We start from the raw sequence: 60,815 nt of genomic DNA, 5'->3' as shown, positions 1-60,815 counted from the left end.
ATTGTTGCAGAGGTCTCCTCCGACGCCCAACGAGGAGTCGTCGGAGTCCGAGCCCTCTGCCTTGGCGGAGGCCTGGCCTTGGCCCCCTTTCCCCGAGTCGGCAGCCGGCTCCTTGCCTTTCTAGGACCTGGGCTGCAGGGGTGAGGGTTGCACCGAGGGGTCCTCCACAATCCCCCACTCGTCGCAGAGTGGGAGATCCCGGGCTCCCAGGTTCGGGATCCTGGCGTGGAGCGAGTGCGCTCTAGGCGGGAGCAGCCGGTAAGGTTCGTCCTCGCCAGTGATACCCTTCACCCAGAATTGCACTTCCTCCAGGAGGAGGTCCGTGCGCTGCAGCCGGGTCCGGTCGCCGGCCCCAGTGTACATCCACGCCGGATGCGAGCGCAGCTGTAGGGGGGCCACGCGCCTCCCGATGAAGTGGCGCGCCCCATCCTTGTCCGTGAGCCCGGCCTCACGGAGCGCCTTGATCTTCGCACAGATTGGGGCTAGCTCCTCGTCCTTCTGGTCGCGGAGTGTCCAGTCGTCAGAGCCCTTCAGAGGCCCGAGGGGTCCTCGTGGAACTCCTGGAGCTCGTCGGTGCGCAGCCAGCACCAGTCGTGGCGCCACTCATGCTCGATCTTCTTCTTCCCTAGCTCGATGAATTCCGATTTGATCCTGTCGCGGAATCGGAACACTACCCCCGAGGACAGGGGAGCCTTCTTCTCCACCCTTGGGTAGTAGTAGTGGCAGAATAGCGCCACCGACGGTATCACCCTCACGAACGCTTCACGGAGGTGTTGAAAAACAACCTATGTGAAGAACGACGTGGGGTGAAGTTGCGCCATGATGAGTCCGTAGGACTCCATGATGGCTGAGAGGAAGTAGGAGCGCGATGGCACGAACCCGGCAGGGATGAACCTCCGGAAGATCCGGAAGTAGTGCCCGTCGCGCTCCGCTCCGACGGGAAGGACCCACATCGGCCCATGCTCATTGTGCTTGGTGGCTAGCGCCAAGTCCAGCTTGTCGACCTCCTCGCCGTTGTACCCGAGGGGGAAGAAGGCAAATTTGGCCCGCATTTCCTCCTCCTTCCGGGCCCTGTCCGACAGCTCCTTCTTGCCAGCCTTATCCCCTTTGTTGGTGCTCCCCTTGGGACGGTTCTGGCCCTTGGAAGACACCGGCGGAGGTGGAGAGGTGGTTCGGTTGGAGTTGGGGAGCGGGGGGCTTGGGAGGAGGTGATGGCAGGAGCGAGAAACAATAGGGAGTGCCCCGCCGCCGGCCTTGGGTATTTATTGGGGTTGGCGGACCGCAACGGGCAGCCCCACGATCGGCAATAAAGAGCCCTAAAGAATCGGAGATTAAGAGGGGGGTATGCGACGTGGCCTTAACTCTCTGGTGATTAAGGGGGATAAGGCACGAAATCGTGCGCCCGACCGTTCCGCTTGGAGAAGTGGAGCTATAAATGCGGCCCACGAGGCCGGGTGCCAGGGGGTTTCCCCCTTGGGACCCACGCGTCGGATAGGGCGTAGCCCAGCAACCGACCGAGGATAGCACTTGCTGAGAGCTTCAAGGCTGCCGGCCCACGCCCGGGGTCTACTGTCGTACCAGTGGCCCATGGGTCCCACTGATACGGGACATGTGGGTCGCCAGTGACAGAGCCCCATCAGGAAGGACTTCTGGGAAGCGACGAGCCCGGGAAGCCTACCTCGAGGAGACGACCCCTAGTGAAGCTAAACCTAAGGGCCGAGTACGAGATGCTCCCGGGAACCCCGGTCCCGGGAAGCCAAAGTTATGCCTCCCAGCAACTAGTCGATGCACTAGCCAGGAAGGTGCACCCCAGCAACCCGCGCTCGGGCATGCAGGCGGGACCCGCAGAACAGTGAAGACAGGACAAGACGGCGGGCGCAGTGCATTTAATGCACCTACATGAGTCTTATCGGCAGGCCTAGGCTTGCTGAGCAAGGCTAGCGCGACTACCATACGAACCATTTTTCTACCGTGTACAGTGGACTGGGCGCTGCATGGCGTCCAGCACGGATGAGTAAAATTGTATTCCATGCGGCCGTGACACGCGTCTAGGGAACGGGTCACCCTGCATGCATAGGCACTTGTGGTATCCCCTTGCCTATAAAAGGAGGACCAACGCCACTGGTCAAAGGGTTGGAGCTCAGTAAGATTCGGTTCTATTCGGTTCAGCATTCACCCAAATAGCCTAACCCTTAGAGGGACAAGTAGCAAAGCCTGAGAACTCCCCGGCAACCTGTAACAACCGTACTAAGAAATACAACTCCAAAGCAGGACGTAGGGTATTACACCTCCGGATGGCCCGATCCTGGGTAAAAACTCTTGTGTCTATCGTCACGCCGGCGATCACCGGAGCGATCACCTCGCCCTCCACCGAACCAAAAAGGGGGTGCTCGGCATCCCTGGTGCCGGAGACCGTGCTCCGACAAGGACCTTGTCCCAGAACGTCCCCCTCGTCGTCCCTCGACGACAATAGCTGCGTAGCCACCCACGGCGCTCCGAGCACGGCCGCGACGGTGCGCGGGGTCCTCAGGGGTGGCGGGGACGAGGCGCCCGAGGAGAGCGAGGAGGCCATTCTTGCGTTGGCGCCGTAGTCGTCGTCGGGGGCGGAGAGCCGTGCGCGGATGAGGAACGCCATTCCGATGCCGGTGGTGGGTGGTGGTGCGGGTCAACGTCTTCCTCCGAACAGCCTCGACCGTCCATCCAGCCTCGCCAAAGGGACCGCCGCCTTGATGGCCCCGAGCCCTTGCGTGTCCCAGCCCTGCTTCAGTGAGAAAAAAAGAGGAGGGAGAGAGAAGATGGTCTTAACACGTGCTTTTTTTTTCTGTTGGTTGCTGTGTTTAGCCGGCTCCCCCACTTGCTCCGACTTTGGCCGGGGGGTGGCCTGGGGCGCCGGATGATTCGTAGGGCCGTGCCAGCTGAAAAAAAAATTGGAGGGCTGAGCTGGCTGGGATTTTGGGTGGCGGCGTCCCCATTTGGCGTTTGGGGGGCTTTAGAGAGGACGGCTGGACTTGCTCTAACCACCTATGTTAGTTTATTCTAGATTTTGTGTTTGCCAAGCTCACACATTACGTAAATATTACAGCTTGGCTTAGTACTAGATGGGATAGTTCTTGCATTATTGAAATGACGATAATCTTCTTTGATGGAATAGCTTTACGTCCGACATTGCCTATTTCATTTTCGGAAAATCGGTAAAAAACAAGTTCCACAAGTTTATTGTAAGTAGTACAACGCGTAAAAGAAAACGAGAGTTTCCATGTTCTTCTAGGTACGCAATAATAATGAATTTAAGATCTGTAAACCTTTTGCTGTAAAAAAAAAGGATCTGCAAACAAACTTTTAATCTGATTCGTGACTAAAACTTCTGCAGCAACTTATCAAATAAAACGCCCCCGCAAAAAAAACTTACGGAGTATAATTACATAAAATAATCAAATCACAGTGTTGGTTTCAAAGTGGCAGGAGAAACGACTGTTTGTGTAAGCATCTATGATATGGTACGGTGGCCCAGATTTCCCATGTCCATATGTCAACACAACTATCGATCGTAGCTAGGCGGCTCTCTTGCAGACAATATTTATTCGTTGCACATTGCGAAGCAGACAACCTAAGTAAGTTGGTCTCTGATTTGATGGCAATTCCACATGGCCACAACTCAGTGTTGTCGAGTGGATCAGTGCACTGAATCATTCCCTCTGGGAATCTCCATTCCTAGTAAAGCCTCTTTGTTGATCAATTTAGCGATGTGGAGTTTCGGTTCATTGAATCTTTTTTTTTCCCTTCGAATCTTCCTTGATGAGCCCAGTTCGAACAACCTTTTCATCTCAGAAAACATGGTTATAATCTTCTTTTGTTGATCAGATGCACTCTTGTCTGGCCATGAATTTTTGGGGCTAACTGGTAGAGAAATGCAGTTTGCTACTGTTTTTATAAACCATTTTTTTTACGAACTCAGCCACTGATTTCACTAATTAAGCAGAAGATTTACAAAAGCTGAACTGTAGAGGAACAAAGGAAGGGAAAAAGAAGAGAGCACCGTAGCTAGTACTCCCCGTACTAAGTGAATCAAATTTGTCCAAATAATATGATATCTATGTCTAAAAAACATATAGATACATGTAATAAAAAGTCACTTAATATGTGACGGAGGGAGTGGAATGCGAACCACATGAAAAGAAAAAGAGAGAAAAACAAAAAAAAGAACAGCGAGCATAAGTTTTTATAAACCATTGACCCAAAGATGCTACATGATTAGTAGATTATCTAGGATTTGTATGACTGTATGAGTACTACTTTCAAGCTGTATCATGCAAACCAATCTTCCAAGAACTAACTAGATTTCCGGGGCTCATGGGAACCTGTCGGCACCAGATCTCTCTGAATTTTCTATGCACCGGCCTCATGCTATGGTGCCCTAGATTCTTGTTCTGGGAGAAAGGGTGCTTAATCAGTTTGGTTGCCAGCAAGTACATTAGGAACTGATTCAAAATTCCTTTTTTTGTGACAGCTTAAACTAGGGGCAATAATTTTTTCCAACGGTAGTATATTTTAACTAGTCATTGAACTTGCATGTTGGACATAACATACAACCGGTCGTCTACACAGTTACCAAAAAAATGCAATGGCAGCAGAAAGATAGATTTGCTCATCACTGGAAGTCTGGAACAGCTTTCCAGTTTAGTTATTTTTGCACGGGAACTGGTAAGTAGGGTACGTACATTTTTTTTTCTCAGATCAGTAGAACAAACAGCAGCCACTATTCAACAAAAGGGCAAAAAGGAAGGAGCGATCATATGATCTCTACTGCAATATGCACCTACATTTAGTCCAAAGAACGTCTATGTTGGCTGGGGTTCACAACAGCTGATTGGATTCCTTGCAACAGTTGGTAAATCTCTAGACAGTTGGTAAATCTCTAGACAATTTTGTATCGTGTAGACTATCAAGGACAACATTTAACACAATGGTGTTTTGTAGAAATATGACAAATCTGATGATAAATTTCGGGCCGTTTTTCACCGGTCAACGTTTTCGTGGCTATATGACTCGGTCAGCTTGTTTCATGCCAACAGGAAGTTTTCAGATCTGATAGACAACAGAGTATCTCACTGTCATATCTGGATCTCTATTGGGCATCTTGCCGAACAAAATATCACAACTTCAGTGGCATATACAAAATTTCCCAGTGTAACTAGACTGAGGGAATCCAAATGCTTTTGCTTGACATATGAAAAATCGTTGATTTATCTCTAATACCACAACATGCTAATTCCAGATAGATGCAGGATATCTTACACTAGACTTGTTGAAGTAGTTCAACATATTGTTGTAAGTATAAATACTAAGAAGAAATACCACTACTACAAAAATGCTTATCGGTAACGGTTGAAAAACAGCATCACTAACGGGCGGAGCCACCGTTACTAACTTCCTGCCAGTAATGATGGTAATCATCAGTAACGGTCGCTCCACCAATCATTAGTGGCGGGCCGCCCGATCATTACTGATGATGCCCATCATCAGTGACGGTCACGTTTCCGCGCCCTTCACTGACGATAGTATCATCAGTAACGGTCGCTGCGTCCCATCAGTGTCGAGCGAGTGACCGACTTTTTTAGTAACTAAAAAAATAATTAAAACCACAGAAAATACACAGCATTTATACACAGAAAATACACAGAACATATATTCGAATACACAGAAAATACACAGCACAACACATATATTTCGAATTAAAACCACAACCACATCATTTAAAGTATACAAATGTATATAACGCCGCATCATTTAAAACATATAAAGCATACAAATGTATCTCACTTCACGACATTGATTACAAAGTTTCAAAGTTTCATAGCAAAATCAAGTTTGAAGCTATTCTTGTGGGTGAACCCTAGTAACCACTTGTTCCACGCGTTCGTAGAAGTCTCCACTAGGCTTGATGACCTCATTGTTGATGAGATGGCCAAACTCCCTTTGAATGTTATACACGATCCATTTAGTTCGGTGTGCCATTGTCATTCGGGGCCGCCGGTACTCTTCCACAGCCGCGATTGACCCCTTCCACTCAGGTTTGAACATGCTGGCATTCTCCATAAGGATGTGACAACAATAGTACCCACAGTACACAGTGCCGGGCGGCTATTGATTGCAAGGGAACCTGTGGTTGTGGTGAGGCTTGTCTTTATAGCCTTTACCAGCTAGTTTTCCGTTGCTCGCAACTTTCCAGGCAGTGTTAATGAGTGATTTGATGGGTTTCCAGTAGCGATCTCGAACACCCTTCTTGGAAAGTAGTGAATCGAAATAGTATACCGCGGACCAAGGCAAACAAATGAGTAGTGTCATCCAATGGTCTCTGTTTTCAAAAGGAACAAATTTTAGTAACTAAGGATGTTTAAGAAAGACTGAATTAGAAAAAACAAACGGTTCCATATATAAAATTCAACTTACTCCAAATTAAGAAAGAAGAGGATAAAGTCGTGGTCAGCGTATTTCTCTAGACATGCCACCAAGTATTTACATGCCAGGGTTCTTAAGTGATCCTTTTCTGGCTCTAAACCGATGTCACCGTAGTTGAACACCGTAGGGTCTAGAATGGCTACATTATTGACCTCCATTCGCCGCATTTCTCTTGTTTGGTAGGCATACCACAGCCTTAAGAGGTTGATATCAAGCTTTTGGCGGATGAAGAGATGGAACAGTTCGTTGAACTCCACACCAAAGGTTATAGGACGTTCCTGAATGCCCCCCAGTTTCTTGGTCAAAGAAGCCATAGTCCCGTGGGATTCGAACATTGATTTGTTGGGCATGCTGTTGATAACCAGCTGATGCTTGCATGTAGAACTGATGAAGCTCTTGCATCTCTCTCGACACGGCACGCAGGGAAGCTTCGGTGAGCATCGATCTTCTAGGATAGTAAATAAGCACCCGGTCAAACTCCCTAGCCACGAAATAGGATCCGTCTTCGAATCTCTGGCCTTGACGGGAGTTCTTCATGAGAACGTCAGGCCTATTGTCTTCCCACACTCCAGTTATGTCAGGCACATAGTGCATCTCATCTTGGTTGACATTCGAGGAGTCCTTGTTGGTCTTGCCGCCGCGTCCCCTCTTTTTATGCCTCCTTTTTTTGTCCCAATCATTTTGCTCCTCTTCCTTATACTTGTCATCGATCTTGCGGCCACCCATGGACTCAGCGGCACCCAAGAGAGAGAAGGTAGGAGGGACGCTTCCAGCCTGTGCCGACCCTGTGGTCTGGCTATCTTTAATCTGTGGAGGCAACGACATTGCCCGCTCTTCATCTCCGCCAGCATCGACAGGAGGTAGTATCCTAGGGGAAAGGCCGAGCGACGATTGAGAAGTACCTTTGTGGGCAGAGGGAGATGGAGTCAAAGAGAGCCGGCGCTGGTTGTAGAGAGATACCAAGCTCCTAGGCCACATTATGCCGTAGTTTGGACATCCGCCTAGGATATCCACGCCTTCCTCCGGAGGTAGCGGGATAGCAGAATCACGATGCTCCTCGACAACGGAGTCCACCATCATACTCACTTGTGTGTCGTTCATAATAATGCCATGCACCAGTGGCGGGGATTGTCTGGGCATCAGGAGGCCAATGGCGCCTACAGGCTTCCCAGTCTTGTCTACATGAATACGACACTTCACCGGTGCCAGCACGTAACAAAAAGAAGGCATATGTGTGTAAGATCTTTATTCATGAAGGTAAGGAGTGAAAAAGAGTTTGAAAAGTATGCTTACAAGGATGTTGTTGCTCGGACCCGGATCGTTATCCCGGATGCCCTCGCTTGGGTCCGGTTGGCTAGCGGGGGGGGGGGGGGGTGGGGGGGTTGTCCATGCTAGGAGCCGGGCTGTAACCTGGGGTGTACGTGTTCATCTTCTTCCATACGTGTGTTGGAGGTGGCACTGCTCTTCAGCGGGGTGCTCTTTCGTGGGGGAAGAGGAGGAAGAGGAGGAAGGAGGTTTCTCAGACCGTCCACTCCTCCCCCGAGTATGGCGTCAAGAGCGGGGTGGTCTTTGGCCAATGCCGACACCAAATGATGGAAGGCTTGCACTGCATATTCTCTTGACACATCTTGACACATCATAGATGCCTGCTCTCGCGCCTCCGCCTTAGCTTGTTCTATTATTTCAGCAGAAGCGGGGGTCTTTTTCTGGACCCTGCTTCGCTTCGGAGTAGGCGGGAAATAATCATCCCAGCAAGCCCCTTCGCCTTCCCCTAGTACATGGCCCGTGTGCTCAGCCTTTTGCAAGCCGGCGGTCACAGCCGACTCCCACCTCTTGCTTTGCACGGAGTCGGCAGATCATTCCGACCTCTTTCTCTCCTCCCATTTGTGGGCATTTCCCTGTTATCATATATATATAAGACAGGACCAACGTGAGTACATATGGATCATGAGTGTCATAATTAACGCCGAAAACAAATTAATACACGTGACCCCTTACCGCAAATTTTTAACAAGCAGCTGCATTGGCTGAATGCCCGCCCACTCCTCTGGTGTCATGTGCTAACGTGCATATTCTCTAGCACGTTTATCCTCCAAAATGTTATGCACTGGAGGCACCCTGCCTGCCGCCTTGAGCATTCGGTTCTGCTTGCGCCAGACCTTCCTCTTCCCCTCTTTCCCTGCACTCCCTAGCCTGTGGTTCAACAGCTTCTTCGCACGCAACGCCCTCATACGTTCACTCTTCGCAATGAAGGCAGTGTCAAACGGTTCCTTCTTGAATTTTTCCCATTCGGCCTCATCAGTTATCGACGGCCATTTCTTCTTGACGATGGCATAGGGTTTGTCCATCCACTTTCTAGCGGTGGTTTTCCAAGTAGTAAGACCATTCTGCAATGCTATGTTGATGGACGTTCGGAATCGCTCGCGCCACTCGTCACTGACTTGGAACCTCCTTTCAACGTCCGCCATGCATGTGTTTCTAACGACTTCAGAGATGTGATTCCACTCGTCGGTGATCTTGCAATATTACGTGCAATGGCTCCACAGGTGGTTGCGAAGGCCTTCTGTGGCCTCTCAGGCGACTCCGGGCGGCCTCTGTCAGAATGTTGGGTGACCACGTAGCAAAACTCTTTCAAGTTGTTACTCCCCCTCGGCGTCTTCTTCCTTGGCTTCTTAGCCGTAGAAGAAGTTGGCTGCGGGTTACTCTCTTCCACCCGTCGCTCGTTGTCTTGCTCTTCTGAACGAGAGGTATGATCGCCAGAGCTGGCAATTTGCTCTCCCGATGAAGACTCTTCATCGATACGATACACCTCCTCAGGAGCTACGTCCTCAAGAACTGATTTCTGGCTACTCTTGCCCATTTCGTACCTATGCCATCAAAACCATCAAATATATATCGGCCAAAAATTTCGGCATGACCTATGCTAAAAAAACTAGCAAATTTTTTCTATTAGGAGATCGAAACCTGCATAAAAAACCCACCCGCATAAAAAACCCACCCGCATATGTACCCCCTCGGCATGATGGCCGGCCCCTTTTCCAATGACCCAACACGAAGGTCGGGCCCACAATTCACATATAAGATCCATAAACAACAGCAGGTATGTCACGAGTACCAGATCATATTGCCATCAATTAAGCTCCATATCATGTATAGCATATATGACAACATCTAATATATGACAGCATGTATATATGACATCATCTAATATATGACAGCATCTAATAATCAATCCCATAAAAACTGATTTCCAACACCATTAGAACAGTAGTATGACATTGTTTCCAGCATCTAATATATGATACATGATTTCCAGCATCTAATATACGAACACACTAAGCAACAGTATGACATTGTCCTTAGTTTGGTATCCAACACCATTACACAAATCATCTATTGATTGAAAGAAACATCACAGCAGCAAAACCAAACCAGATTCTTGAACTAATTTGATGGGGACATCAAATCAGCAAGCAACTAGAGAGAGAGACACACACAGAGACAAGGAGAGAGAGAGAGAGATGCAAACCTAGGGTTCGTCGGCGGCGCGCTCCAGCCGAGGACGATGAGGCCGTCGGCAGCGGGCTCCGGGCGAGGAAGGCGAGGCGCGTGCTTGGGGCGGAGGAGCAAGACGGCGCAGAGGCGTCGGGCTCGGCGGCGCGTGGTCTAGGCGGGGGCGTCGGGCTCGGCGGCGGCGGGCTCCGGGCACGGTGGCGGCGCTCGGGGTGAGGACGACGAGGTGCGGGCTCGGGGCAAAGGAGGAAGACGGCGCGGGGGCGTCGGGCTCAGCAGCGCGTGGTCGAGGCGGGTGTGTCAGGCTCCGAGCACGGTGGCGGCGCTCGGGGCGAGGACGACGAGGCGCGGGCTTGGGGCGAAGTACATCAGTGGCGGTCACCTTCACACGCGACCATTACTGATGTACATCTATACATCAGTAACGGGCGAGCCGCAATGCGACCGTTACTGATGATCTACTATCACTAACGGTCGGGTAAGTAGGCGACCGTTACTGATGTATAGATGCACATCAGTAACGGGCAATTAACTAGGCGACTGTTACTGATGTGCATCTATACTTGTTGAGCTTTGTACCAATTTAAATTACAGGAACGTTTAGAAAATTTAAAACCTGTCCTTTTGAGTGTTTTAGGACATGTACTTGTCACATTCAATAGATGAATCAAAAAAGTTGAAGTTTGATGAATAAATTCATGCATTTTGTCTAGTATTTGTGCTAAATTTGGATTGAATTTTTGGGAGTGACAAAGCCATGTACTAACATGCATACACAAAAGTACATCGATCACACATAATTTCATGTAGTACAAAGTTTGCATTCAAGTTCAATACAAGTACATTACAATGTAACTAGTAGGCCTTCTCCTTCCTTCGGTAAGTCATAACTTGACTCCTCGCAGTAGTGCTTCTGAGGTAGGGTTTTTGTGGTATTTCTCGCTCTCGTTCCCATCACTTCTTCTTTTCCTTGTTAATATCGTGCGTTCCGCTTCTTCGTCATCTGCGGCGGTCGTCGGATCATGGAAACCTTCTTGTGAAGTAACTCCGTCCACTTCAACAATGCTTCTTTTCCCTCTTCTTACTACGACACGGCCTTTATTTGCCAGGTCGTCTATGTAGAATACCTGCTTGCATTGTTTAGCAAAGACCCATGGTTCCTCTCTTGCCGTGATTTTTCTCACGACAACTTGTTCACGAGGGATCTCAGGAGGTAGCACCATCGTCGTGAACCTGTGACTTTCTTCATTGTCACCTTTGGTCCATCTTAAACGGAACATTGGGATCTTTGTGATTGAGTACTCCAATTCCCAGATCTCCTCGATAACGCCGGAGAACGCGTTGGTTTTGCTGTTGTCGTCGGTCGCGGTCTCAGAAGTCATGACTACATCACTATTTTGATACGTGCTTTTACGGTCCTGAGATGCAGTGTAGAAGTTATAGCCGTTGATGGCATATGATTGCCAACTAGAGACGTGGTAAGCAGGTTCCATGACAAACATGCAACCGTTGGTCGTCTCCCTGCCGTACCAATAATTCTTCAGCCACGCTGCGAATGTTTTATTGTGCTCCCAATGGATCCAGACTTCTCCTCTTTTAGGGTTTTCATTTCGCAGTTGTTCCATGTGCATTTCCTGATAAGGCCGGCAGCAATCGACAATTTGCAACACAACCAAATGTGCTCTTTCAAAGTTAGCTTCCCTTTCTCTTCCATAGACATTAAGGAATGTATGTCCAAGGCCACCTTCGCCATCGAGCTTGCCCTTGTGCCGTGATTCGGAAACACCTATTATATTTCTGATCGGCCAACCAATCCGTGCAGAACTCTATGCACTCTTCTGCCCTAACGCCTTCCACGATGCTACCTTCCGGACGCGATCTGTTACGAACGTAGCGCTTCAGAACCCCGTTGTATCGTTCAGGGCCATACATGTTATGCAGGAACGAGAGCCCGGACAAGATCTCATCGCATATGTGGATCATTAGATGGACCATGATATCGAAGAATGATGGAGGGAAGAACATCTCGAGCTCGCATAGAATCTGTATCATACTATCCTTCAGTATCTGGCATCGTCTAACGGTGATTGACTTCTGCGAGATGCTGTCAAAGAAGTCAGAAAGCTTCATGATTGTCTCCCTGACGTGCGGCTTCATGATACCTCTGATTGCGACTGGAAGTAACTGAGTGAGTATGACATGGCAGTCGTGAGACTTCATGCCAGATAGCTTGTGACTCTTCATGTCAACTAGATGCTTGATGCTCGACGAGTAGTTCGATGGAACTTTAATGACCTGCAGGCACTCGCACATCCTATGCAACTCGTCTTTGTACAGGTTGTAACATGCAAGACGACACCGCGTGGTCACCGTCACGAAACCATTCTTGTCGGCTGCTGACACTTGATCTTTGCCCCACAACTCTTTTCTGATAGACATGAGTTCCAAGTCCTTCCGTGCATTGGGTCCATCTTTCGCCTTCTCTGGAATGTTCATCAGCAACCCCAGCACGCTGTCGCATACGTTCTCCACGTGCATGACATCTATGCTGTGGCGGCATTCTAAATGTGCCTAGTACTCCTGGTCCCAGAATACGGACCTCCTTTTCCACACTACGCCTTCAGGTCCCTTATAATTCTTCGCAACAATCTTTGTAGGGACAACTTCAAGATCGTTCACAATTTCGAGGATTTGCATACCAGACTTCTCCTTTGGCGTTGTCCCGTGCTCCGTCTTCTCATTGAACCTTTCCTTATCATCCCTCCAAGGGTCATTAGCATCCAACCACTTTTGGTGGCCCATGTAAACAATTTTGGATGAAGCGGGCAACTTCTCTGATGTCGTGTTTTCCCCGCACTTTGTACAGGCCTTGTAGCCATGTGTCACTTGGTATGAAGTATTTCCATTCACTGGGTAGTCATGCTCGCAGGTCAGAAGCTCTGCTCTCATCGTGAAGTACTCCCTCCTGTTTGCGCCCCAAACCACTATGCCAGGGTTCCAAAGCTACTTCAGCTCATCCTTCAGTAGCTGCAGATACACATTTAGGTCAGCTCCCGGCTGCTTTGGACCCTGTATGAGCATGCACATGTGGATGTACTTTCTCTTCATGATTAACCATGGAGGAAGGTTGTAGACAAACAAGATCATTGGCCATGTGCTGTGCTTGTTGTTCATGTTTTCAAAAGGATTTATCCCGTCAGTGCTGAGACCGAGTCTCAGGTTTCTGGGCTCTGCCCCAAAATCTAGAAATGCCGTGTCGAAGTTTCTCCACTAAGTCCCATCGGTAGGATGTCTTAGGATCCCAGGTTTCTCCACACGGTAGTGCCCGTCAGGATCGAATGTTGCCTGCGCCGGATCGTGATGGACGAGATACCTCGCGTCCTTAATGTTCTGCATCCAACGCTCAACTCGGCCACCTGCCGTAAGATACCAGATAGTCTTTGCTGGCCTACCCTTCATCACTTCTTTCCCATCGTCTTCGCCAGCTCTGGCGTTTTTCTTCTTATATCTCGATGCACCGCATATGTGGCAGCTCTCATGGTTCTCGTACTCTCCAATGTATACCATGCAGTCGTTTAGGCATGAATGATGTTTCATGCAATCTAATCCAAGCGAGCATGTAATCTTTTTCGCCTCATATGTGCTCTTGGGAAAATTGTTTGGCTGTGGAAAAACCGAAGCAAGGTAACTGAACAAGTACGTGAAGCTCTTGTCTGACCAGCATGATGTTGCCTTCAGCATCAAAAGTTCGAGCGTTACTTCGAACACGTTGTTTTCTTTGCCAGCTCCATCATACAAGGGTGTGTTTGCGTCCTCCAACAATTTTTTGAACTGAGCATACTTTGCCTCATCTTCGGGGTCCTCCAGCTGGTCCTGTAGGTACGGGTCATCTAGCATTTTGGCAATCCTACCACGTTGAGCTCCTTCACCTTCCACATTAGCCTCCTCATCGACCCTTGTTTCTTCCTCGGAATCATTCGTCAGATCGTTCGGCAGAACATGATCATCTTTGTTACCGCTACTGACATCAACCGCATCCTCCCCGTGACAAGTCCAGCGTGAATAACCTTCCACAAAACCCGATGCCAGCACGTGCATCTGAACATCTTCAGGCTTCATCATGCATGTGTTTTCACATTTGCGACATGGACAACACATCATCAGCTTGAGAAGATGACTCAAGCACATATGGTTGGGTAACATTTGGCTCATTCCTTCTTGTACGTCTATTGGCGGAATCTCCTGGCATTCACGACCACAACCTGCTGGGATAACTTTCTTCTCAATACTTCGAGACGGAAGAAATATCATGGCACAATTAATTATACTCATAATGATGCAACTAATAGACAAGAGATTAATTGGAAACGAGGGAACACGTAGCACTGATGAGTGGTGACAAGGTCATGTCTAGACTACACCGTTCCCGACCCCATAATACTCTAGATATAACCCTATATATGTTCAATGATGTCCGCAAATAAGTTATATTCCTCTTCAGAAAATAAAACCATAGCTTTTGAACACTTACCTAAAGAATGTGAAGATATCCCAGAACAATTCTTTGATCAATAACGTATATGTGCCTCTATATCAGCAACAAGAAATTTGGCAGCAACTGCACACAAGTCCAAATCTTTAATGTTTTCATGGTTTTCAAGATCCTCCACAAAACTTGTATCTATTTTTGAAATCAAGTATGGAGGATCAACCGTCATATGCAGAAAGTAGACACAAAAGTTTTCCACGCACTAGTCACTTTTGATAGTAGATTGCGATTGATTGTTACCAACTTGCCAGCTGTATCAAGAATTCGATACACAACCATTGGGCATATTATAGCATTTCTTTAATGCATCACTATATATCATGGTGTCCCGGAGAGCCTTCTTCTGCGGATAAATTTCGCAAGTAGCAACCGCAAGAGCTCCGGGTCTAACGCATCCTCCTTCAGTTTAAATACAAATCCGATATTCATATCTTCCATACCCATTCTTTCTCTCATGTTGAAATTGGCTGACATAGCGGGCAATCTTCCAGGGTGACAAGGGTGTTCAAAATGTTACGGCTACAATGCAATGATTCCACAATGGTTTACATATGATAACTGAAGTGGCAACCATACATATAGTATTAGTTACTAGCTTATTCTCTCCGCCAGGCATGCTCGAAGCTCTTGTTTCGTCTAGCACATATTCAACAATTAAATTGTAAAAAGGTAAATGATAAAGGGATGAGTAAATTGATCCCCGAATGCAACTAAATGAAACCCACATGACATACATGTAACTCAAAAATTGTTCCAAAATAAAATCACTAAGTAATTCAATTCTAGGGCTATCCAGACTTTGTTATTGAACAATCTTTTGAGTTAAATGCTTGTCATGTGGGTTTCATTTACTTGCATTCGGGGTCAATTTACTCATTCTATTTATCACTTATCTTTTTACAATTTAATTGTTGAATATGTACTAGGCAAAAAAGATCTGCGAGCATGGCTGACGGAGAGAATCAGCTGCAACTAATACTTCATGTATAGTTGTCAGTTTAGTTATAACATGTAAACTCATTGTGGATATAATTGCATTGTTGCTAAACATTTTGGACACCGTCGTCACCCTGAAAAAATTGCCCTCTATGTTAGCCAATTTCAACCAAGATAAAAGTAATGGCTGCGGAAGATGGATATGGAACTTATATTTAAACTGAAGGAGGATGATGTGTTAGACCTGAAGCTCTCGCTGTTGCTACTTGCAAAGTTTATCTGGAGAAAAGGCTCTCATAGGCACCATGATAGATAGTCATGCATTTAAGGAGTGCTATGATATGCCCAATGGTCTGAGACGCCTTCCGCTTCGTACAGCGGCTGACTAGAGAGATCATAGTGCTCATGCATCGAATTCTGCATAAGTTGGTAAGAGTCATCGTGATCTATCATCGGAGATGACTAATGGGAAAACTAAGGAGAAAAGTTTTATGTCTATTTTATGACCGATGTCTGAATATTATTGTGGTTCCTGTATACTTGAATTCAGAAATAGATACAAATTTTGTGAAGGATCTTGAAAACCATAAAAAAAAGATTTGGACTTGTGTGCATTTGCTACCGAATTTCTTGTTACTGGTAAAGAGGCACATATATGTTAAGGGAAAAAAAATTCTGGGATGTCTTCACATTCTTCGGTTCATTCAGTGTTCAAAAGTTATGGTTTTATTTGTTGAGGAGCAATGATAACTTATTTGTGTCCATCATCAAACATAAATATGTTTACATCCAATTCAGGTTGGTGGACTCTGTGAAGCTTATGTAGGAGTTTTCGTGGGCTATTTTGAGTTCTCGATCCATTTTTTCCATTGTCCAGTATTTCGAGTTCCCAGACGATTTTTCGATATCATGAATTTGTGATTTCATGCCATCAGGAAGTTTTCAAATCTGATATACAACAGAGTATCTCGCTGTCATTTCTGGATCTCTATTGTACATCTTGCCGAGCAAAATGTCACAACTTCAGTGGCATATACAAAATGTCCCAGGATATAGCTAGACAGGGAATCCAGATGCTTTTGCTTGACAATAATGGCAAACCGTTGTTTTATCGCTAATATCACACCATGCTAATTCTCCAGCTATTCGCTGGAAAAAAAATAGATCTAGCATAGCCTGGACATTAGTCATGTTTCCTGTGCCTGTGCTACCTGTGCCTCAGCCTCTTCCTGTGGCTCTGGCACGGGGATCCTGTGGAAGCAGGCAAGAAACTCAATGTTCCCTTCTGCGCCCTTTAGTGGAGATTCAATCCAGCCCTCGTTGCGGAATCCAAACTGCTCTATGCCAGAGATGATCCTATCTACCACCTGTAATTAATGGACTGAATAAGTTGGTCTCCCAATCACGAGTCAAGGAAAAGAACTTCATGTAAAAGTTACAGAAAATAAATACTGCAGGCCTAGGATCCTTTCTCATTATGGTCAGGGATTCCAGGGGGAAGGCTTTTGTATTTGGAAGTAATACTATTTGCTGGTGGGTTTCTAACGAGCAAATAGTAATCCTATCGCAAGGAAGTAGCAGATTCATAGTAGCCTTACCCACGAAAAACCTAATAACATTACTACATTAGTAAGCCCCAAAACAGGATGGATAACAAAAGCAAAATAACAATTCATTACCTCTTTATGAACCAGAGGATCGCGAACAATTCCACCACTTCCTACCTAAAAAGAATGAAAATAGATACGTTAAGTGGCTTGTTCATCAGTTCCATGGTGCTTTCCAACATCTTCAACCAAAAAAGTTATAAAGAAATCTAAGATGAAACTTGCTTTATACCTGAGATCTACGAGCTTCGAATTGTGGTTTGATAAGTGCTATCAACGTCGACTCTGTCTTCATTACTTTGACTACAGCAGGCATAACCTACATTTCACAGATAGTATCACTGAATACTGGACACTGGACAGCATGTATATATCTAAGCTTATGAAGAAGCACTTTATGCTTGCGGAAGATTGGAGAACATGACAAACACCATGAACATGAATTGCGTAGAGTTGTGCGCTGTTATTACCAGTTTCCCACAGAACCGCATCATTTTTTTTTCAAATGCCATTTTAATGCAAAATTCAGTGTGCCTAAATACAATTTACAAATCTAGTGCAGTTGGTTCAGTACTTTACAGGGTATATCATAGGAAACTTCACAAGAACTGGATTTTACAGCACCCTTATCTTTTATATCACATAACCATACCCAACAGAGCATTATTACAAAAATGAAATCTCATACATGGAATCATCGACTAACACAAACAACCCCACTCTCTTTGATTAACTGTGAAAAAATAATTTTCAAAGAACAGTGACATATGAACATATGGTAAGGTCACTACAAATGTATCATAGCCATGCGCGTGTTAAGTGTACCATATCTCCTGTTCCTATCAGATCGGTCTTTTAGACTAGAAGGTTGGTTGCCATATCTTAACAGTGCGCACCAAATCGTACCTCACATAACCATACCAACAAGCATTATTACAAAAGGAAATCTCATACACCGAAGCACCAACTAAAGAACAGAGCGATAAAACACAAAGAACCCCGCAGTCTTTCATTAACTGGGAAAAATTAACTTTTCAAAGAACAGTGACATATGAACATGGCGACGTATCCGGTGAAAGCCCTCATTCGGTGCAAACTTGCAAACTTTACATCTATGCCGTCGGATCAAACATGTGTGGCTTAGATTAAAGGTGGAACTCAAACCAATCACTTAAACACGTTTCCCACAAATCCCCCTGCTCATATCCAGCATTCTACTATCCTTGATGAGAATCCCCTTCATCTGTTCATCTTCCCCGTCGAGCAATGATGAACTGGAGGCCGAGGGCGACTGAATTGAATCGGAGCCACTGACGCGACCGCGACTGAATCGAATTGGAGGCAACCGACGCAACCGCGACCAGGCGTTGGTTCCATTCGCTGCAGCCACGGAGGTCCGACCAACGGCCACATGACCATGTGTTTTTCTTTGGTGTTTTCTCTCTAGCGTTAAGAGCAGGGCCATAACTGTCGGGGTTTTTGCGAAAAAACATGTTTAAGTGGTTGGTTTGAGTCCCACCTCTAATCTGAGCCACACATGTTTGATCCAATGGCCTACGCGTAAAGTTTGCAAGTTTGCACCGAATAAGCGTTTTCACTAGATACGTCACCTATGAACATATGGCAAGGCCACTACAAATGTAACATAGCCATGTGTGTACCAAATCATACCACGAGAATTGAGATGAATGATAGGTCCAGCGTCACCAAGTCAACCAGTTGTGGGAGCTCAGAAAGATGTCTTAAATTTGTACGTTCAATTACTGAAACATGTTCATGCACACGAATTTTTTCAGCCACCTGAAATGTAGAGCATATTGAGATTTAAGTAGCTATACTGCTCAAACAGGGTAGTAACCAGCTGCAGCTGACAAAAAATGGAGAGGGCATAGATTAAAAGTAAGGACACATCACAGTTAGTAAGGTAACCTGTCCATAGCCAACATCAACACCGTAAACATGTGATGCCCCATGCTGAAGCAAACAGTCGGTAAACCCGCCTGTAGACAGCCCTGAATCAAGGGCTACCTTTCCATCACAGTCAACTCCAAATTCTTTGATAGCTGCCTCTAGCTTATGCCCAGCTCTGAATTAGATAACATCAAATGATAAGATTATAAACTTTGTGAATCTGAGTTACTTTTACTTTTAATAGCAAAATGAACCTATATATAAAGGTAACTATTTAGAGCATCACCTACATACATATTTTGGGATTTCAGCCTTGATTTCTATGACCGACTTGTCAGATACTTGTGTTCCAGCTTTATTCACGACTCGTCCATTCACATGGACCTTACCTAAAAAATCCAAAAGGTTAAATAATGGATGGCGATTTTCAAGATTTGACTGTACAATACACATTTGAAAGGTAAGTCTAACTAATTATAAAAATTGCTTGCATATAAAAAAATGTGGCAGTAGCATGAGAACCGCATACAAGTGTTCCCAATTTGAAATGTCACTCAACTGATTCCACAGAACATATCTTAACAAAAAAAGGGGCTGCCAATATAGACTTTTATGCAGATGACAGATAATTAGACAACAATACATAATATACCTGCATTTCATTTTGTAAGGCATATTTTCAACTAGCAGGGAGCCATCAATAGTAGATGGAATCATGGAAATGACCATGGTAGCCATAGCGTGATATGTATGTTCAATCGTTAATGATAAAGCGAGATGAGAGATAAATGAGGGCAAAAGAGGGAAAGGCTCATTAATTCTGCATGTGCGCGTTGTATTTAGAAAGAAGATTGCAAAAACTATAGGCTTTATATTTTGAGATCAAGGCAGTACCAAGTAAGTGGTTTTAACAAACATAAACATTTATAAGCAAGCAAGACATAAATATTGCAAACTGGTAAGAATTTCATTTGCGAAATTTTGAATATTTTTCTTATTCCATTAGTAGCGTCCTGTAACTTTTACTGGACTCAAATTGAATATAAGATGATTGTATCAGTTCCGGGAGGGTGGAGTCGGTCACTAATTGAGCAGTTAACCGCCAGTGTTCAGCAATGGGAATAGTGGTGGCTGATGCTGATTGATGCCCCATAGAACACATGGGTTAGAACAGGAGCCAAAGTAAACATTATGTTAAGGTGCCGTAAGTATGCCTTTATGTATGTAGGAGTTGTTTGGTTTGAGCCCAGCATTTCCCTTCTAAATTTTTGGTTGCCAAATTACTGGTCAAGATTTTCCTTGCCCATAAGTTGGCCAACTTTGACCCCCCCAAAAAAAAACTAAAATTGGTAAAGTAGCATTGGCATGCCAAAAAGTTGGCAACCATCCAAACAAATACCATTTTTTTTTGTCATGGCCAAAAAATTAGTGTGGTGCACTTTGGCATCAATCCAAACACAGCCATAGTCTTCTTTGGATCAGACTTACCAGCACTATACATACAAAGCGTGCACCAGGAGTTCGGTTCAGACTTCAGATATAGCATAGGGTTATAGTCTTAAAGATAAACCAAGATATCCTTACTTTATTTGAAACATTAGTATTGCTTTGTTTCCAAGTGATACGATTGTTTGTAAGTGTAGATTTTATAGACCAAGTTTGTTATGGGCCTATGGCCCATCTCAACTCTTCTGCCTCAAGTCTCTTCCTTTTCACAGGTTCAGGCATATGGTGTGGCATCAATCAAGATTTAAAGTCTTCTGCCTCAAGTCTTCTTCCTTTTCACAGGTTCAAAGCCTTGTCACCATGGACAGGGATAAGCTCTCCCTGTAGCCTGTTTGGCATGTGTTTTGGCTTATTTGGCATACCTGAGCTTGCTTTTTGAAGTATCAACCAATTTCTGCAAGTATGTAGATTATGCAGATTTAAATGCACATAACTGTGTAGGAAGAACTAACCCTGAAGAATCCATGACTGGATGTACGTTCTGCTGTATTGTTGAAACCTTTCAAGACACACTTCATCCAAGCGCCGTTTCCTGAATGAGAAGAACAAAAATGTGAGAAAATATTAGTAGAACAAAATTGTCCGAAGGGATTGAAAATCATCATCCTATTGACATCCATTTTCACAAAAACTGTGTCCGTATCGTGACAAAATTGAGATAATCATCACTTAGTAAGAAGCAAAAACGAAGTTACCAGGTTCAAACAAACATAGCAAATTAATAAATGATACCTAGAACCATCTTGAGGCTGAAATTATCTTATCCCAACATATTTCTCCATAAACACCTCGAAATCAAGGATCTAACTGTTGTCGCAGTAACTAGCTAATTGATGTTATAAATATACTGCCACCACAATCATCCTAGATAAATAGACAGATAACTAGATAAAGAATGCAGATGAGTCATACACTGGACAACCTTTCAATGTGCTACAACTCAATAGCAAGTACTAAATCAGTTTTCTATGTTATATCACCCAACATACTGCAAAAACAAACAAAAAATGGTGCCATTTTGAGATCCGCCAGACAGAACTAAATAAATTGTACACCTCGACACATAGCGAACAGCTGGGAACGCAGGAACTTCTAGCAGCACAAGATTTCCCATGTTCCCAAATGGGTTCCAAATCCACAGATTCAGGAACATCCAGACAACTGTTAATCTGGAACCGAGGACAGCAGCAGCAGCAGAACTACATGGTATTCCATTTTGCAGGCTTCAACTCATTCGGCGTTAGCCATGACCCGAAAAGCACTTACAGTTTCAACTCCTTTCATAGAGCTGAATATAATAAAGAAAGAAAGAGAAGAAATCTGGAAACTTACTTCTTGGGGAGCTGGATTTTTTTGGATTTCACCGCAGCAAACTCCCGGGACGGAGAGCAGCAGGCCGGTCGGACGCCAATCAGCCTAACTGCCAAAACAAAAGAGAATGAATCACTTCGCTTCAACTTCCAGCAAGAGCTCTTCGGTAACAATAGATTGCGGCGGAGGGTGGCTCTTACGTTGGTGAAATCGGAGCCTGCAAGCCATCATCGCCACCTTTTTCTTCTCCCTCTCCGGTAGACCCTACCTCAGTCAGTCAGATTCTGCGACCCCGCCGGCGACTGGGACTGGAGAGAGAGAGAGAGAGAGAGAGCACCGAGCCGCCAAATTTTGGGGAGAACCGGAGAGGGGATAGGCCGATAGGGTTTGGTCCTGACAGACGGGGCCCACGCGGCAGCGACATGGCGTAGCGTTCACACTGAAAATTGCAGCCAGAGAGGATGGGTATAGATTGTAGAACAACAGCACTGAACACTGAGCATCATATACAAGGCATCCCTTGGTTTACATGAAAGAGAAGGCAAACCATATAGCATTAGCCATTAGGCATTGTGAAATTTATTGTGCGCTTCTCAGGTGCCCTTTCTTTCTCTGTTCAGACAATGCAGATACGGAGTACAGAAGAAGCCACAGAGATTTGATTATCAGCTGATGGGAGCAAAATGCCGACAGACCGATTTTAGGTTGGAGACATTAGTTACAAACTGGTTCTGGAGGATGTCGGTGCATAGGGAGTCGGAAAGAAAACAAATCACTTCATCAAACAGGAAACATGTCACATAGACTCATAGTGTAGAACTTCATGGCTCTGTACTTTGCTGCTTCTGATGCAATAGAGATTCAGCAACCAGTTACTTTGAACATTCGTCGAACTGAGTTTATTATCTCTAAACAGTCGACCTATCAAGTTCACCGAGATGTCAGCAGCTCACAGTATGTTTGACACTAAGAATGAGAAACCTGTATACTCTTAGCTCCAAATTAATTCTTTTTCAGATGCGAACTTGTTGAGAAGAATTTTGTGGAAGGAGAGCCAAACAGTTATGCTCTGAATTGTGATCACTGGATTAAAACTGAACCTGGAGTTATTATTCAAGAAACAAGTCCATCTACCAACATAATTTACATGTACCACCGAAATAAGTACAAGGCTGGGGCAAACAAAAGATCTCAAAATCCTGTATTTGCCATGGTTCTAATGATTCTCAAAAAATAAAAATGATACAGCTTGTACATAATCTCTAAACAAGGATAACCCTGTTTCACTTCAGATAACCTCATGTTTCAAACAAGCCATTCTTGTACAAGAGAGTCCAATCTGAGTCATCGGACGAGACAAGCTCGAATCCTTCTGCTCTCATAGACTCTGCAACTGAAACAGGGTATGGAGGAGTCTTACTGTCATAATTTAGTAGACCACCATTGCAACTGAACTCAACAGAGCCGAAGCCCGATTGTTCGCCGCCCTCATGGGGGCAAGAAGCACTGATTGGCTGAAACTTGGTTTTACCCAACGCCTCGGCATTGCCCAGGATAATTGGTCCCTCCTCGTCATCAGACATCCATTTGCAGCAGTCCAAGTCACCCATATCAAACATTCTGCTAACTAGCCCTTCTCGCCAAGAGATCCGAGTCTCCATCGAGACTGGTTTCCGAGAACTCGTCTCCTTCCCCTTCAATTCTGTGTCATAAGGAGATCTCTTGAAAGAACTCAAGTCTATGGACTCCAGAGGTGTTGGAGCACCGGCAAACTGGAAGCTGAGCTCAGGCAATGGTGCAGGCAGAGCACGACTTTCATCATAATCAGCATCCCCAAGCCTTGGGGACAAACTCATCATTTCAAGACATTCTACCACTGGATCCATCCTCGTCATAGGGCGACTACTAGCCCTCGCCAACCCTGAGCAATTGCCTATGCTGGCATTTTCAGTCCATGACTCACTAGAAATTGATGTCGGATCCGTAGCCGAGCCACAGTGATAGCTGCCCTGACCTTGCTGGGCACATAAAGAACTTAGTCTAGAGGAATGTGATGCCCTCTTGACAATAAGAGAGAAGGGGCTGATGCTGTCACCAGTGCTCGGTGTCTTCAGCACGGGAAGAAATCCAGATGACGGTGTCGTCTCAGAGATCTCCGATGCCGGAGTGCCAAAGTCAAGTTGACCGCCAAGCACCGGCGAGCCCAACAATCCCGTGCAGTCAGGGGAGAATCGCCAGAACGCATCCTCCAACGAGCATCCCGGCACGAAGATCTCGTCCTCAAGCAAACACGCCACGCCTTCATCACGTGGAGACGGCAGCCAGATGACGGGATCTTCGTTTCCGCATTTCGTCGAACACGTCCCGGCCTCCTCCGACAGCGAGGAGGATAACCAGTGGATCGACGCCCTGGACGGCGCGGAGTCGAGCTCCTCGCTCGTACCCTCCCCAGCGATGTCAAGGATGCCCCTCGCCCGGCATTTCCGCCGGTCCCGGACGCCGGGCAGGACGTGGTGCCCAGCCGCGAAGCACGCGGGCGTCGCCGCCCCGCAGGCCACCACCTCCGGCGAGATCGACGCGTGGATCGGCGGCGTCGCCCCGGACGACGGCGTGTTAGACCTCGCGCCCGCTTTCCTCTCCGGCGTCAGGGCCTCGAGGTGGTGCTGCTGCCTCCTCGCCAGCCCCTGATGCTTCCTGGCCGGCTCCTCCAACCTCCTGATCCGACCACCACCGATCGGCTCCTGCCTCCTGCCTCTGGGCTCCCGTCCGGGCCATGGATCCGTCTTGGTCGTCGATTCCTGATCTGGCAAACGGCCCGCGCCGGCCGCCCGCTGCGTCTTGCTCGCCGGGCGGAGCTTGGGGCCGGACGTCGCGGGGGTCGTCCTCGGCGTGGACGCGCATCGGGTCTTGGACCCGGATTTGTTGTTGGAGGAGAGGAGGAAGCGGAAGCAGCCGGTCCGCGCGGCGGAGGCGTCCCCGGAGTTGAGGTCCGAAAGGGGGCTGCGGCGGCGTTGGGTACCGCTACCAGCGAGGGTCTTGGCCTTGGACTTGGGTGCCGTGGCCGGGGAAGGGGTCGGCGAAGGGGAGGCCCTCCTAGGCTGGGACGTGGCGGAGGATGTCTTTGATGGCCTGGACATGGCGGCGGCGGCGGCCGGCGGCGATCGGGGAGGATGGAGTGCGGCTAAGGGTGCAACGGCATTGGGGTCTGGGCTCGAGGAGATAGCCGTTGGAGGAGCACGGGAGACGGTATAGAGATCTGCGGCTGTCAATGTTAACCGACCCCTCGGCAAGGCAGTCAAGTAGGCGATGTTTGTGTAACGGTAATTGGCCGAAGATGACGCTGACACGTCCATGGCGTTCCCCAAAATTTGGTCCCCGTTTTTCTTCACATTAAATTCTCTAACCTTTTAATTTCTATAGGATTCAATCTGATGAAACAAACAATTCTATACAAATCCAAACCGTGTATTTCCGAACGAAGAAAGTAGAAAATGTATATTCTTATGTCTCTTTGAATCCCCACGAAAAAAAGACTTTGAAAAAGAGACCATCAATTGATGGCAATGGTACGTTTCTCTAATTGGTGGCAGTGATCCATCACTTTGAGATATTATCGTCACTTATTGATTTATCACAAATCTTTGAGATTAAAACAAATATAGATTATATAATCTAAATGATAATACTATAAACATGCAATGTACGTACATCAAAGGTCCTGATCCATATCAAATCGAAACCAGTGTTTGAATAAGGTCGATTGCTCGTGCAAGTCCAGAGATCATGGAAAAAGTTGTATTTGGTTGAGATCATGAAGTGTAATGTAATGGTATTGTTCCAATAATTATATGATTCTTGTGTTTGGTTCACAGAACGGAGATAATTAGAATATGTAACCAACATCAAAAAAAAAATCTCTAATATGCCTGACATCACATTTCTTGAAAAGGTAATAATCATTTGGTTCCAAGGCAAACGGTGGTTCTAAATGTTTGGTTACTAAAACACAAAGAGATAGAACAGTTTCGTTACATTCCACTCCAATTAAAATAGAACAATTACATTCTTTCACCTTATTCATCAACCAAACCCTACCTTAATCAGAAACAAACACTAGACCAGCAGCAACCCTGGAACTTTGCCTGCAACGGCTGTACTCCTCTCTTCCTCGGAATATTTAGCCGTTGCGAGCTTTACGGCTGCCATCCCTACAAATACATCTCGCAATCGAAACCTAAAGCTCACAAGTCACAAAGCAATTTGTGTCTTTCTCTCCTTCTCTCCCCCCCTGCTCGCCGCCGCCTCCCCTCGCCGATCCGGGGGAGACGAGACTCTCTAGATCCCTCGCTGTTCCTCGTGTTTGACCAGATCCTCGTTAATTTCTGTTCGATCGATCTTAATACGCGTTTCAATTCTTCGTCGTCTTTCCTGTTACCGTTAGTTTTCTTCTTGTTATTTTGTTCTGCTCTGTTTCTTCTAACCATGGATGCAGGATACCGCTCGATCTCTTCCGAGAAGAGCCGCGCCGTGCAGCGGCCGCCCCTCCAGGAGGCCGGATCCCGCCCCTACATGCCATCGCTGAGCACCTCCTCGCGCGACCCGTCGGCCAAGTGCTACGTGAGTTCTTACTTCTTAGCTGCTAAATCATGCAGATGAGAGGTATGTGCACAGGCTGTTCGATGGAATACCTGACTGGTGTTTCCCCTCTTTCTCTGCTGCTTGCAGGGAGACAGGTTCATCCCGAACAGGTCAGCGATGGACATGGACATGGCGCACTACCTGCTCACGGAGCCCAAGAAGGACAAGGAGAACATGGCCTCGTCCCCATCCAAGGAGGCCTACAGGAAGCTTCTCACCGAGAAGCTGCTCAATAACAGGACGCGGATCCTCGCCTTCAGGAACAAGCCGCCGGAGCCTGAGAACATCTTGGCTGCTGACACGGTTTCTTCTCACCAGGCCAAGCCGGCCAAGCAGAGGCGCTACATTCCCCAGGTATGCGCCCCATGCTTTGTGGTTCTACTTCCTCATTGATGCCGATAGCATGATGTAGTAGCATTTGGTGGTGGTTGCTAATGTGACTTAACTGTGTGCTGTGCAGTCTGCCGAGAGGACTCTGGATGCACCAGACCTTGTCGATGACTACTACCTGAACCTAATGGACTGGGGGAGCAGCAACGTGCTGTCCATTGCGCTGGGCGACACGATGTACCTGTGGGAGGCCTCGAGTGGATCCACATCTGAGCTTGTGACAGTCGACGAGGACAAGGGACCCATCACCAGCGTCAGCTGGGCCCCTGATGGCCGGCATCTTGCCATTGGGCTTAACTCGTCTGACATCCAGCTCTGGGACACCAGCTCCAGTCGACTGGTTAGTGTACTGTCCGGGCATCGAAAATTGTTTGTGTCCTAACCCCTATCGAGCTTGATCAGAATGCTAAATTACTTTCTTCTTTCTATACAGTTGAGAACTCTGAAGGGTGTGCATGAGTCAAGAGTTGGTTCACTGGCATGGAACAACAACATCCTGACGACTGGCGGCATGGACGGTAGGATCGTGAACAATGATGTAAGGATCAGGGACCATGCCGTGCAGACATACCAGGGGCACAGCCAGGAGGTGTGTGGGCTCAAGTGGTCTGGGTCAGGGCAGCAACTGGCGAGCGGGGGCAACGACAACCTTCTGCACATTTGGGATGTGCCTATGGCGTCGTCCATGCCATCTGCAGGCCGCAACCAGTGGCTGCACAGGCTCGAAGACCACACGGCTGCTGTGAAGGCGCTCGCATGGTGCCCATTCCAGAGCAACTTGCTGGCAACTGGCGGTGGCGGTAGCGATCGGTGCATCAAGTTCTGGAACACACACACCGGTGCATGCCTGAACTCTGTTGATACCGGATCACAGGTGTGTGCTCTTCTTTGGAACAAGAATGAGAGGGAGCTGCTGAGTTCACACGGATTCACGCAGAACCAACTGACTCTGTGGAAGTACCCTTCGATGGTCAAGATGGCTGAACTCACTGGCCACACCTCCCGTGTCCTTTTCATGGCTCAGGTGAAAATTCTTCTCACCATCTTTTTACTGATACTGTCGACTCTGTTCATTGCCTGATGGTGTTCTCATGTTGTGAAACTGTAGAGTCCTGATGGTTGCACGGTAGCATCAGCTGCTGCAGATGAGACCCTCCGCTTCTGGAACGTGTTTGGCACTCCTGAAGTAGCTAAGCCTGCAGCCAAGGCTTCGCACACTGGGATGTTCAACAGCTTCAACCATATCCGATAAGGTGAACAACGAGAACAACCATAGGATCCTCAGCAGCTTGTGTATATGGCCGGCTATATGCTATTTAGACAATCTGAGGCCAAAAACCTTCTCCACCAGCTTGTGTATATGCTCGTGTACAAGTAGACGATGTCCAAATTCACCTCAACGACGTCCAAATCCATCGCGCTTGCCACGGGGGAGTCCGAGGAGGGAGGGGGTGCCGCTGATTCCGGAGCGCAGCCCCAGGGTTGGGGGAGGCAGGGGCGCCGCTGCCTAGGAGATGGAGGAGGAGAGGGGGCGCCGCCACGGGAGAGATGGAGGAGGGGAGGGGTGCTGCTGCCGCTGCTCTTGGCCGGTGAGGAAGAAGGGGCTGCTTGAGGGAGATGGAGGATGGGAGGGAGGCCGCCGATGGGAGGATGTGCCGGTGCTGTGCTGCTCGTGGGAGGAAGGGGGTGGAGGAGGGCAGGGGCACTGCCGATGGGAGGAAGGAGTATTATGACATAGGAGAGATAATATACACAACCTAGATATAGACAAGCTGATGGAAAATTAGAAGATGTTGAGAAAGAATCTTTTTAGACATTGTCTATATGAACCAAATATACACAATGTGCTGAGGATGCTCTGAGTTCAACAGCTTCAACTATATCCGATAAGGTGGACAACGAGAACAATCTGAGATATGATCCCACGGACTACTCTGCTCTCTGCTGTGTACAGAAAATATATGTAGATGGGCTAAACGTCCTGAGACTGATGATGTACAAACTGTGGATAAGAGAATATACGGATGGAGCCGCCGGCTCCCGGGGACGTAGGCACCTCGCCGAACCTCGTTAACAAATGCTCTGTCTCTTTGTTGGTTGTGATTGCTTTCACTTTGTGCTCTGCTCCAATCCTGGTGTTCGGGACTGGACCAAAATCTTTCCTAGCTTTCAGATTCAAGGCCTCAAACCAAATTACAGAGACTTATGTGTTCCTACTTAGTACATGCTTCCTCGGAGATCTGCTTCATTCCGGCTATTTTGGCAGTTATTTCTTCTGTAAAGTAGTGTATATATTGAGGCCTGAAACCAAACAAAGGATCAGTTTGATGCCAGCCATTTGAACGTTTCTGTTGTCACACAGAGAGATGTAAACCGCAGCACATTTTCTATTGCCTCCATCAGCGCCCCTTGGCAAGGCGAAATGGACTTCGCAGAGGGCTGCCGAGCTTGAGGAGGTTTTGCCCCCAACCTTTGTTTTTTCTGTTCACTCCATGCAGCTTCTGAATCTAATTTTGGACCGCGTTTCCTTACTCACTTATATGCATTTCTGAGCTGTTTGAATCTACTAACCAGCACATAGTTAGGGTGGCGGGTGAGAGCACCAAGAGGGGAATTGGGTTCCTGGAGCAATGCCAGGTCTCCCATTCTCTTCTGTTTTCTGTTGCAAAATCACAACTAATACAGAAAAATCACAACTAACACAGCAGTTAATGCAGATCTTTACAAATTTTATATTAATGTGGTAGATTCAGAAATGCAGCAGTGGTTATTGTTTCGCTAGACCATATGCTCTGCCATCACTGTGACCTTTATGAACAACACAGCTAACGTGCTCATGAATTTGTAGATCTGTGCGATTCTATGAACAGGAGCTGCAATTTATGCATATATGCTCCCAGGGCTCATGTTCTTAAGAGAAACCAACATTTAGCATAGACAGATGTGATCCTTCTACATCTAGAAGTTGCAGATAACATGCTCATGCATTTCCCAATAGCATCCCTCACTTTTATTCATCTTGTATTAGGAACTTGATCTTCGAGTGGCTATAACGCTGTCTGTGTGGAATGGTGCTCTGGATGCGGGAGTGGCTGCAGGAGTCATCCATCCATTGGCAAGAAGATCACCAGGCTCTATCTCGCCCCTTCTGAATGTTTCTACCTGGGTGGCAATAGGTCTCTTGCGTGCCGCTCGGGTGAATCATCATAGCTCTGGCCTCTGGGGCTTCAAGAGGGATGAGATCGACAGACTTGCAAACCTGCGCCCCCAAGAATTCCGAAAACGTTGCTTCCACTTGTCCTGAGCTAGATGCCATGAGAGGTGACATTGCACTCACAACCTCTGTTGATCATTTGATCCACCTCTGAAGCTGCTCAGGGAGCTTGGAATTCATGGACATGCTAATCTAACAAAACGTGATACCAGAAGAGTTGGTACTGGATGACCAGTGCTTTAGCAAGATCATAAAAAACTTGTTTCTATTGGCTTGACAGTGTTGCTTATGGTGACTCGGCAACTTTAAGTGCAACAGCATACTGTGATACTTGCTAAGCTTGGGACTTTCTGATTACATGTATTCACTTTGCTTGTACACAGGTAGGGTCCAAGATGGGCTGTAGATTCTATGCTACTGGAACAATGGAGAAAAATCGGAGCAGTTGGTCCATGTTAATAGAGAAATTTAGAAGATAACATAATAATTTGCTGATGACTTTGCATGGTATTCCCGGATGCCACAGTATTTTTGATAAGTACAAGTAGCAACCGTGACGTTTTTTGTGTGCTTACCTTGACGGTTCTTTCATTGTCAGTGTCTGCGTTCATATTTTGTGCAGAGTACTTGCTTGGGACAACCTGCCAGGTTAATGCTTTTTTTCTTTTCGAAAAGGGGTTCTCCCCGGCCTCTGCATCGAACACGGCCAATTTTATTGCAAAATTATATCATCTTAGTACACAAATCAAGGATCACTCAAAGTTGAAACAAAAATAAGCCAACTAAAGCTATTACGTGGTCTAATTGAAGCCAAATAAAATACAGTTAATGACCGTCTTGTAATTGGCGGTATATCAATGTTGTTCGTTTCTTTGTGTGACTTTATTTCCTACGATCTGCCAAGGACGTGTAAAATATGAAACCATTGCTCGATCCTAAAATGATCTTAGCAAGCAAAGATCAAGAAGTTAATTATAACAAACTGTATCAAATATTATTGAAGTCACGAAGACATGCCATCTAGTTTAAGGTTAAGAAAAACTTACACAATAACATGTAAGCAAAAAACCATCAGGACACATTGCAGCAGGACAAGTTGCAGTTTAGAGCTAGGCTAACTGCCGTTGTTCCTCTGTTGAAAATCAGCATCTTCTCCAAAGCTATATGAAACAAGCTGGTGGTAGTTTGTCCGACATGATGGAATTATAAATTAGCCAAAGCCTTCTTATACTGGTCTTTGCGGTCTTCCTTCCACTTCTTGCATCGTTTACTTGCACTTGTTTAATAAATATCGGGTGAATCAAAATAATTGTCTAGAATAGTGAAAACACTACTTCGATACTCCAATGAAACAAAACGATATGATTATTGATTCTACATGTATAGAGTTGAAGTTTTAATAGAGTATACACAAACATCCAATGAAATACATATCATGCGTGTTACTGTGTGCAATATCAAGTATTCAAAGTGGTTATAGTTGGGTCATTCCATTTTCTTCACCATTGGGATCTTTTGTTTTCTGCATAGAAACAAAAATATATCACAAACCTCCAACTTAATGTAGGTTGAACAACTTTTGTACATATACATGCACCTCCGGCTCAGATAAAAAATAGATAACTACAGACTGACATACTTGATTTTATCGAGGTTCAAGAAACACACCTTTTCATAATTTAAAAGGTAACATTTTCCAATCCTTTCGTCTAATACATGCAGATTTGTTTTTGACAAACAAACCGAGGTTGTAAGCTCCCCTACTTCCGAAGTCCAATAGTTAAAGAGCATCAAGGCATGCAACTACTATTTTTGACAGAAAATAGAAGGTGAAAGACCAACTGCGGATATTTACTTCAAAAGATATGTACAAGAGCATAAAAGGCCAAAAACAGAAAAATCATCACAAAATAATTTTTTTATATATAAGACTTTCTTTTAGCCCTACGAAATGCAGGTAATTGTTGCATGATTTTGTGAATAAAAACGAACATGCGGCTATATCTTCTTCAATAATTTTTCCCCTTGAACATCTCAGTCATCCCTTTCACCCTTAAAAACTTATGGACGTCAGGTTTGGAGTGAAATTTTGCTATAGTCCCGACGACAATAATTCTGCAACAGAATATCATGTTAAGTTTGCATCAACAAGTCACATTTACAAATAGAGTACATGCTCAATAATAAAGGTATTTTGCATGAGGTTTGCTTTGGTGCACCCTCAAAGAAAAGTTTACGAATGGAGAAGTGATGAGGACATCCACCCCACAGATACAACCGCGGCATTACAAGGACCGATTACTCATGCGCGTGCGCGCCAACTCAATTATCAGGTACTTTCGTTTCTTTCTACTATGGGCAATCTAAATGAGAATATGATGCTGCGTAAATCAGATGCTCTTATGTTGATTAGGAATGAAGGACCGAGCCGTGACACAAGGAATGGGAGTGAGTTGAACTTCGAGGATGACGGCACGCATGCGAAAGGAAACGGTGCAGCAACTACCACGAGAATACGAGAAGCTGCAGCCACTTAAAGTCGTGGGAAGAGAAGAGATGCTTGGGCTGCCCACTTGCAGTTCTAATGGGCCCAAGGCCATGTAACAGCCCAGCCCATCTTAGAATCTGAAACCCTAGCTCTCTTTCACCTCCCACCACCCCCTTTGGCTGGTCGGGTTTTGTTTAGATAAGTTAGCCATTGCTGCAACTTCAGACTTCACCACTAGTGTCGGCTAGACCTACTGGAAGAACCGCTATCGGAACCCCACCTTGTTACTCGTCTCCTTGAGACTTTTGTACTTCATCTTTATTTGCAAATTCAGATTGCCTTATCTCGATTCTTGCTTGTTCTCGATTGCTAGCAGGGATTGGAACTTCGTGTTCAGGTTGACGGTGCCTTCGGTTCTATCAACGTCTACTTCTGCCCCAAATCATAGTTATCCATCTCAACGAAAGATCGGGCCACCCCCAGCCGCCAAGGGGCGCATCAAGTGGTATCAGAGCTCAAGTTGCTCGGTGAGAAATTTCAGTTATCCCTTAGTTTTACTGTTCTTCTTCTACCTACAGTCCAGAAAAAGCCCCACAAAAATATCGTTGGTCAGCTACCTTGTCCTAGCACCAGATCTGAGCCGTGCATGTTCGATTTAGCTATTGCTTTGTTGATTTGTTGCTGCTCTTCGTGTCAAGTTGGACTAGGTTGGTTCGAGTTGGATTTGTTTTTTACTAGATCGTACCCCTTTTGTTTCCCCTGTTCTTCGTGTTCTTGGAGTTCTTGATGCCACCACACCCCACCACTTCACCCGATCTACTACCACACACGTTTTTCCCATCCACCGTTGCCAAATCACTCATCCAACACCACCAAATCACCCCCATCAATCCCAACCACCGTGGATCTGAGAAAGTCAAAGACTAGAGAGAGAGAGTCTTGGAGTTCTTGCTGCCACCACAGTCCACCACTTCACCCGATCTGCTACGACCCACGTTTTCCCCATCCACTGCTGCCAAATCACTCATCCAACACCGCCAAATCACCCCCATCAATCCTAGCCACCGTGGATTTGAGAAAGTCAAAGACTAGAGAGACAGAGGAGAGAGAGAGCTGCTTTTGGGCTTTGTAGCCTTGCTCTTTCTACCCAAATTTGCGAGTGACAAAGTTGTTTCCCTGTGTTAAAGAAGCAAATATAAGAGATCTGAGCTTGGTTCCCCTTTATCAAAAACAAAATCGGCCCAAAACCAGGGGCAAATCTGGTCAAAATTGCTTTTGGGCTCGAAAATTGAAAGTGCACAGAAAAATTTGAAAAACTTCTGTAAGATCAAGGACCATATCAGGAAGCTGCTGTTAAAATTTCAGCTCAATCGGAGCTCCGGAAGAGGGTCAAAACCCAAAAATACCCTATTGGACATTTCGGGAAAATCTTCTAATTTGAGTTCTTGTGCTCGTGTTTTCGGCCTTTCACTTCAGCATCTGGGCTTAGGTTCTTATCCTACTTGTACTACTCAAAGTCTAGCAGCTAAGACTAGCATTTGTGAGCATATTATCAACTTTGTATTGCTATTTGTTCATTGCTTATCCTTGCTACTAATATCAGCCACCCAAGCTCCACTTTGAATGACTTTGTGCAGAGTTTCGCGTCTCCTGGCAATCGCTTATCCAATCTTCTTTGTGGTGAGACACCGTTGGCTGCTAAGTCGCCCCTGCTGCATGGTAAGAACTTGTAAGAATTGTGAAACGGCATGAGTGTTGAGAGCCTTTCCCCACATCCTACTAGTGCATAGGAGCTTTGTATTTGTGCTTTGTTTCCCTTGTTTGCACTAACCATGGCAGGTCCTGGAGAGAACAACAGCGACGACCTCACCCCTTGCTCACGCAAGGTGCATGATGATGTCAAGTGGTTGTCCACCCATGTTACAGACATGGAGAAGACCCATGCTGCCATCGTCACGCGCCTAGATGGTCGGTTGGACGGATTGGATGCGAACATGTGAGAGATGAATACCAAGTTTGATACTCTCCTCGCTCGCATGGATGAAACATATCGGCAGCCCCCACCTCGGCAACAACGACAACCACCTCCAGCTGGTCGCCCTCGCGCCCTTCGGAATGAAACTGGACAACAAGGCGCTGCATCCAGCACTGGAGTTCCCGCAGGACATGGTGAGAACATGGCAGCCTCCGACGATTCTGATTATGCTGCTGATTCAGAGGACCCACGTGACGCCAACCGCAACAACGACCGCCCACATCGTTGGCTGCGTCATAACCAACGTGATATGGGTCCATGTCAGGAGGTACGTGATGACTTTGATGTCCCTAAGGTTAAGTTTTCTATGCTGCCATTCGAGGGTCGCTATGACCCTGATGCTTACCTTACTTGGGAACTAGAGGTAGAACAACGGTTCACTTGCCATGACTTTCCTGAAGATAGAAAAGTTAGAACCGCTGTTTGTGAGTTTAGTGGTTTTGCTTCAACGTGGTGGAGTGAACATTGTAGGTTGCATGCTAATAATATTCCCACCACTTGGGATACATTAAAACGTGCCATGAGAGCTCGATTTGTACCTCCTTTCTATCAACGAGAAATGCCAGGCAAGCTGCAACGTTTAAATCAAGGCTCTAAATCTGTAGAAGATTATTATCAAGAGCTGCAAATAGAAATGATCCGTTGTGTTATCATTGAAGATGATAAGGCCATGATGGCTAGATTTGTAGGTGGGTTGAACAGAGATATTCAAACCATACTTGATTATAAGGAGTACAATAATATCACCCGTTTATTCCATCTTGCTTGCAAAGCTGAACGTGAAGTGCAGGACCGCCAACCGAAGACAAGGACTAACATTTCTGCAGGTCGCACTACTTCGTGGACGCCACGCACCACTTCAGCCCCTCCTACTCGCACGGCTGCTGCAACCACCTCCTCCAACAAAACAAGCTCCTGGCAACCACGTTTGAGTACGGCGTCCCCAACTATGACTAAAAGCATGCCGGCTGCCCCAACCCCGAGCACATCATCTATAGGCTCCACGGGACGAACAGGAGATGTGCAATGCCACCAATGCAAGGGTTATGGTCATTTCCGCAAGGATTGCCCTACCAAACGTGTGATGATTATTCATGAAGATGGGGGCTACGATTAGCAAAAATGGAGATGAAGCGTGCTGATCAATACAAGAGCCTTCTCACCCAACGTGTGTTAAGTGTGCAGCCCAGCCCGGTTGACCAAAATCAGCGCCACAACTTGTTCCAAACACGTGGCGTTATCAAGGAGCGGGTTGTCCGTATCATCATCAATGGAGAGAGTTGCAACAACTTGGCTGGTTTGGATTTGGTTGAGAAGCTTGCTCTCACAACCAGGCCGCACCCCTATCCCTACTATGTCCAATGGTTCAATAACAGTGGTAAGGTCAAGGTAACCCGAATTGTTCGTGCACATTTTGCAATTGGTACATATGCTGATTTTGTTGATTGTGATGTTGTACCTATGCAAGCATGTTCCTTGTTACTTGGTAGACCTTGGCAATACGATAGAGAGTCAATTCATGATGGTAGAACTAACCAATACTCTCTTGTGCATAATGGAAAAAAGATTGGCCTCAAACCAATGACTCCTGAACAAATTTTAAAGGATGATCTTTCTCGGGCTAGTAGAGCTAAAAATCTGGCCAAAGCTAAAAGTGAAAATCAGATTCTTTACTCTTATAAAAGAGCCAATTGGTGGCGGCGGTCCGTCACCTCCTTCTATTGTAAAAAACTTTTCATTTTGTTCTAACGCAAATCTATAACAATAAACTGAGATGGTAGTGATCTTTGCCACCAGATTTGGAGATCTCATTACTCGCAAACATTGCTTATATATATCATATCAGTTTTTAGTCTAATTTATCTATAACAATTGCTCCCTCCGTTTCATATTAAGTGACTCAAATTTGTCCAAATATGAATGTATCTATATCCAAAAAAAGTCTAGATACATGTAATATTGCGTCACTTATTATGGGAAAGAGTGAGTAGTTTAATTTATTTTATCCATTGTTGTGATTACGATTCATTTGAGAGCCTTATTAGTTCGTGAACTTGGGGGACTACGCGATTTGTTAGAAAAAGGAACGATAGCTACTTTTTTCTCTATAACAGGATTCCTAGTTTCTCGTTGGCTTTCTTCGGGACATTTTCCATTAAGTAATTTATATGAGTCATTGATCTTCCTTTCTTGGGCTCTGTATATTCTTCATACGATTCCTAAGGTACAGAACTCTAAAAATGATTTAAGCACAATAACTACACCAAGTACTATTTTAACGCAAGGCTTTGCCACGTCAGGTCTTTTAACTGAAATGCATCAATCCACAATACTACTGCCCGCTCTACGATCTCAGTGGTTAATGATGCATGTCAGTATAATGTTACTAAGCTATGCAACTCTTTTGTGTGGATCTTTATTACACGGGTGTTTAGCTAGTGTTTCTAAAGAATTTACAGGGCAAACAAGTGCACCCAAATCTGAACCTAAACTTGGTAATGAGATTCGTTTAAAGGGTACATGTTTGCTTGCTACCAAATCTGATATTTCTGAACTTGACACTTGTGTCTCTACTTGCTATGCCATTATTTGCAAAGAGGCTTTGTTTTTCGCTTGAGGATCTGCCTTCCTATTTGTCCCCTGGCTAACCTTTTGCAGAAGTTCGAGGATGTCTTTCCACAAGATACACCACCAGGATTTTCAGGGTTGGTTAGAAAAGTTCAAATCAGACTTGTCTTTACTAGGCTGTAGGGTGCCTCAATCCCTTTCTCCTATTCTTACTAGTTTGATAGGCCTTTTCTGATTAACAGGGGAATGCCCCTGTTTGTACATTTGTAAATATGTAAATATTTTCTATATATAATATATACAGCAGTAGGAGCCTCTCCTACTGTTTTTGGTCAAAAAAAACAAGAGACACCACCAGGATTACCACCGGTCCGCGGGATAGAGCACCAAATTGATTTGATTCCCGGGGCTGCACTTCCCAATAGAGCGCCATACAATACCAACCCCGAGGAGACAAAGGAGATTCAACGTCAAGTGTAGGAGCTGCTCGACAAAGGTTACATTCGTGAGTCTCTTAGTCAATGTGGTGTCCCTATTCTTTTGGTACCAAAGAAAGATGGATTGTAGAGCTATCAACAATATTACCATTCGCTACCGCCATCCAATTCCGCGATTGGATGACATGCTTGATGATTTGAGCGGCTCTACCATGTTCTCTAATGTTGATTTGCGTAGTGGTTACCACCAGATCCGTATGAAGCTTGGAGATGAATGGAAAACTGCCTTTAAAACTAAATTTGGTCTTTATGAATGGCTAGTTATGCCTTTTGGTTTGACGAATGCCCCCAGCTCCTTTATGCGACTAATGAATGAGGTTTTACGGTCTTTTATTGGACGCTTTGTGGTAGTTTACTTTGATCTACAGCAAGTCTTTAGAGGATCATTTAAATCACTTGCACGCTGTTTTTGATGCCTTACGGACTGCACGCTTGTTTGGTAACCTTGACAGGTGCACCTTTTGCACGGATCGAGTTTCTTTTCTTGGCTATGTTGTGACACCGCAGGGAATTGAAGTGGACAAAGCCAAAGTTGAAGCCATCCAAAGCTGGCCACCGCCGAAGACGGCCACTCAAGTGAGGAGTTTTCTTGGCCTCGCTGGATTCTATCGGCGCTTCGCGAAGGATTTCAGCACTATTGCTGCCTCTCTAAATGAGCTCACAAAGAAGGATGTTCCCTTTGTTTGGGGACCTATGCAAGAAGTGGCGTTCAGCATATTGAAAGATAAGTTGACACATGCTCCTTTACTCCAACTTCCTAATTTTAACAAAACCTTTGAGCTTGAATGTGATGCTGGTGGAATTGGTTTGGGAGGTGTGTTATTACAAGAGGGCAAACCTGTTGCTTACTTTAGTGCGAAATTAGGAGGGCCTGCATTGAACTATTCTACTTATGACAAAGAATTATATGCTCTAGTTCGAACCCTAGAAACATGGAAACATTATTTATGGCCCAAAGAATTTGTTATACATTCAGATCATGAAGCTTTGAAGCATATTCGCAGCCGAGCAAAACTGAACCGTAGGCATGCTAAATGGGTTGAATTCATTGAGTCTTTTCCCTATGTAATCAAACACAAGAAGGAAAAGGACAATGTTATTGCTGATGCTTTATCACACCGTTATATCATGCTTTCACAACTTGACTTCAAAATCTTTGGTTGGAGACCATCAAAGAACAATATGTGCAAGATGCAGATTTTAAAGATGTTTTGCAGCATTGTAGAGAGGGCAAGACTTGGAACAAGTTTATCGTTGATGATGGATTTGTTTTCCATGCTAACAAGTTATGCACCCCAGATAGCTCCGTTCATCTTTTGTTGTTACAGCAGTCGCATGGAGGAGGTTTAATGGGTCACTTCAGAGTGAAAAAGGCAGAGGATGTGATCGTTGCTCATTTCTTTTGGCCTCGGATGAGAAGCGATGTTGAGAGATTCATTGCTCGCTGCACCACATGCCAAAAAGCTAAGTCACGACTCAATCCTCATGGTTTATATATGCCTCTCCCTGTCCCTAATGTTTCCTGGGAAGATATATCAATGGATTTTGTGTTGGGATTACCTAGAACTAAGAAGGTGAGGGATAGCATATTTGTTGTCGTGGACAGATTTTCAAAGATGGCTCATTTTATTCCTTGGCACAAGAGTGATGATGCCACACATGTTGCTGATCTTTTCTTTCGTGAAGTTGTATGCTTGCATGGTGTGCCCAACACTATAGTTTCAGATCGGGACACCAAATTCTTGAGCCACTTTTGAAGGTGTTTATGGGCAAAATCGGGGACAAAATTATTTTTTAGCACTACTTGTCATCCCCAAACTGATGGACAAACTGAAGTTTTTAATAGAACTTTGTCTACCATGCTTAGGGCTGTTTTAAAGAAACTTAAAATTGTGGGAAGAATGCTTGCCTCATGTTGAATTTGCTTACAATCGTTCATTGCATTCTACTACTAAGTTATGCCCTTTTGAAGTTGTCTATGGTTTTATTCCTCGTGCACCCATTGATTTGTTGTCACTTCCAACTTCTGAAAAGATTAATCTTGATGCTAGTGCACGGGCTGAAATGATTCTAAAATTACATGTGACCACTAAAGCCAACATTGAGCTCATGAATGACAAGTATAAACTTACTGGTGATAGAGGGAGAAAAGAGGTCGTTTTACACTTAAGAAAGGACCGGTTTCCTGATTTGCGTAGTTCTAAACTGCCACGTGCTGCTGGTCCTTTCAAGGTTCTAGCAAAAATAAATGATAATGCATATCAACTTGAGCTGCCTGCAGATTATGGTGGGGTTAGTCCCACATTTAACATTGCAGATTTGAAGCCCTACCTGGGTGAGGATGATGAGATGGTGTCGCGGACGGCTCCATTTCAAGAAGGGGAGGATGATGAGGACATCCACCCCATAGATACAACCGCGGCATTACAAGTACCGATTACTCGTGCACGTGCGCACCAACTCAATTATCAGATACTTTCGTTTCTTTGTACTATGGGCAATCTAAATGAGAATATGATGCTGCCTAAATCAGATGCTCTTATGTTGATTAGGAATGAAGGACCGAGCCGTAACACAAGGAATGGGAGCGAGTCGAACTTCGAGGATGACGGCACGCGTGCGAAAGAAAACGGTGCAGCAACTACCAAGAGAATATGAGAAGCTGCAGCCACTTAAAGTCGTGAGAAGAGAAGTGATGCTTAGGCTGCCACTTGCACTTCTAATAGGCCCAAGGCCATGTAACAGCTCAACCCATCTTAGAATCTGAAACCCTAGCTCTCTTTCACCTTCCACCCTCTATATAAGTGCAGCCACCACCCCCTTTGGCTGGTCGGGTTTTGTTTAGATAAGTTAGCCATGGCTGCAACTTCAGGCTTCACCACTAGTGTCGGCTAGACCTACTGGAAGAACCACTATCGGAACCCTACCTTGTTACTTGTCTCCTTCAGACTATTGTACTTCATCTTTATTTGCAATTTCACATTGCCTTATCTCGATTCTTGCTTGTTCTCGTTTGCTAGTAGGGATTGGAGTTTCGTGTTCAGGTTGACGGCGCCTTCGGTTCTGTCAATGACCACAGGGAGTTGGTGTAGCGATTGCTGAGGTGCACCGTCTAGTGTCCGGTGTAGTCGGGTCGTCAACGTCTACTTCTGCCCCAAATCGTAGTTATCCATCTCACCGAAAGATCGGGCCACCCCCAGCCGCCAAGGGGCGCATCAAGAAGTGTCACCACTTCAAATATATTACGAAACAAATGTGTAAAGTATATAAAAAAAATACAATGTACACATATTTGAGGTCGAAAAAAATGTTAAACACAAATGCCAGTACAGATGGAGAAGTTGTAACTTGAAAGACATGACACTGCAGGATACTACATAAAATAAACTAAACGCAGTGTACACATATTAAGCTCGATTTTTTTTTTGTAAAATACATGCCAGGACAAATGGAGAAGTGTTAAGACTTCGGCTATACGACGAAACAAATGTTTAAAACAGACGGCATTGCGGCATGCTATATAAAATCAATAAATACAGTGTACTCATATGAAGCTCGAACAAAAATGTTTAATACACATGCTAATGCAGATGATGAAGTGTTAAAACATCAAATATACGATGAAACAAATGTTTAAAACACACGACACTGCAGGATACTATACAAAATTAAACAAATGCAGTGCACACATATTCATCTCAAACAAAAATGTGTAGAACACATGCCAATACAAATGGAGAAGTGTTACATCTTCATATATATGATGAAACGAATGTGTAAACACATCAGACTACAACATACTATATAAAAGAGTATATTATGCAAATATATTCAGCTTGAACAAAAATGTTTAAAACACACAGCAGTACAAATGAAGAAGACTTAAAATTTAAGGAATACGATGAAAAAATGTTTAAAACACATGACACTACGGGATGTTGTATATTAAAAAACAATGCGGTGTACACATATTCAGCTTGAACGAAATGTGTAAAACATATGCCAGCACAGGTGGAGCAGTTCTGAAAAACTGCAGTTAGCCCGAAGCATCGATCACTTCAACCAATCTTAAGCATGAGGCATGTGCTAATTAAAATATGAAACCGTTGTTGGATCCTAAAATAATCTTAGCAAGGAAAGATCAAGAAATTAATTATAACAAATTATATCAAATATTATTGATGTCACGAAGACATGCCATCCAGTTTCAGGCAGAGAAAAACTTACACATTAGCATGTAAGCAAAAAAACATCAGGAGACATTGCAGCAGGACAAGTTGCAGTTTAGAGCTAGGGTAACTGCCTTTATTCCTCTACTGAAAATCGGCATCTTCTCCAAAGCTATATGAAACCAGCTGGTGGCAGCTTGTCCGACATGATGGAATTATAAATTTGCGAAATCCCTTGTACTGGTTTTGCAGCCTTCCTTCCACTTCTTGCATGGTTTATTTGCACTTGTTCAATAAATATTGGGTGAATCAGAATAATGAAAACATTACGTTGATACTCTGATGAAACAAAACGATCCGATCATTGATTTTACATGTATAGAGTTGAATCTTTTAATAGAGTATACACGAACGTACAATGAATTACATATCATGCATGTTAGTGTGTGCAATATCAAGTATTCAAAGAGGTAATAGTTGGATCATACCATTTTCTTCGCCATTGGGATCCTTTGTTTTCTGCAAAGAAGCAAAAATATAACACAAACCTCCAAGTTAATGTACGTTGAACAACTTTTGTGCATACATACATGCACCTCTGGCGCAGATAAAAAATTGATAACTACAAACTGACATACTCATTTTTATCGAGGTTTGAGAAACACACCGTTTTATAATTTAAAAGGTAACATTTTCTAATCCTTTTGTCTAATACATGTAGATTTGTTTTTGACAAACAAACCGAGGTTCTAAGCTTCCTACTTCCGAAGTCCAATAGTTAAAGAGCATCAATGCAGGGAACTATTTTTTTTGACAGAAAATAGCAGGTGAAAGACCAACTGCAGATATTTACTACAAAAGATCTGTACTAGAGCATAGAAGGCCAAAAACCGAAAAATCACAAAATAATTTGTATACATATATCCATGGTTTAAATCCCTCATAAGATTTTCATTTAGCCCTACGAAATGCAGTTAATTGTTGCATGATTTTTTGAATGAAAACGAACATGCGGGTATATCTTCTTCAATAATTTTTTCCCTTTGAACATCTGAGTCGTCCCTTTCACGCTTAGAAACTTATGGATGTCGGGTTTGGAGTGAAATTTTCTATAGACCCAATGACAAATATTCTGCGACGGAACAACATGTTAAATTTGCATCAACAATGTACACATATTTAAGGTCGAACAAAAATATTGACACAAATGCGATGGAGAAGTGTTGAAACTTTAGATATATCCTGAAACAAATATTTAAAGATATGACACTGCAGTACTATAAAAAATAAAAGAATGCATTGTACACATATTAAGCTCGAAGAAAATTTGTAACATACACGCCAACACAGATGGAGAAGTGTTCACAATTCAGATATACTCCGAAACAAATGTTTAAAACACATGACACTCCGGGATGTTGCATAAAATAAAATAAATGAAGTGTACACATATTTAGCTTCAACAAAAATGTGTAAAACATATGTCAGTACAGATGGTGAAGTGTTAAGACTTCAGCTATACGATGACACAAATGTTTAAAACACATGACACTGCGGGATGCTATATAAAATAAATAAATACAGTGTACTCATATGAAGCTCGAACAACAATGTTTAAAGCCCAAGCCAATACAGATGATGAAGTGTTAAAACTTCAGATATACGATGAAACAAATGTTTAAAACACACGACACTGCAGGATACTATATAAAATTAAAAAATGCAGTACACACATATTCATCTCAAACAAAAATGTGTGAAACACATGCCAATACAAATGCATGGTTTATTTGAACTAGTTCAATAAATATTGGGTGAATCAGAATAATGGTCTAGAATAATGAAAACACTACTTCGATACTCCGATGAAACAAAACGATCCGATCATTGATTTCACATGTATAGAGTTGAAGTTTTAATACAATATACACGAACATACAAGGAAATACATATCATGCATGTTAGTGCGTGCAATATCAAGTATTCAAAGAGGTATAGTTTGGTCATACCATTTTCTTCGCCATTGGGATCATTTGGTTTTTGCATAGAAGCAAAAATGTATCACAAACCTCCAAGTTAATGTACGTTGAACAACTTTTGTGCATACATACATGCACCTCTGGCGCAGATAAAAAATTGATAACTATAGATTGACATACTCATTTTTATCGAGGTTTGAGAAACACACCGTTTCATAATTTAAAAGGTAACATTTTGTAATCCTTTTGTCTAATAAATGTAAATTCGTTTTTGACAAACAAACCGAGGTTCTAAGCTTCCTACTTCCGAAGTCCAATAGTTAAAGAGCATTAATGCAGGGAACTATTTTTTTTGACAGAAAATAGCAGGTGAACGACCAACTGCAGATATTTACTAGAAAAGATCTGTACAAGAGTATAGAAGGCCAAAAACCGTAAAATCACAAAATAGTTTGTATACATATATCCATGGTTTAAAGCCCTCATAAGATTTTCATTTAGCCCTACGAAATGTAGTTAATTGTTGCATGATTTTTTGAATGAAAAAGAACATATGGGTATATCTTCTTCAATAATTTTTTCTGTCACATCAGTGTCACCCGGGGTACCACCGTTGCTCAACGCGTGGGTCACCTCACTTGCTTCCTACAAGGACGGCACCCTGGGCAGCGCGGTGCGAGCTGCCCGGGAAGGCAGCAGCCCGGCAGCAGCCTCTGAAAGGGGTTACCTCGGAAGACAGCGTGCAGATCCCCGTCAGGATGCCCCCCGGGATGCCAATTTTCCGGGGAGAGTGTTCCCTGGCGCAGGCGTTTACAACAGGGCCGATGCCTAGCAAGCAGAGTATCGACGCCACGTCGCTGCCCGGCAGGCTCCTTTTGTGCAGGGCTGGTCAGAGCGTGGAGTGTGGCACAAGCCGAGCATTAAATGCTCCGACAGGGAGGAGGTTACCCGTCCAACCAACCTATAGTGAGTAGCTTGCAGTGAGTAGCCCGCAGTAAATCTAGGGCACGTGTGGCCCTAGCTACAGTGCGTCTCACCGTGCATGCATGCCAGCGCAGTGAAAGCAGCTGCCTTGGGCCTCTGTTCGACGCGTGTCCTAGGGCGCGTCCCCCATGCAGACTGTGGCACCCGGCAACCTTGTAAACGCTTGTTCGTTGGCTAATAAACACTCAGAAGCAGGACATAGGGTTTTAAACCCTTGGGTGGCCCGAACCTGGGTAAACCGACTTGTGCATTGCAGCGCCCGTCATTGGCCTCGCCGGTGATCGCCAGAGCGATCCCCAACGCCCACTGCCGAACCAAAAAAGGGGTGCCTTGCATCCCCGGTGTATAAGCCCCGTGCTATGACATCTGGCGCGCCAGGTAGGGGGGCGTGCGGAGAGCTCGTCGGTGACCGCCGGCGTCATCGTCTACAGCTACATCAGCTTCGTCTCCTCCAACGGCAGAACTCGTCGCTATGCCTCCCAAGCGGGCTGGCGAATCTCGAATCGATCCGCGTGGTGCCCCAGCGGCACACACGCAGTCACATGACGTGCAGCCCACGTCGCAGGATCAGGAGAACCCTGAGCCTGCCCGGGTGCAGCAACAGCAGCACCAGTCACAGCTGCCTCTGCCACCTCCTCGGCCGTCAGCAGACAACCGGCTGAGGGGGCCTGTGGCTCCCAGCATCGGAGCAAGTCGCGCGAGCGGCCATGATGCCGCACATGCCGGCCAGCGAGTCCACTCGCGGGCCGAAGACGCGCAGCGGCAGCTGCGCCAAGAGCACAGCGCGTCGCGTGTGACGCCAACGGAATCTCGCTCCACTCACCCGAGGGCACCGGGGGACAGGGCGGAGGGCAGCCGGTCAGAGAATCGGCAGCTTCCCGCCCGAACCCCGACAGAGGCCATCATAGCCACGTGTGTCATGGTGCGCTACGAGCCACCGCAAGGCACGCCGACGCATGAAGCGTGGAGTGTGGAGCTGGAGCGCTCCTCGCACTCGCCGCCCAGCAGCCGCAAGGCTAGGGCGCCCCGGCCAGTTCAGGTCAGGGCAAAACCCAGGACGCGGAGACGCGCCCCGCGTCTCAGGGCATGGAGAGCACCCTCCCTCGCAGGGAGGGCAAGGAGGCGAGGATCCCGAGGGGTCCTCGGATTCGTCACAGACCGTTACACGGGGTGACGCGCGGGGTATCCTGAACGCCTGCCAGCAAGAAGACCTCTGCCCGCGCTTGCAGCGCCGGCACCGGCGTGAGGCAGAACGTCAACGCCCAGAAGAGCAGGAGGATGCTCCCATGGGCACCGGGGACGGCTGCGCCGTGTTTACTCGTGAGCTGCGCCGGGTGACATGGCCCCGCAAGTTCCGAGCACCGACGCTCCGGACGTACGACGGGATCGTGAACCCCAAGGATTTTCTCCTGACCTACACGTTGGGATGCACGCCATCGGCACCGACGACAAGGTCAGGGCCAACTGGTTCCCGATGGTCCTCAAGGGATCAGCGAGGACCTGGTTGCTCAACCTGCCCGCCGGGTCCATAGCCTCCTGGGCTGACCTGTGCGAGCAGTTTGTGAACGAGTTCCAGGGCAGTTACAAGCGCCCGGGAACCATGGTAGAGCTGCACGCGGTCATGCAGAAACCAGGGGAGACGTTGTGGAGCTTCATCAACCGCTTCTCCAGTCTCTCCTACTCCATTCCTGAGGCGGAGGCTGCCGCCATCATCAACACCTTTGCCATCAACGTCCGTTACCCCAAGATGCAGGAGAAGCTGAGCACGCACCCTATCCGGACAATGCATGAGCTCTACGCCTTGGCGCACAAGTGCGCCATGGCCGAGGAAGGGCGCTTGGCGCCCAAACTTGCAGCTAAGGCTGCCGCAAGTCCCGCTGAGGGCTCGCAGAAGAAGGGCTCCCGGAAGCGCAGCGGGAAGCAAGTGCTTGCCGCAGAACCGAGGGCTACCCCGAGGCCTGCGAAAAAGGCCTCATCCGCTGGCAGGTCTGGTGGCAAATCGGGCGATGCGCCCCGCTGCCCCATCCCCGCCAACGCCACCCATGACGCGCAGGATTGCCGCATCCTGCAGAGTATCAAGCAGAGGCACGAGGAGCACCACGAGGAGCGCCGGGCAGCTGGCGCCTGCTTCAACTGTGGGTATATCGGGCATCTCTCCCGCGATTGCCCGAATGACCCCAAAGCTGGAGCGAAGCCTGCCAGCGGAGATGCCAGGAGAGAAGAAGCCCAGCGGGGTCGAGGCCAAGCCCGCGTCGGCAGGGACCGGCCTCCCCGGGGACAAGACAAGGCTCGCGCTGAAAAGCAGCGTGGGTCAGATTACAGCGAGGGCGACGAGCCCAGCTTCCAAGAGCCCTGCGGCGTCGCCTGCATCCATGGGGGAGCTTACGCTCTCCCATCCTATAGCACGCTAAAGCGCCTCACCCGGGAGGTGTGTGTGCTGTTGCCGGACATGGAGAAGCAGCAGCTGTTGAAGTGGTCGCACGTGCCGATCACCTTCAACTATGACGATCACCCAGCCTAGCAGCTGGGGTCAGGGGTTCTGCCCTTTGTGGTCTCACCGATCATCAACAACATGAGGGTGACCAGGGTGCTGGTGGACAACGGAGCGGGGTTAAACCTCCTGTCCGCCAGGTTGGTGGAGAAGCTTCAGCTGCCGCTGGAGCAGATGAAGCCCACCGACCCGTTCCGGGGGGTGAACCCCGGGATCGTGCGCCCCCTGCGGCGCATCAAGCTGCCGGTTACCTTCAGGTCCCGGGAAGCGTTTAGAACTGAGCACCTCGTATTTGATGTGGCTCACACCCCGTTACCATACAACGGGATTCTTGGTCGACCGGCGCTGATCAAGTTCATGGCGGCAACCCATTGCGCCTATGGCGTGATGAAGATGCCGTCCACATACGGAGTTCTCTCCATCAAGTGCGATTTCAAGGACGCGGCTTGGTGTGTTGGCGAGGTCGTCAAGGCCGCCGCCGCAGCCGATTCCGGTGACGAGGGCGTCGCCGAAAGTGTAGGCTCGTTGTCGGGCGATCACCCAGCAGCGAAGAAGGCTCGTGTTACCCCACAACCACTAGCCGGGGGAAGCACAAGCTCGAGCTCACGCCCCGGCAAGGGCTAGAAGCTCAAGGAGGAGGCCGCCAAGGTGAAAAAGCTGCCCCTTCAAGCCGGCAACGAGGAGCGCACCGTCACCATCGGTGCGAACCTCAATGCCAAATAGGAAAGCGCCCTCATCACTTTCCTCCAGGAGAACTCCGACGTGTTGGCTTGGGAACCATCGGATCTTCCTGGAGTCCCTAGGGAGGTGATCGAGCATCGACTGGCGGTGCGTCCAAACGTCCACCCCGTCAAACAGAAGGTCCGCCGGCAAGCACAGGAGCGCAAAGACTTCATCAAGCAAGAAGTGGACAAGCTAAAGGCTATCAGGAAAGTACTGTACCCCACTTGGTTAACAAACCTAGTTGTAGTACCCAAGGGGGAAAATAAACTGTGCATGTGTGTAGACTTTACCGATTTAAATCGTGTATGTCCTAAAGACCCTTTCCCTGTACCCCGCATTGATCAGAAAGTAGATTCCACTGCCGGTTGTGATTTGTTGTGTTTTTTGGATGCTTTTTCCGGCTACCATCAAATTAAGATGGCAGTCGAGGACGAGGAGAAAACGGCATTCATCACCCTGGTTGGATGCTACTGTTACACGTGCATGCCTTTTGAGTTGAAGAACGCGGGCTCAACATTCCAGCGTGCCTTACGTGAATGCTTGGGACCCCAGCTAGGCCGAAACGTTGAGGCCTACATGGATGATATCGTCATCAAGTCAAAGTGCGGGGACTTGCTTATTGATGACTTGCGGGAGACGTTTGATAACCTCCGCAGGATCAAGCTCAAGTTAAACCCTGAGAAGTGCACCTTCGGTGTGGACTCAGGGCAGCTTTTGGGCTTCTTGGTTTCACACAGGCGGATTCAAGCCAACCCAAAGAAGATAGAATCTATCGAGAGAATGGAGGCTCCCCGCAAGGTGAAGGACGTCCAGCGCCTCAACGGCTGCGTTGCCGCGCTGGGGCGCTTCATTTCAAGGCTGGGCAAACACGCTCTGCCTTTCTTCAAGGTTATGAAGAAGAAGTGCCCAATCGATTGGACCCCCGAAGCTGAGGTGGTGTTCCAGGACCTGAAGCGGTACCTGAAGTCGCCGCCTATCCTCGTCGCCCCCAAACCGGGCGAGCCGCTGCTGCTCTGCCTAGCGGCAACTAACCAAGTGGTCAACTCGGTGCTTGTCGCCAAGAGAGAAGAAGATCTCCCGGGGGCTGGGGTTGCGGGGCAGGGGGCTGAGCCAACCCCGGCAACCGCCTCGGACCCGGGAACCGCCATCGAGCCGGCGGCATCGACACCACGCAAGCAGCTCGTGCAGCACCTGGTGTACTTCGTTAGCACGGTGTGCGCGACGCCCGCATGCGGTACCCGCAAGTGCAGAAGCTCTTGCTGGGGATTCTGCTTGCATCCCGCAAGCTGTGCCACTACTTCCAGGCGGAACGCGTCACGGTGGTGTCAGGGTTCTTCCTCGAGCGGGCCCTCACCAACCGAGAAGCCACCGGGAGGGTGGCCAAGTGGAGGATGGAGCTGTCGGAGTTTGATCTGCACTTCACGAACACCAAGAGTATCAAGAGTGCCGCTCTAGTTGATTTCATTGCAGCAAAGTGGACCTCGGCAGGCATAGAAGAAGAGGAGCCGGAGACCAGCCTGCCCGGCAGGCTGGACGAAGGCCATTGGGTCATGTACTTCGATGGCACGTTCAGCCTAAGGGGGCTGGCGCCGGAGTCGTCATCGAGTCACCCACGGGAGACCAGTTAAAGTTCGCCATCCAACTCGATTTCCCCAACTCCACCAACAACACAGCTGAGTACGGGGGGTTGCTCGCCGGGTTGCGGGCGGCGATCGCCCTCGATATTAAGCGCCTGGTTGTCCGCGGGGATTCGGTGATCAACCAGGTTAACAAGGACTACGACTACCCGCAGATGGCAGCGTACGTGGATAAAGTCTGCAAGCTAGAACACAAATTCAAGGGTTTGCGATTCGAGCACATCAAGCGCAAGGTTAACTTCGCGGCTGATGAACTGTCCAAGTGCGCGGCAGAGCGCTGGAAAGTCCCGGCGGGAGTGTTCTGGCACAGGCAGACTGTGCCTTCAGTCACTTCCAAGCCGGCTGCCGGGGAAGCCCCCCGGGCAACCGAAGGAAACCCGGCAACAGCGGGGGTCCATGCCACCGATGTGGCGGCATGCATGAATAGGGAAGCCCCGCCTTGGGCGGCGGATATCGCCTGCTACCTCAAGGGGGAAGCCCTCCCGGAAGACGACATTGCCGCGGAGTGCATATCCCGGCAAGCCAAGATGTACACTCTGGTAGACGAGAATCTCTACCGGAGGCGTGCAAACGGAGTAAAACTCCTCTGCGTGCCCCAAGATGAAGGGCGCGCACTCCTGTAAGATATACACCGAGGCACATGCTCGCACCATGTGGCCTCCCGGGCTCTGGCCGGCAAGGCTTTTCGGCACGGCTTCTACTGGCCCATAGCACTAGCCGATGCTGAGCAACTGGTCAAGACGTGTGAGGCGTGCCAGTTCCCTGCGAAGAAGAGTAATCAGCCAACGCAAGCCCTGCAAGTCATTCCATCCTCCTGGCCGTTCGCGGTCTGGGGGCTGGACATCGTCGGCAAGTTGCCGAGGGCGGTTGGCGGCTACGAGTATCTGCTCGTGGCCATCGACGAGTTCTACAAGTGGGTGGAGGTGGAACCAGTGCGTAAGGTGACCTCTCAGACGGCCATCAAGTTCTTCAAGGGCATTGTGTGCTGGTTTGGTGTGCCCAATGGCATCATCACCGATAATGGCACACAATTTACGAGCGCCGTGTTCCAAGCTTACTACGAGGGCATGGGCACCAAGATCCACTTCGCCTCGGTTGCTCACCCGAGGAGCAACGGACAGGCGGAGAGAGCTAACGCAGAGGTGCTGCGGGGGCTCAAGACGAGAACCTTTGACAAGCTCAAAGGCCACGGAAAGCACTAGATTTAAGAACTCCAGCCCGTGCTGTGGTCAATCAGGACCACACCTAGCCGGGCAACCAGTGAAACTCCTTTCGCCCTTGTCTACGGGGCAGAAGCGGTGCTGCCCCTCGAGCTCAAGCATGGATCCCCTCGGGTACGCGCGTACGGCGAGCAGAGCCAACACGAGAAGAGGGTTGACGATCTTCACTTCATCGAAGAACTTCGATGCCGGGCTGCTGTACGAGCTGCGGGCTATCAGCAGGGGCTCCGCCGTTATCAGGACAGGCGAGTCCGTACCCGGAAGCTCGAGGTCGGAGACCTTGTCCTGCGCCAGATACAAGGAACGAAGGCCGGGAACAAGTTGGCTCCGAAATGGGAGGGCCCCTTCCGGGTACTGCAGGTGACCAGGCCGGGGGTTGTCCGGCTGGAAACCGAAGAAGGCTTGCCGGTGCAAAACAGTTGGAATCTTGAGCGCTTGCGCAAGTTCTACCCATGAAGCGGCGGAGCCTGGCCCACAGGTGATGCTGCTGCAGCATGCCTCTCGAACTAGTGTAGCTGGGCAACCCACGATTGTAATCCGCTAGTTTCTATGGATAAACATAAGTAATTTCCTTTGAATTTCAAGTTGTCTCGTTATTGCATGTTTTTTCTTCTGGCTCCTGCTCTAGGAGCACAAAAGTCTCTTTCCATCCTTGGCTGTGAGCAGGGGACTGCCGGAGCCTCGAAAACAAAAATCCCGTTGCCGGATCACTCCGGCACGGGGTCGTGCCGTTGCCGGGTTCCCCGCAACGCGCACCACGGAGCAGCTGCGCCTTGGGAATAGGAGAGTGCTCACACCCAAGTTTGGTATCGACCCTTCTGTGCCCGAGGGCTGGGAGGCAGGAGGGCTATCTGTGATGTACCTTTTTTCGTGCATTTCGATAATTTTTGCAGCATCTCGGGCTTGGTAAGGATCTGACATGCAGGATAACATTAGGGGTCAGACACACTGTGATACTCGTGGAGTACTCATGGGCCGTGTCATCTAGCGGGCAGCCACTGGTGCATGGCGACCGCTTCAAGGTTCTTACCGCAGGAGGGTGTCGTCACATGTGCCGCGGTGGCTCGGCACGCGCAGCAACAGGATTCTCCACCGTGCCTATAAAAGGGCATGGTGGCCACGGAGCAACTCAAAGCAAAGCTAAGAAGGTGGCGAGTGATGCTGTAGAGGAGCGGTGTTGGTGCATTTCTCCACGCACAAGCGCCAAGGGTGTTCCCTCCATCGCGTCCCTGCCACGTCACTCCACCAGGCGTCTCAAAGGTGGGGGCTGCTGCAGAGGCGCGATGGGGGTGCATGCCATCCGTGCTTAGCGCTGATGGGTGCACTGCCATCGCGGCCTTGCCGCATCCCCCCAGCAGGCGGTTCCAAGGCGAGGGTTGCTTAGCACCGATGGGTGCACGGCCACAGCGCCCTTGCCGCATACCTCCAGCAGGCGCTCCAAGTGCAGAGCCGTTACGTTCGACTAGAGAACAGACAGCTAAGTGCATTATCCTAGGCGCCTAGCTTTCTAATCTCAATGCTGGCTCGTTGGTGTGGGTTGGGTCTTGCGTGTGGCTGGAGTGTTGGAAGGACGCTTGCGGGGGGAGCACGCTCCTCATGCGGCTTGCAGGTCCGTCCCGCAGGCACGTGCTTGGGAGTAGCTAACCTGCAAGTGGAGTGGTGATGTGGGTGCGGGTGGCCCGATCTTTCAATGAGATTGATAACTCTCGATTTGGTTAGGAGGTGACGTTGACGATCCGACTACGGCCTAGGAGGCAGCGCCTTAGCAATCGATACACCAACTCCAGAAAGTTATTGATCAAGCGGGGGCACGATCAACCTGACCACGAAGGTCTTTGTTCCTGCAAGCAATCAAAGAACAAGCAAGAATAAGATAAATAGCGGATGCAATCTAAAATTGCGAATATACTATATCAAATCAATGTCTCAACGAGACGATAAGTTGGGGTTCCGAAAGCGGTAAAACAGGTGGTCTAACCGACACACGCGATTACACGAAGTAGTAGCGATGGCTAACTTTTAACTAAACAAAACCCAAGGCTCCTTAGGGAGGCTCGTGGGGTATATAAAGGTGGAGGGAGAGATATTTTCGTTCACCTTGAGTAAGGAGGCCGAAATCCAACTCTATCTCTAACTTTCCTAACAAAATACAACTCTTTAGGAAACAGAAAAACAGATCCATCATCTTGTTTTGCCCTCCACGGTCAGCACGAGTCGAATCTCTTGATGGGGCCAGATCCGTTGGAAAGGTCTTATAATTACCTTTCCAACAAGTACTTGTTTGCTTGATTTCGACTCCGGATGCGGCCTGGGTGATTAAAACAAATTCGGGTCTCCTGACAGCTCGGACCAGAATCGGATTCAACTTTAATTCGTGATATCTTTCTCTAGCAAGCTCCGAATCATGTGCCGTTTGATTTGTTGGAAAGTAGACTTGATAGGATTCACTTTGAATCTCCCTTTGCAGGCTATCACACTTCATCTTCACTTTGGACTTCTAAAGTTCAATAAGATGCCTACATAATAAGATTACACAAGATACTAGCTCCTCCTCTTTGCAAGTAACATATTGAAAACATTTTGTAATTAAATTCACCTGATTATAATTTTTATTAGATATATCAACAATTAGGGTTCTAATGGTCATATCCATGGTTAGCATGTCCATATCAAGTGGCTCGCCGATGCTGCTTAACCCCAGGTCGGCACTGCGGGTCCGTCCCGGGTTCCTGGTCTGGTTAAGTGGGTAGCGTGCGAGTCCCCGGCAACACAAAGCATAACACACGAGGACAGGAAGACCCACCCCGCGAGTCAATTTCAGGAGCAAATACCAAGTAGAACCAGAAAACGGAATTTCTAAAAGTAGCAAACGATTACATGGGCTAATGAAACCATAGTTGTTTAACGGCGCCAATCGCCACTTGCAGGAAACAAAAATAAAACAAAAGATAACAGGGGACTACGACGACTTGCTGCCGGGGTCTTCCGCTGGGGGCTCCAGCTCCGGCTTCCTCTGCATCCGTTCCACCACCTCGTCGACGAACCTGCCCACCACCCTGGTGTGTGAGGGGCCGTCCTCGCTGTCCGACCACGCGTCCAGCAGCGCCTGAAGGGGAAGTCGGGGTGGTAGTAGTGCACCCGAGGGAGAATCGTCTCGGCGATCTCCTTGGCACACGATGCTATCTCCCCGTCGCAGAACTTGGAGATCCACACATCCAGCGCCCCGAGCTTTCCCACCATGTCAGAGAAGAACGGGATCAGGGTGCTGACGTCCGTGTCATCCACCTTTGCCGCCTGCAGCTTGAACCTCGGCAACAGCGCGCGTACAGCCTGGGCGATCTTGTGCAGCTTGTCGTGGTTGGTGCGTGACAATGCCACCGCAAGCTTGGCCTTGCGGAGGAGTTCCGTGAGCCGCATGATCTCCTTGGCCTTGCCCACATTGTCCTCACCAGTCTTGACGAGCTCGCCCTTGGCAATGGTCAGCTCGGACTCGAGATGGGCGCTCTTTTCCTTGGCGGAATTGAGCTCCCCTACGAGTTCACGCTCCCGGGTCCGGAACTGCTCCCGCAGCTCCTTCTCACGCCGCACCGACGCCGCTACCGCGTCCTCTGCAGCCTTGGCATGCTCCTCCAGCTTCGCGCGCAACGCTTGGAGTTGGGAGGAGTAGCCGCTGACCAGCTCGCTCTTCTCGTTGAGGCGAGCTTGAGCTGTGGCCAGCACGTCTTCGTGCTCCTTGTCAGCCTTCTCCCGCGCCACGGCCAGCGAGTCCAGTACCTGCTGGTGACCGACGCGCTGGGCCTCCAGCTGCCGAAGGAGCTTCGCGTCGGGGACGACTGGCGTGGTGGCCTCGTCCCTGGCCTGCCGGGCCAGCCGGGTCTCCTCCCTTAGCCGGGAGAGCTCCTGCCTCTCCCTCTCGACATCCAGCCGCACCTCACCCAGCTGGAGCTTCGCGAGCTCATGGTGCTCCCTCACCTTGTTGAACGAGGTGACGAACGCCAGCTGCTGCTCCTTGATGGCGTCGAGGAATTGGTGCCCCTGATCGTAGATGCTTGGGTCCCAGGTGATTGGGTCCCAAGTCGCCCCGGCAAGAATGCCGAGGTCTGGGCTGGAGGTAGCAGCAGACGACGACGAGACCCCCGCCGCCATGGTTTGGCCGGGGGGAGCACCATTCCCTTGCAAGGGGGCAGCCGGCTGCTCCTCAACCACGTCCTCCTCCACACCCGCGCCCGTGGGTTGCGGGTCCGGTGGAGGGGCGGCGCTCCCGGCAGGAGTCGTCTCCTGCTGGGCGGCCGCAAGATCCGCGCCCCTGGCCTGCAAGGCCGGGGACGCACCGCTGGGTCCTGCTCCGGTAGCGGCGGCGGGCGCCACCACCGTCGTGTCTGGGGCGGCAGGGCCTGGCGCGGGAGCCACCTCCAGCTCATCCCTCAATTCTGCGTCCTTGACGTCGTGGTGGTATCGTCCGCCCCTGTGAGGAGCGCATTGGGACCTGCGACAAGGGCAGAGTAAGTACCTCAAATCAAGATGGGGTACCCTGCGACGAGCCCCAGTTGCCGCTGCAGCCCCCGGGGTGCCTGCAGCCGTTGCAGGGGTAGCTGCTGTCGTCGGCGCTACCGACGCAGCCAGGGCCGCTGCGGCAGCGGGACCTGCGAGAGATGAACTCCCGTGGGGTGCCCCGGCCGCCGGCGCTCTTGGTTGCCGCACCAACGGCACGTCGTCCTCGTCCTCCACCTCCGCCTCGGGGAGGACCGTCTGGGCTCTGGCAACGCTGCCAGCCTCGTCGCCGGAGGACTCGTCGCCGGGCCAGCTGGAATCCGATCCCCCCTCACTCTTCTCAGCCACTTGCTTCCCACGGGCAGCGGGTGGCAGAGGCTTCGGGGCTGGGATCGGGGAATCGGACATCAGCCCCCACTCGTTGCAGAGTGGGTAGCTGCCGATGATGTCGTGGAGGCCCGCGACGCCTGCGTGAAGGGATGGAGCCCCCGGGAGCAGCTCCGTGAATGCGACGTCCTCGCCGGTGATTCCCTTCACCCACTCCTGGATCACCTCCGGCGTCACACCCACGCTTTGCAGGCGCATGGTGTCGCAGGGCCCCGTGTACATCCACGCGAGGCGGGACTGCAGCTACAGCGGTGCGATGCGCCGACTAATATAGGTGCGCGCCACGTCCAGATCGGTGAGCCCCGCTAGCCGGAGGGCCTTGATCTTCTTGATGATGGGAAGGAGTTCCGCATCTCGGCTGTAGCGGTCCCGCCAGCTGCTTACTCGCCGGCAGCTCGGTGGGCGCATGAATGAACTCATCGGGCTCATCCACCCGAACCCAACACCAGCTCCCGCGCCACTCCTTCTCGATCTTCTTCTCGCTCCGCACGATGAAATCCGACTTCATCTTGTCGCGGGCACGGAACGAGACCCCCGACGACATCGCTCCCGACTGCTCAACGCGCGGGTAGAAGTAATGGCGGAACAATGCCACCGATGGCATCACCCCGACAAACACCTCACAGAGAAATTGGAAGACGGCGAGAAGGAAGAGGGAAGTGGTGTGGAGCTGCGCAACCTTAAGCTGGTACGCCGCTGTGAGAGCATGGACGAAGAGGGAGTACGGAGGTACGAACCCAGCGAGGATGAAGCGGCCGAACACCCGGAAGTCGTTGTCCTGGTGGTCGCCGCCGGCGGGGAAGATGAGCGTCTCGTCGTACTCGTTGAACGAGGTGGCGACAGCGTGCCGGATCTTGTCGACCCCCTCGCCGTTGTAGCCAGGCTTGAAGAAGGCCCGCGTGGCCCTCATCTCCCGGTTCTTCTGGTCCTTCTCCGACAAGGGCTTCTTGGGGGCTTTCTCGCCCTTGTCGACTGCAAAGCTTGTGGAACCCTTCCCTCTCTTGGGGGCCTTGCGCGCCATGAGGAATGTGGGTGGCGATGAACAGGATTAGGGAGTGCGAGGAGGAATGGGGATGAGGAAAATGAACTCGGGGCTAAGTGATTGCCCCTCAGTGCAGCGGTGGGGTTTTATAGCACCCCAGCGCTGAGCAACGGATACATCCGCACCCTACGGGTGCATTGGGGATAACTACGTTTTAAGGGGGGAATGCGAGACGTGGCCTTAACCACCTGCGATTAAGGGGAAGGTTAGGGCGGAAATCTCGCCCCCACCGCTCCGCCCGTAACGGCGGAGTCCCTAGAGCGGCGCATGGTCGGGTGCCCGAAACGACTCGGGACCCACGCGTCGGTTAGGGCGTAGCTCGGCAATAGACCAAGGATGATTTCGCCCAGAAACAGGCGTTGCCGGCCCACGCCCGGGGGCTACTGTCGCACCAGTGGCACCCGAGGTACCACCGTTGCTCAACGCGTGGGTCGCCTCACTTGCTTCCTGCAAGGACGGCACTCTGGGCAGCGCGGTGCGAGCTGCCCGGGAAGGCACCAGCCCGGCAGGAGCCTGGGAAGGGTGTTGCCGTGGACCAGGACTAGCCAGGCTGCGGGGGTTACCTCGGAAGACAGCGTGAAGATCCCCGTCAGGACGCCCCCCGGGAAGCCCACTTCCCGGGGAGAGTGTTCCCTGGCGCAGGCGTTTACAACAGGGCCAATGCCCAGCAAGCAGAGTATCGACGCCACGTGGCTGCTCGGCAGGCTCCTTTTGTGCAGGGCTAGTCAGAACGTGGAGTGTGGCACAAGCCGAGCATTAAATGCTCCGACAGGGAGGAGGTTACCCGTCCAGTCAACCTACAGTGAGTAGCTTGCAGTGAGTAGCCCGCAGTAAATCTAGGGCACGTGTGGCCCTAGCTACAGTGCGTCTCACCGTGCATGCATGCCAGCGCAGCGAAGGCAGCTGCCTTGGGCCTCTGTTCGACGTGTGTCCTAGGGCGCGTCCCCCATGCAGACTGTGGCACCTGTGGTTTCCCCTTGAGTATAAAAGGAGTACCCACGCCACCGGTCAAGGGGTTCCGATTTCCGAAGGTTAGACTCGAGCATAGATTGCAATCCTGAGAGATTTAGTCCAGAAGTAGCAAGTAGCCACTTAGCAGAAAGGGAAGAGAGTGCTCGGGGGCTCCCCCGGCAACCTTGTAAACGCTTGTTCATTGGCTAATGAACACTCAGAAGCAGGACGTAGGGTTTTACACCTCCGGGTGGCCCGAACCTGGGTAAACCGACTTATGCATTGCAGCGCCCGTCATTGGCCTCGCCGGCGATCGTCGGAGTGATCCCCAACGCCCACTGTCGAACCAAAAAGGGGGTGCCTCGCATCCCCGGTGTCTAAGCCCCAGGCTACGACATTTTCCCTTTGAACATCTGAGTCGTCCCTTTCATGCTTAGAAACTTATGGATGTCAGGTTTGGAGTGAAATTTTGCTATAGACCCGATGACAAATATTCTGCGACAGAACAACATGTTAAATTTGCATCAACAATGTACACATATTTAAGGTCGAACAAAAATATTGACACAAATGCCAGTATAGATGGAGAAGTGTTGAAACTTTAGATATATCCTGAAACAAATATTTAAAGATATGACACTGCAATACTATAAAAAATAAAAAATGCATCGTACACATATTAAGCTCGAAGAAAATTTGCAAAATACACGTCAGCACAGATGGAGAAGTGTTCACACATCAGATATACGCGGAAACTAATGTTTAAAACACATGACACTCCGGGATGTTGCATAAAATAAAATAAATGAAGTGTACACATATTCAGCTTCAACAAAAATGTGTAAAACATATGTCAGTACAGATGGTGAAGTGTTAAGACTTCAGCTATACGATGACACAAATGTTTAAAACACATGACACTGCGGGATGCTCTATAAAATAAATAAATACAGTGTACTCATATGAAGCTCGAACAAAAATGTTTAAAGCCCATGCCAATACAGATGATGAAGTGTTAAAACTTCAGATATACGATGAAACAAATGTTTAAAACACACGACACTGCAGGATACTATATAAAATTAAAAAAATGCAGTACACACATATTCATCTCAAACAAAAATGTGTGAAACACATGCCAGTACAAATGCATGGTTTATGTGCACTAGTTCAATAAATATTGGGTGAATCAGAATAATGGTCTAGAATAATGAAAACACTAACACATGCCAGTACAAATGCATGGTTTATTTGCACTAGTTCAATAAATACTGGGTGAATCAGAATAATGGTCTAGAATAATGAAAACACTACTTCGATACTCCGATGAAACAAAACGATCCGATCATTGATTTCACATGTATAGAGTTGAAGTTTTAATACAATATACACGAACATACAAGGAAATACATATCATGCATGTTAGTGTGTGCAATATCAAGTATTCAAAGAGGTATAGTTTGGTCATACCATTTTCTTCGCCATTGGGATCCTTTGTTTTCTGCATAGAAGCAAAAATATATCACAAACCTCCAAGTTAATGTACGTTGAAAAACTTTTGCGCATACATACATGCACCTCTGGCACAGATAAAAAAATTGATAACTACAGACCGACATACTCATTTTTATCGAGGTTTGAGAAACACACCTTTTCATAATTTAAAAGGTAACATATGTCACTACAGATGGTGAAGTGTTAAGACTTCAGCTATACGATGACACAAATGTTTAGAACACATGACAAGCCAGATGCTATATAAAATAAATAATTACTGTGTACTCATATGAAGCTCGAAAAAAATGTTTAAAGCACATGCCAATACAGATAATGAAGTGTTGAAACTTCAGACATACGATGAAACAAATGTTAAAACACACGACACTGTAGGATACTATATAAAATTAAAAAATGTAGTGGAACATATTCATCTCAAACAATAATGTGTCACATGCCAGTACAAACGGAGTAGTGTTACATCTTCAGATATATGATGAAACGAATGTGTAAACACATCACACTACAGCATATTGTGTAAAATAAAAGAAAAATGTACATATATTTAGTTCGAACAAAAATATTTAAAACACACGCCAGTACAGATGGAGAAGTGTTAAAATTTAAGGTATACGATGAAACAAATGTTTAATATACATGACACTGCGGGATGTTGTACATTAAAAAGCAATGTGGTGTACACATATTCAGCTTGAACAGAAATGTGTATAACATATGCCTGCACAGATGGAGAAGTTCTGAAAAGTGCAATTCGGCTGAAGCATCAATCACTTCCACCAATCCTAAGCATGAGGCAAGTGCTAATTAAAATATGAAACCATTGCTCGATCCTAAAATGATCTTAGCAAACAAAGATCAAGAACTTAATTATAACAAACCGTATCAAATATTATTGAAGTCACCAAGACATGTCCAGTTTAAGGCTAAGAAAAACTTACACAATAACATGCAAACAAAAAAAAATCAGGACACATTGCCACAAGACAAGTTGCAGTATAGAGCTAGTCTAACTGCCCTTATTCCTCTGTTGAAAATCGGCATCTTCTCCAAAGCTATATGAAACCAGCTGGTGGCAGCTTGTCTTACATGATGGAATTATAAATTAGCCAATGCCCTTTTACAGGTTTTTGCAGCCTTCCTTCCACTTCCTGCATGGTTTACTTGCACTTGTTCAACAAATATTGGGTGAATCAGAAATGGTCTAGAATAATGAAAACACTACTTCGATACTCCGATGAAACAGAACGGTCTGATCATTGATTTTATATGTATAGAGTTGAAGTTTTAATAGAGTATGCACGAACATACAATGAAATACACATCATGCATGTTACCGTGTGCAATATCAAGTATTCAAAGAGGTTATAGTTGGGTCATACCCTTTTCTTCGCCATTGGGATCCTTTTTTTTCTGCATAGAAACAAAAATATTTCAAAAGCCTCTAATTTAGTGTACGTTGAACAACTTTTGTGCATACATACATGCACCTCTGGCGCAGATAAAGAAAATAGATAACTACATACTTGATTTCATCGAGGTTCAAGAAACACACCTTTTCATAATTTAAAAGGCAATATTTTCCAATCCTTTCGTCTCTAATG

At 47.6% G+C, this 60,815-nt stretch overlaps 3 protein-coding genes across 5 annotated transcripts; 1 reads left to right on the top strand and 2 right to left on the bottom strand.

The window, feature by feature from the left end:
* Positions 1–16,364: 16,364 nt before the first annotated feature.
* Positions 16,365–22,168, bottom strand: LOC100844113 (hemolysin A). The gene is made up of 9 exons (XM_003577595.4): positions 21,993–22,168; positions 21,814–21,901; positions 20,934–21,013; positions 19,262–19,364; positions 18,994–19,150; positions 18,736–18,864; positions 17,297–17,383; positions 17,137–17,181; positions 16,365–16,824 (listed from the first exon to the last, which is right to left on the bottom strand). Exons 1-9 carry the CDS (start codon positions 22,021–22,023, stop codon positions 16,645–16,647), a joined length of 900 nt encoding a protein of 299 aa, XP_003577643.1. The 5' UTR covers positions 22,024–22,168; the 3' UTR covers positions 16,365–16,644.
* A 712-nt stretch (positions 22,169–22,880) lies between these two features.
* Positions 22,881–25,614, bottom strand: LOC100822573. Its single transcript, XM_003576055.4, has one exon. It carries the CDS (start codon positions 25,143–25,145, stop codon positions 23,091–23,093), a length of 2,055 nt encoding a protein of 684 aa, XP_003576103.3. The 5' UTR covers positions 25,146–25,614; the 3' UTR covers positions 22,881–23,090.
* A 388-nt stretch (positions 25,615–26,002) lies between these two features.
* LOC100843300 (cell division cycle 20.2, cofactor of APC complex) lies at positions 26,003–30,521 on the top strand. Of its 3 annotated transcripts, XR_001408074.2 has the most exons (7): positions 26,003–26,409; positions 26,518–26,784; positions 26,891–27,160; positions 27,254–27,844; positions 27,929–28,073; positions 29,183–29,276; positions 29,849–30,412. XR_001408074.2 is itself a non-coding variant. In XM_014903333.2 (6 exons), exons 1-5 carry the CDS (start codon positions 26,275–26,277, stop codon positions 28,070–28,072), a joined length of 1,407 nt encoding a protein of 468 aa, XP_014758819.1. In that variant the 5' UTR covers positions 26,003–26,274; the 3' UTR covers position 28,073; positions 30,418–30,521. The 3 variants fall into 3 exon arrangements, 2 of the variants coding, with proteins under 2 accessions (XP_014758819.1, XP_010237786.1); XM_014903333.2 differs by lacking the exons at positions 29,183–29,276; positions 29,849–30,412 and adding an exon at positions 30,418–30,521; XM_010239484.3 differs by lacking the exon at positions 29,183–29,276.
* The last annotated feature ends 30,294 nt before the right edge of the window (positions 30,522–60,815 follow it).

Source organism: Brachypodium distachyon, chromosome 4, assembly GCF_000005505.3.
Source record: "Brachypodium distachyon strain Bd21 chromosome 4, Brachypodium_distachyon_v3.0, whole genome shotgun sequence".
Lineage (NCBI taxonomy): Eukaryota > Viridiplantae > Streptophyta > Magnoliopsida > Poales > Poaceae > Brachypodium > Brachypodium distachyon.
Note: the sequence above shows the minus strand (reverse complement) of the source record. Positions and strands in the feature narration are given on the sequence as shown.

Coding starts and splice junctions, on each gene's coding strand:
- LOC100844113 (XM_003577595.4), bottom strand. CDS start 22,023: ATGATGGCTTGCAGGCTCCGATTTCACCAAC. Junction 21,014..21,813: donor AAAATCCAGCTCCCCAAGAA/GTAAGTTTCCAG, acceptor CTTCTCATTCAG/GAAACGGCGCTTGGATGAAG. Junction 18,865..18,993: donor TTGATGTTGGCTATGGACAG/GTTACCTTACTA, acceptor TCTACATTTCAG/GTGGCTGAAAAAATTCGTGT.
- LOC100822573 (XM_003576055.4), bottom strand. CDS start 25,145: ATGGACGTGTCAGCGTCATCTTCGGCCAATTACCGTTACACAAACATC.
- LOC100843300 (XM_014903333.2), top strand. CDS start 26,275: ATGGATGCAGGATACCGCTCGATCTCTTCCGAGAAGAGCCGCGCCGTG. Junction 27,161..27,253: donor ACACCAGCTCCAGTCGACTG/GTTAGTGTACTG, acceptor CTTTCTATACAG/TTGAGAACTCTGAAGGGTGT. Junction 27,845..27,928: donor GTGTCCTTTTCATGGCTCAG/GTGAAAATTCTT, acceptor GTGAAACTGTAG/AGTCCTGATGGTTGCACGGT.